The 72,089-nt window shown below is 33.1% G+C and overlaps 5 protein-coding genes across 5 annotated transcripts; 3 read left to right on the top strand and 2 right to left on the bottom strand.

The window, feature by feature from the left end:
* The first annotated feature begins 27,433 nt into the window (after positions 1–27,433).
* On the top strand, positions 27,434–30,236 carry LOC131601276 (small ribosomal subunit protein eS4-like). The gene is made up of 5 exons (XM_058873057.1): positions 27,434–27,543; positions 28,488–28,565; positions 28,670–28,850; positions 29,060–29,157; positions 29,636–30,236. Exons 1-5 carry the CDS (start codon positions 27,541–27,543, stop codon positions 30,068–30,070), a joined length of 795 nt encoding a protein of 264 aa, XP_058729040.1. The 5' UTR covers positions 27,434–27,540; the 3' UTR covers positions 30,071–30,236.
* Positions 30,237–31,048: 812 nt separating this feature from the next.
* LOC131601277 (ferritin-3, chloroplastic-like) lies at positions 31,049–32,752 on the bottom strand. Its single transcript, XM_058873058.1, has 6 exons — positions 32,395–32,752; positions 32,211–32,294; positions 31,945–32,005; positions 31,748–31,832; positions 31,567–31,628; positions 31,049–31,472 (listed from the first exon to the last, which is right to left on the bottom strand). The coding sequence occupies exons 1-6, from the start codon at positions 32,688–32,690 to the stop codon at positions 31,311–31,313; spliced, it is 750 nt and encodes a 249-aa protein (XP_058729041.1). The 5' UTR covers positions 32,691–32,752; the 3' UTR covers positions 31,049–31,310.
* A 15,339-nt stretch (positions 32,753–48,091) lies between these two features.
* On the bottom strand, positions 48,092–50,982 carry LOC131601275 (uncharacterized protein At5g01610-like). Its single transcript, XM_058873056.1, has 3 exons — positions 50,752–50,982; positions 49,322–49,376; positions 48,092–48,641 (listed from the first exon to the last, which is right to left on the bottom strand). The coding sequence occupies exons 1-3, from the start codon at positions 50,836–50,838 to the stop codon at positions 48,271–48,273; spliced, it is 513 nt and encodes a 170-aa protein (XP_058729039.1). The 5' UTR covers positions 50,839–50,982; the 3' UTR covers positions 48,092–48,270.
* A 6,234-nt stretch (positions 50,983–57,216) lies between these two features.
* LOC131604131 (uncharacterized) lies at positions 57,217–64,739 on the top strand. The gene is made up of 4 exons (XM_058876619.1): positions 57,217–57,384; positions 63,132–63,317; positions 63,364–64,134; positions 64,236–64,739. The coding sequence occupies exons 1-4, from the start codon at positions 57,217–57,219 to the stop codon at positions 64,737–64,739; spliced, it is 1,629 nt and encodes a 542-aa protein (XP_058732602.1).
* Positions 64,740–65,182: 443 nt separating this feature from the next.
* On the top strand, positions 65,183–65,821 carry LOC131604130 (uncharacterized). The gene has a single exon (XM_058876617.1). The coding sequence runs from the start codon at positions 65,183–65,185 to the stop codon at positions 65,819–65,821; it is 639 nt and encodes a 212-aa protein (XP_058732600.1).
* Positions 65,822–72,089: the final 6,268 nt, after the last annotated feature.

Here is a 72,089-nt window from a genome sequence, read left to right as displayed (position 1 = left end):
GGCCCAGCTAGCCCGGGCAAGCGCCCGGGCTCAACCCCTATTTTCTATGTACTCCCCATAATTTAATAGTCGATTTTTAGACAAAATCAGGGGCAAAATTAGTAAAAATAGGGTGTGAAAATTAAAACAGGTGAATAATCAATGGTGTAAAGTTTTTGCTCAGGCTCTATAAAATTCCTGGCTGCGCTGGGAAATCAATAAGATAAAGTGAAACAAATTGCAATCCTAACTAAAACTAAATTCTTCAAGTAAATAAACAATGAACAACTCTAAAATTTGTAGAGTTTTATGACCAAACACATGAAAAAAAAAATGTCAAGAAACTTTCAATGAAATATGCTAGAGCTCATGCACTTATGACCAAAACATGAATCAAAGTGCGAGGACTTATTAATTGGACAATATTGATATATTTTGGGCCTGCCATTGATCAAGTTACAAAGGAAATTATTCTGAATGCCCATTCTTTTGTCAAATTACATATTCGTACAGAGTAATTTTGAACAGAAGGAGTATCTTACCGATTTCACAAAATGCTATGTTACACTTCTGCTATTAACTTATTCATTGTCAGAATGAAAAGAAACGTATTTCACAATAGCTTTTCTGCCAAACTCCAGGTAATATTGAAACTGCAGCAATAGTTCAATGTTATTTGTGAAAAAATCATTTAAAATGTCAGGATCACTTCGTCTAATATAGTGAAGTGAATTTGCGGAACAGAACTTTAAAAGTTGTTCACTTCATCTAAACTTTAGGATAACTTCATCTAATATGAACTGCAGTAGCATGAAAACAATTTGATTATACCATTTCAATCCAACATGTGGCATTCACACTATGCATGATGCTTTAAAGTGGATGAACAATTACCTAAGCCAAAACATTCTGGTTTAAAGTGCATTCACATTCTGGTTTTGAAACTGATAAACCAAAACATTACCAAAGCCGGAACTCAGTTTTGCATCCATGTAATTTCGTTGGAACTCAATTTGGCATCCATGTAATTTCCTAAAAATAAATACATAGTTCAATCTTTAGTATATCAGTAAGGTGTATTTTACACCAAATACCGTGCACTTTTATTACCTACATGTAATCTTCAGGCCTGACAAAGGTAAATTAATGTTCTATTTCTCCAGTCAAACATTCCAGGTAAATTAAGTCCAATAATTGGTAGAAATATCAACATACCACACTGTTGTAAATGTTTATAAAAAATTCATTTCTGCTAATAGATGGTGGTTTATTGCTGAGATTTCATTTTTCTTGAGATACCACACAAATAGAAAGACTACTTTGTTGATTAAAGAGTTTATTTTCTATCCGTTATCAACTATTTAGTTTGCATATTTTAATCCTTTAAAGTATTACAAACACTCTAGAGGGAGGGAAAAGTGTAGAGTTACAAACGACGATTGAAAAATCAATGAAGAAAATTGTGATAAAATACACGTGTAATAAATCATATCAAGTGTCTGTTAGGTTTCGTAAGAGCCAGACCCGTATGCTTCTCTATTTGAGATGGTTTATGGCAAAGAAAACACCCTGCCTTCGTTTGTTACTTCTCTAGGGGAGACTTTACGAGAGGCAAGGTATGACAAATAATTTATTGGATAGGGATTATATTCTTAAACAGCTTGCTTATCATTGGCAATGGATCTAAAGCCGAATGAGTCATTCTGCGAACTAACATAGGAGAGATGTGTCTAGCATTCAATAGCTAGGCCTAGGGGTATGTTTCTCTAGCTTTTCGCCAAGTATTTTTAGCAGTTATATACAATGACTAAGGTAGAAGTAGTAGCCAGCAAGTTACAATTTCTTACAATCACTTTTTATTCAATAGAATTGAAAATCTAAAAACATTCCCACAAAATTGTGAATCATGTAACCCATCAGTTTCAATAGGAATATTTACATCTAATAAATAAGAACTGTCATTTGATATAGTTTTTTCACTCTGCTTCAAGTCATTATTATGATAACTTCAATCTCAGGCACTGCCACTAACCGTCCCTTTGAACACGTAAAGATAGTCGCCATTTTCAACTCCATGCCACCTAAGACTACAACTATCACGCATGATCCTCTGCCTGTGTATAAACAGATAGTCATCAACCGGCAGAATTTTTCTGCATAGCAGCAGCTGCTTCAAGTCATTAATAGTGCTTATATCTCTCTCTGAATAGGGTGACGTCCAAGATGTTTGTCTGCGGCGACCGTCAAACTCGATGAAAATGGATGTCTGTCTTTCTGCGGTGGCTGATGAAAATGGATGACGAATGAATAAAAGATAAATAGGGTGTACAAATATTTGACAGTGTTTTAAAGGTTGAAGATGAAAATTGCAAGCTATAGTGAAAAAAGAGAAGATTAGAGTGAGGCTCCGTCTGACATCTTGTTTCTCTTGTTTCTACAATAAGGGCTATTGAGAATGATTATTAGCTTAAGGAAAAAAAATATACGAAAAATAATTCTTACGAAACAATAAGAAAAATGTGAATTTTTTTTTTGAATAACAAGTTTTTTAAAAAAAAATTCAAAAATAACAAACTTTTCAAAAAAATTACAAAAATGACAATTTTTTGCTATTTACACCACGTTGTCGCCAGGGGGTGGCGACAACAATCAGCCCAAAGAGTAGTCGCCAGTGGGCCTGGCGAATTCCTTCTAAAATCAGGTGCTGTCACCACCCCCCTGGCGACAACACCCCCTTATTTATTTTTTTCATTTTTTTCAATTATTTTTTTTATTAACTATCTTTTCTCATTTATTTTTTTTAACTACAATTTTTCCATTATTTTCTTATACTGTTTTTTATCTTTTTTTTAATTATTTTTTAAATTTGTTATTTTTGAAAAAATAACTGAACATCAAAATATCTACAATATAAGAAAGTTTATGTGTCTGGAAATACCAAAATTGCCCTGTTGTTCCATTAGCATGCCATGTGGATGCTCTTACAAAGTTTCATTTCTATCACTTTTGTTATCTTTCTCTCTTTCTTTCACATAATCCACTTCATTTTTTCTCTTTTTCTCTCTCTTCCTTTGACGATCTCTCTTTCTCTGAGTTCTCATATTTTTCTCAAATCCCTAACCCTAAATCTTCTTATTTCTTCTCCTTCTACACGTTTGCTGATTATATCGTGATGTTGATTTTGAACCGTTAATAGTTGTTGCTGAGGGTTACGGTCGTGAAAATTGATGTTGATGACGCTGAAAGTCACAGCAAATCGGTGAGATCTTTCTTTGTTTTTCGTATTTTGAGTTCTATAATCTCTCTTCTTCTCTCAATATTTTCTGAAGGGTTTGTGTAAAAAATGAGGAAGATGATGATGAAATAGGGTTTCATGAACGTTAGTGTTGTATCAGGTTTACTGAATATGAATTGCGTTCTTTTTATTTCTTCTCATTGTTTTTGGAAAATTTGTATAGGTGAGGATGATGATGATGGGATTTTAGGGTTCTGGTTCTGTATTCTGCGGCTGGGTTTTACAGATGGTGAACAACAATACTCTCCTCTTTGAGAACTGTGCATTGAATCCTTTTATATGGACAAATTTAGGGTTTTTTGTTACTGTTAGCAGGCTTGAGGAAATTCTGTATTGGGCTTTACTAATGTCTTATTCTGATCTTGTGTGAATCGTAATCCCCTGGTACTGAACCGTAACTGTGATGTTATTGTTGATTTACTACAGTGAAAAAATGTGACTCTGCTATTAACTTATTTTGTTCCCCTTTACTGTGAACCAAAGTTTATTTGTGATTTGTAGTAAAGATTAGGCCCATGATTATTCTGTGAAACTGTATGAGGCCTTTAACTCGCAAACATGATTTGAATTATTCCCCTTAAAAATTATGATTCCTTCATATAAACCCTAATGATGAATTATGAATCTTCTTGATACTTCTTATTCATATTCATGTTTGTTCTAACATTACTTCACTTTCTCTTTTCATGTGCTAATGAGCATTGGTGGCAAAAGGCAAGGCAAGGTCAATTTTATAGAGTTTGTAGGCATTGGGGAACAAAGCTTCTTTTGTGTAATTTGTAATGAATATTTGAATCTTTGGATGTAATGAATATTTGGTTGGTTGCTGATATTTGGCATACATGGCAGTAAAGCAAATGGATGACTACAAGGTTTTAGCGACTACTGGAGCGCCTGGAAAACATGTGAAGACGCTTTAGTAGAACTGCTACTTCTTTCAGCAGCAACTGTCCCTGACAGTCCTCATTATCGATTTTTTCGTTGGCTGAATTTTTTGTTCATTTTTCATTGATTGAGTAATGATTTTGGTTGGTTGAGTTTTCTGTGTAGTTTCAAACAACCTCCTACCGACAACCGTTTATCTAACTCCGACCGATTCGTACTCCTCATCTCGCGGCCTTCCTAAAGTCTTTTGATTTAATTTTTGATTGGTTTGGTGTTGATGATGCTCACAGGTTTGTGCAATATGTTGGAACTGGTGAACACCTTCCCTGAAGAGATGTCTTTGTTGCTAGGCATATCAGTACCGTGTCAACGGGGGATAGTGTTAAATCATAGCTTACATTTTTTGTACCGATATCTTTCGAAATCATAGCTTATTATCCAGTATGTGAAATTTTATAGAACATTTCAGTTAAATTCATTAGTATTCAATATCGAATTATATCCATCCTTTAGGTTCAAAATATAATTTAGTTTGTTCTTTCAGATTAATCTTGGGAAATACATAAAGGATAATAAAACAGAATTCTCGATTTTCGTGGCTACTTTCCAGCAACCTCTCCAAAAGGGTGCTACTAAAGTTTCAATTTTTTCTTAAGGGAAGTGATTCCTTCAATATGTGCAATTGGGTCTCCGCAGCTTCTGCTTCTCAGTGGAATTGGACCAAAGCCTTATTTTTCTTCATGGGGAATTTCTGTTGCTCATCATTTACCTTATGTAGGTCATTTTCTGATTTGCAGGTTTGTTGTTTTAGGTTACGGTTGATTGTACTAATTTTCATCATTGATTTACTGCAGATTTGGAGATGAAAATATTATCGATGTGCGATTTTAGAACTAATCTGTTGCTGAATGGAAGCTATTGGTTTTGGCTCTGCAGGTGCTGGACTGATGGTGTTGAGCAGGATCATCGAGAACAAGGTTTGAAGGCTGCTTTCGTTCAAAAGTTGATATTATCAACCATATTCGAGGAAATATGATCATAGAATTTAATTTAGTCGCGTAAGTCATGGATTAGTTACAGCTTCTTACATATTCACCACTATGATGATGATGTCACTTAAATTGGTAGTAATTTATTGGTTAGATGAGTTGCTTCTCATGCTTTTCAACATCTTTTCTTTTAAAAGTTAATTGTAAAATTGGTAGTGATGTTCTTTACACATGAATAATAATCCAAACTAATTGTAAAATTCTGTCTTGGATAACAGAAAAATTAGATGAGGAATTGACTGAGAAATATTTAACAAAGTGGTGTGTATTAAGTTTTGAACTGGTAACAATTGGGCATGTCTTATAATCAGTTGTGTTTTGTTTTTAGGTACTGTACAAACAGGCACAACATTCCGAGCGAAGAGGAGCAGATGTGTGTACTTGCCAGCTGAGTCTAATGATGTTGAGTCGGATTCTTCTAAAACTGCTTCTATTAATTATGAATCAGATTCTTCTGAAATAGAACTAGACAATGACAAAGAAATGCTTGTATATTGAGGTTTGTCTTCATTATGGGATTTGACCATTACTACACTCTTGTGACCTTCCTGCACTGTTTATGTAAATTCAAAGGTGACATCTAATTGTGTGACTTGTGAATTCATTATTTGGTTTTGTTTGAGTTGTGCATCGAATCTCTGCACTGATTTTGGACAGTTTAGTATATTTTGATATTTTCAAGAATGAATGGAGCTGCTTTAGGATTGAATTGGTGAAATAAGTTTGAATCGGTCGAGTTCACTGCAGGAGTCTGGTTCGAAATCAATCTGTGGTCACTGCTGTTGTTCTCACCTTTCTGTGCTGCTTAAGTGTACTGACCTCTGTCTCAAAGATCCTTGATTTCGGTAACAAATAGTGCCTCGGTTGGAGAATTTACTAGCTTGCCTATTATGGTCGGTGCTGCTCTATCAGCCGATGGCCATCATTTAGAATGATTTTCTGCATTAGGAGTGTTTATCTGCATTTGGGTCAAGGTTCCAAAACAGAAGAGTGGTTGAATTTGTTTAGCCACGTTGTGTAGTCCATCCCGAGTAATATACTTGAAGTTCACGACTTCTTCCATGGGAACACCTTTATTTGTTTGAGTTTGAAAATAAATTATAAACTTAATTATCAAAGCATCATTGTATCTAACATTTTCCCGCTTTATTGCAGGTATGTTTTGTGTTACTTCTAAACACTACTTATGGCAGGTATGTTCTGCGAATATCATTGATGTTAATATAGCTATTTCTGGTAGTTTTATCTCCTCATGCAATTTGACACAATGAAATGATTTACCTATGTAGTTTGTAGCTGCATTCTCTAATAGCGGAGAAAGCGATAATTTATATGCTTCACCATATGTCGGGCTATTTTACGAATCTTAGGTATTCTTACAACTTTCAAGAAGGCTTGTGTTTTTTATGAGTTTTGTTCAGTTTTAAAAAGTGAGATAATGAAATGCAAGTGAGATGCTGGCAATGTTTTTCAAGTCACCACGTCTGGTATGAGTTATGCAGTAGCACATCATGTATGCTTATTTCTTATATTTAGCTCCTTTTGGTTGTCGCTGTAGGAATTAGGATTGATTCACTTGATCAAGTATCCCTTGAGAAAATTGGGTGCCCATCAAATGATGAGAATCTCAGTGACACTGAACCAGAAAGCCGTCCGTTTTCATGGGCAAGATCTCCAGAAAATTTATTGCGATAGGAAACATATCTAGCTTTGGCCACTGCATTTGTGGTTATGAGATTACTCTACGTGTTTTCTCCTACGCTGCTTACATGTATTCAATATGTCTGGAGAAGGGTCCTCCAAAATGTTAGATTATGGACCTTGCTGGAACATCCTTTGGTTTATTTGAAGCGAATAATACAGTCAATTTACCGTTTGAAAGAGTCGTGCAAGAGATGTAATCTGCAGGAAGGAGCAATGAATGCTAAGGCATGGGCTTCCAAGTCCCTTGCCACAGTTTCAATTGGAGAAGAAAGCACCAGCCGTGTGATGCACCAGTAGGCTTGGCTGCAAGTTTTGCCACGTTCTCGTGTAATATTCACACCCTTGAGCCTCACACTTAGTGAAGTCAATTGTGTTTGTGAATGATGTAATCATTCCTTTTTTGTCCATATGTTCAAGAAATACCTCATTCAATATTCTAGAAAAATGGCTTCAATGTGTATAGTTTAAATGAAAAAATCCAAACCTTAAATCTGTAATTCTTTGACTTCGTGTAGGTTTACCTGAAGGTCAAATATTTTTGATCATTAGTTCATTAATTTAATTTTGTTGGGAATGAAATGATTGTAATCCTACCTTGTACTGTTTTTCTGTCATGTTCATGTATTCAAACATGTTTAATGTAAAACTTAAAAAATAATAAATCTGTTAAATTATCACAGGAGTACTTTGTATCAAAAGTATTTTATGTAGGAAAGAACCATTTTTTATTTCTACTTGCAGAGTTAATGAAATGGCACAAGTTCTGATCTTTGTATCCTAAGAGTTTCATTACAGTTTTGTGATGCCGATGTAGGATGCATACTCGAGTTCTCGAGTAAGTCCGAGCATAATCTAAAATATATTTATTTATTATCAAATCATATCAAGTAATTTACTTATGTAAATGTGTTTTTTTAAACATGTACTTCTTTATAATGTCAACTAACTATTTTTAAGACTTGGTAAATGGGTTTTTTTTAAACTTAATTATCAAAGGATCTTGTGGATTTTATTTTCTCTGTAGTGCCTTGGTGATTGTAGTGAAGCTCATACTTATTGTTGTTAGCACTAAACTATATTTTATTTGGAAAAGGAAAGTTCAGCTTGTGAGAGTGAAGGGATGTTGAACACAGGAAAGATGTATCAGGTTTGGTTCTGTTACTTATCTTCAACAGTCATTTTTTTTTATTTTGGATTTGTTGTTTTGGTTAGTTGGAACTGATGCTATAACTGCATCACAAATTTCAGGCAACGAGAGCAAACAGACAGAGGCTAAAGGTAGCAGCACCTGTAAATTCGGCTGCACCAAGACCAAAATCATGACGCCCGTCTTTACAAAGTATCTCTGAGTCTTCTATTTTAAAGATGCATATAGATTGTGAAAATGTACCGTCTCTCATAATATCATTTGTTTGTCTCTTTCGGGTTCGAGGCTCCTGTCAGGGTGGATTGAGTTTCGTAATTCTCTTCCATTATAATCACCATGTTCAGTTAAAACATGTTTGTATAGCACAGAAAAATAACTGAATGCAAATTCAAAATTTATTAGAAGTTCTTTTTATTGTTACAGTTGAGGTATAAAAATGTTACAAGCAAATGATGCATCTTTTATATTGTAAAAAAGAGAGAAATGTGAAAATACAATTCATTTTAATTTTGAGTTCCAAACTTTCCAATCATCATCAACATGATTTTGTGCCCATAATAGTGATGCTCTAGCAGCCAGAGGTGCTGGTAGTTTGCAACCAACATATCAGTGCATGGCGTCACCAACAAAGTCCCAGGACCTCCATACTCCTTGTGCAAAAACTTTGCCTAATATCTATTTACAATTAAAAGACTAGGTGTTTTAAATGTTTAGTTTTCATATATATATATATATATATATATATATATATATATATATATATATATATATATATATATATAACAATAATTTAGATTCACTTTCTCATTTTAAAATTAGATTATAATTTGATTAAATAGGTTCATAATTACCCTATACCAATATAAATTTTAGATTAAAAAAACTTTAGTAATAGTCATGTTATTCTATTTTTACAGTTCATTTTTTAATATATAATTATTTTATGTTTTTTTAAAGATATTATATGATGTACAATTACAAATAAGGTAACAAATATATTATTTATGTAAATGTTTTTATATAGGAAAAAAAATATTGTTTATCCGAATTTTTTTTAAACAATGTTATTTTTATAAATAGGAAATAAATATTTTTCTAATTAATTTTAAAATAAAAATAATATTTATGTACGAGAAAAAATATTTTAACTTTTCAAATATTTTTATATACGAAAAATATAAAGGCACGGGTTCTTAAACCAAACAAATGCGTGTTCAAAAAACTATAGTGAGTCAATAAAATTTTAATAAACTTGAGCAACTTAACTATTGATCCAACTTTATTACGAGCAAAATGAATATTAATATTTACAAATATTTTTTAACGGAACATGAAGTTACTTAATGTTGATTATTAACGGGACATGAATTTACTGATCAAAATATTTTTTATTAACGAGACATGAAGTTTTTCTAATCAAAATAGTGAGTCCATAAAATTTTATTAAACTGGAGCAACTTAACTTTTGATCCAACTTTATTACGAGCAAAAGGAATATTAATATTTACAAATATTTTTAACGCGACATGGAGTTATTGATCAAAATATTTTTTATTAACGAGACATGAAGTTATTGATCAAAATATTTCTTTAACGGGACATGAAGCTACTTAATATTGATTATTTATTTTCCAAATAATGATTATTAATTTTAATTAAAAAAAATTTATATTAAAAAATGTACATTTAATATTAAAAAAAAAGTACATCTGAAACGGGACATGAATTTATTGATCAAAATATTGATTATTAACGGGACATGAAGTTACTGATCAAAATATTTTTTTATTAATTATACCTTTAATTATTATTTTTTTTCACAGGCAACCAGATTTTTTTTATAAAAAAATATATATATGAAACAAATGCGCGTCCCGTGCCAGAACCCGTGCGGACGCACGGGTTTGTTACTAGTTGTTATTCTAAAAATATGTCTTTTCTAAAATAAAATTGAATACAAATTACACTGTTGGCCTGATTGTTTTAAATAATGAGTGAAAAGAAAGACATGCATTTCACAAATTACAGAAATATTCATATATAAGAATGAAAAATGATGTATTAATTTTTTTCCATTTTCTATTTTATCTATCTTTCATTCTTTTTTTTATTCTTCAATTTCGAGGGGAAATATTTGTTAAAATGGATATCTTTCATCCATACTTTTTCCCAATTTTGAGAGGAAATATTTTATAAATGAATCTCATTGAAAATATTTTTTCTCTTATTCTTTTTCTGTTTGACGAAACATGAAACAATATATGATACGTGGCTGTAATTCTTTTTCATTCAATAAAATAAATTTTTAAAAAAGACACAAAATTTTCAATTTTAATTAAGTGTGAAAATTTAGATTATGAATAAGAGTTATTATCTAATCAAATTTTATTAACTATTTAAATTCAACTATTTAATTAAAATTAGTGGTATTAAATAGTTGAATTTAGATAGTTAATAAAATTTAATTAGATAATAACTCTTATTCATAATCTAAATTTTCACACTTAATTAAAATTTGATGTTCAGTTATTTTTTATTAACTATTTTTAGAATAACAATATTTTGATGTTCAGTTATTTTTTCAAAAATAACAAATTTAAAAAATAATTAAAAAAAAAGATAAAAAACAGTATAAAAAAATAATGGAAAAATTGTAGTTAAAAAAAATAAATAAGAAAAGATAGTTAATAAAAAAAATAATTGAAAAAAATGAAAAAAAAAATAAAGGGGGGTGTTGTCGCCAGGGGGGGTGGCGACAGCACCTGGTTTTAGAAGGAATTCGCCAGGCCCACTGGCGACTACTCTTTGGGCTGATTGTTGTCGCCACCCCCCCTGGCGACAACGTGGTGTAAATAGCAAAAAATTGCCATTTCTGTAATTTTTTTGAAAAGTTTGTTATTTTTGAATTTTTTTTTTTAAAACTTGTTATTCAAAAAAAAAATTCGAAAAATGTAATATTGTGTAAAAAAATTTATCTTGCAATTGGTTTTTGATGTTCTCAAATTTTTTATATTAGATCTCAATCATTCAATTAATCCATAGGTTAGTTTTAGGGGTTTCACCGGTGAGAGACTTAATTGAGCCCTCACCTATACTTAACCCTATTTATAAATAAAAAACACTTTTTTTTTTATAAATTATAATTAAAAAAATATCAACTTTATTTTATTTTTAAAAATTAATTTTTTTCACATTAAAATTTAATATAAATTGAATTTAATTTGGCTTCTTTTTCATCTTTGGCATAAACAACATCAAATCAAAATTATTCTTACATTTTTTCATAAAATATATTTTAAAAAGACATAAATTTTTAAACTTTTTTTTAATGAATGTGAAATATTAGATTTTTGCTTATAAATTGGCATGGAGTAGTATATGTTATGTTATTGTTCCGGACTGACTCAGTAGCTAGACATGACCCAATTCACTTATGCATCTAGAACGGCTCAATAGTCTTGGCCCAACCAGCTGAGGGCAGAGGAAAGTTCATTTCTTCCTACCCCTCTTTCGAGGACGCATCTTCATCTGGCCCGAGGATACCAGACCATCACTGTCCTCGGCCAGGCCTCCATCCGCACCAGCGCCAAGACATCCATTTTGTCCCTCAATCGGGGACAAATGACCACCTGCTCGCTGGACACCTTTGGGACCTAGAAGTATGTCTCTGCCCCTCTAACGAATAGTTACGGGCAGCCATCCAGGATTCCTAATTTTACGCCTAGATTCCTGACAGTCACATATTTTGGGCCTGGATCCTTGATTCAGCTCAAATATGGACCAATGGTCAAGCGTTGTGGGCATTATATAAACCCTCTCATTCGAGAGGGTCAGGTAATTTAATTTTAAATCCTAAAAACATTCAAATGTATATGTGCTCCTACTTACTTCAGCATCAGAGTGCCTTGCAGGTACACCCCCTCCTCCTCATCATCAACATTGTGCTCGAAACCGTTGGTCCACCTTCTGGTTCTGATCAACCGGTAAGATCAATTATATATAACAGATAGTACGGGAGGAGTCAGAAAAAATAAGTTGTCAGTAAAAGTAATCAATTTGTTAGAGTGAACTTGACTATCATGAAATAAAGGGAAGAGTTACTTCCTAAATTCTTTTCTTTTATCTATTACTTATAAGTCGCTTTGAAAAAAAATTGCACTACAATATATGACGATTTACAATTCTAATGAATAATTAATGTTATTTTTACTATTATATTCTTAAATATTTATTATTTTCTCTTCTTTCAATTATATAAATTTATCTTCCACATGTCATTAATGAAGGACAATTTTGTAAGAACTTGCATAATTTTCTCATTTTCATACAATAATCATTATTTTCTTAATATGTGTGAAAAGTCCAAAACAACTTATAATAAAAAATGGAGGTAGTAATAACAAACAATCTACTTATCTTTATTATCTTGTAGTTGCATCTTATTTTCCTTTGCCACAATTATAACCAATCAATTTGGTCAAACTTATTAGATACATCAACACCATTGCATTGTCTTATTAGATACATCAACACCATTGCATTGTTTGTTCCTGAATGCCCCAAAAAAATAAGCACATCGGTGTTAAAGTAGCTACTCTAGAGACAAAGATGTCAATTTTGGAGGTTTCAGTTAAAAATGTATTTCTTATATATTATATTAAATTATTTTATAAAAAAACTTCTTTGTTTTAATTCTTTTAAACTTGGTCAATGGCATTTTAATTGCTCCATGTAAAGTCAAATACATAAATAAATAAATAAATAATATATAAAAGGGAAATATTTGATATAATAATATTTAAAATAATATTTTAATTGATACTACTAATAAAAGCAATAAATACTAAACAATAATAAAACAATATCTCAACATTCTCTCTCAAGGTGGTGCATATACATCATAACATTCATCTTGTTACATATGTAAGTAATCTGAGGTCTGTGAAGAGATTTTGTAAATAGGTCTATAAGTTGATCATTGGAATTAACAAAAGAGGTTCTGATGGTCTCGATTGTAATTTTCTCTTTAAGAAAGTGACAATCGACTTCTATATGCTTTTATCCTCTCATGAAAAACTGGATTGGAGGAGAGGTGCAAAGTTGTCTGGTTATCACATACAAGTTACATAGGATTTACTTCATAGAAATTAGGGGTGGCAAACGGGCATGCCCGTCCCGTTTAGGCCCGCCTTGCAAAAGCCCGCGAAAAAACGGGGCGGGGCGGGGCAGACATATTTGATTATGCAGGTCTAAAACCTTGCCCCGCCCCACAAAAAAGTAAGGGCGGGGCGGGGAAAGCCCGCGGGCATTAAACCTTTTAGGCCTAAAATTAGTGAAATTGTATAAAAAAAACTAATGCCCGCAAAAGCCCGCAAAAAAACGAGGCCAGGCGGGGCGAGCACATTAAAGGGAGTGGGCCTAAAATCTTGCCCCGCCCCGCGTAAAAGTGCGGGCAAAACGGGCTTTCCCCGCGGGCCGGGTCCGTTTTGCCACCCCTAATAGAAATGAAGTTCATGTATCAAATGCTTTAACCATAAGAGTTCACATGTGGCAAGGGTCATGTCTCAATACTCAACTTTTGTACTTGGTCGATCAATAACCGTTTGTTTTTTGCTTTTCCTTGAGATCAATTTTCCACCAATAAAAACACAGTAACTCGATGTAGAACGTCTATCACTTGCATATCCTACACAATCAACATATGAATATCCAATGATATGAGTGTTGCCTCTATCATAAAAAGCAAGCCTTTTTTCAGGTGACCCTTTTACTTAAGAATTCGAATAATTGCATCCCAATGATTGTCACAGGAAGAGTTCAAGAACTGGATTACTACACTAACCGGAAAAGATATATCAGGTCTAGTCAAGGTAAGATAATTCAACTTTCCTACAAGTCCTCGATATCTTTCTGGATCAATATATGGCTCCCTCTAATTAGGGAGAAGCTTTACATTAGAATCCATAGAAGTGTCAACCGGTTTGCAATCTGTAAGACATGTTTCTTCTAGAATATCAAGAGTATACTTCTTTTGAGAGATGATAATACCTGAATTTGATTGAGCTACCTCAATTCTAAGAAAGTAACAAAGAGGAACAAAATCCTTAGTATGAAAGTTATAAAGTAAGCATTGTTTTATTGCCTCGAAACCCTTAAAATCATCACCTGTAATTATAATGTCATCAACATAAACAACTAGATAAATACATTTATTCGAGGGACATTTGGTGAAAATAGAGTGATCTTATTCACAACAATGTATCCCAAAATTGTTGCAACACTTTACTAAATCTTTGAAACCATGCCCGAGGTGATTATTTCAAGCCATACAAAGATGGGTGCAATTTACATACACGATAACACTCCCCCAAGCAACAAAGCCAGAAGGTTGCTCCATGTAAATCTCCTCTTCCAAGTCACCATAAAAGAATGAATTCTTGATATCCAATTTAAATAGAGGCTATTGTTTCATTGAAGCCATGGCTAGAAAGAGGCAAACTGATGCCATCTTCATAATAGGAGAGAAAGTATCACTATAATCTTGACTGTGGACTTAAGTGTATACCTTTTCCACTGAGTTATCTTTCAATCAATCTACCTATCCATCATGACCCGCATTAACATTAAATATCCACCTACAACCAACAACATATTTTCACTGAGGGGAAGTAACAATCCCCCAAGTATGATTAGATTCTAAAGCTGGCATTTCATTAAGTATTGTCTGTCTCCATTCTAAATGAGATAATGTTGTTAGAACAAGATTTGTTCTGATCAATTATCTTAGTTTTGATGATAACAATAATATGAATTTTGCTTAAGATAATATGGTACTCTAATCCAATGCAATTTCCTTTTCAGGAAATATATAAAGAGTATGCATAATTCAGCGCTCAGAAGCTTTGTCTCAAAGGGTTCAGCATGCAACATCAGAACATGGTCTGGCAAGACATCAGAAGATGATCGAAGCAGAATCAGAACATGGGTCTATGGAAGCATCAGAAGAACATGAGATCAGAAGCACTGAAGTTCTGATGGTATCACGCTCAGAAGCACTTCAAGGTCAGAAGATCAGAAGATGCTTTGCACCAAGCTGTTTGACTCTGATGATATTCAAACGTTGTATTCACAAACATCAGATCAGAAGGAAGTACAAGTGGCAAGCTACGCTGACTGACAAAAGGAACGTTAAAAGCTACTAAAGGCAACGTCAGTAGACACAGCGTGAACAAGGCTCGAGGTAGTTGACAAAAGCGTATAACATTAAATGCGATGCTGTACGGAACACGCAAAGCATTAAATGCACTCAACGGTCATCTTCTCCAACGCCTATAAATATGAAGTTCTGATGAGAAGCAAGGTTAACGATTCTGAACAAAAACAACTCATATTAACTTGCTGAAACTCTGTTCTACTCAAAGCTCAGAATCTTCATCTTCATCAAAACTCACTACATTGCTGTTGTAATATATTAGTGAGATTAAGCTTAAACGTTAAGAGAAATATCACAGTTTGTGATTATAGCTTTTAAGAAGCAATTGTAATACTCTTAGAATTGATTACATTAAGTTGTAAGGAACTAGAGTGATCGTGTGGATCAGAATACTCTAGGAAGTCTTAGAGGTTATCTAAGCAGGTTGTAACTAGAGTGATCGTGTGGATCAGAATACTCTAGAAAGTCTTAGAGGGTATCTAAGCAGTTGTTCCTGGAGTGATCAGTGTGTGATCAGAAGACTCTGGAAGACTTAGTTGCTGACTAAGTGGAGAACCATTGTAATCCGTGCGATTAGTGGATTAAATCCTCAGTTGAGGTAAATCATCTCTGCGAGGGTGGACTGGAGTAGTTTAGTTAACAACGAACCAGGATAAAAATAACTGTGCAATTTATTTTTATCTGTCAAGTTTTTAAAGCTACACTTATTCAAACCCCCCCTTTCTAAGTGTTTTTCTATCCTTCAATTGGCATCAGAGCGCCGGTTCTAAGGTGCAAGCACTTAACCGTGTTTAGAAAAGATTCAGGAAGAGAAAAACGCTTCAGTAAAAGATGGCTGATGAAACTGCAAAGTCTACATCTACATCTGGCTCTGCTGAGCAACACAACGGTAACAATGGTTATACTAGACCGCCGGTATTTGATGGTGAAAACTTTGAATACTGGAAAGATAAACTGGAAAGTTACTTTCTTGGTCTAGATGGTGATCTATGGGATCTTCTTATGGATGGTTACAAACATCCAGTAAATGCTAGTGGCGTAAAGCTGACAAGGCAAGAAATGAATGATGATCAGAAGAAGCTTTTCAGGAATCATCATAAATGCAGAACTGTTTTGCTGAATGCTATCTCTCATGCTGAGTATGAGAAGATATCTAACAGGGAAACGGCCTATGACATATATGAGTCCTTGAAAATGACTCATGAAGGAAATGCTCAAGTCAAGGAGACTAAAGCTCTCGCTTTAATCTAGAAGTATGAAGCCTTCAAGATGGAGGATGATGAAGACATTGAAAAGATGTTTTCAAGATTTCAAACTCTTACTGCTGGATTGAGAGTTCTTGACAAGGGATACACCAAGGCTGATCACGTAAAGAAGATCATCAGAAGCTTACCCAGAAGATGGGGTCCTATGGTGACTGCATTCAAGATTGCAAAGAATCTGAATGAAGTTTCTCTGGAAGAGCTTATCAGTGCCTTGAGAAGCCATGAAATAGAGCTGGACGCAAATGAGCCTCAAAAGAAAGGTAAGTCTATTGCATTAAAATCCAATATCAAGAAATGCACTAACGCTTTTCAGGCTAGAGAAGAAGATCCTGAAGAATCAGAATCTGAAGAAGAAGATGAACTGTCCTTGATCTCCAGAAGGCTAAATCAACTCTGGAAGAACAAGCAAAGGAAGTTCAGAGGCATCAGAAGTTCAAAGAAATTTGAACGTGGAGAATCTTCTGATGACAGAAGACTTGACAAGAAGAAGGTCATGTGCTATGAATGCAATGAGCCTGGACACTTCAAGAATGAATGTCCAAAACTTCAGAAGGAAAATCCCAAGAAGAAGTTTCATAAGAAGAAAGGTCTTATGGCAACCTGGGATGAGTCAGAAAATGATTCAGACTCTGAAGATGAGCAGGCTAACTGTGCGCTGATGGCGACAGAAGATGACGGATCAGAATCTACATCAGAATCAGATTCTGAAGAGGTATTTTCTGAACTTACTAGAGATGAGTTAGTTTCCGGTCTAACAGAACTTCTGGAATTCAAGTCTCAGATTAGTCTCAAATACAAAAAGCTGAAAAAGCTATTTGAATTTGAAACAAAGAAGCTTGAGTTGGAGAATTCTGAATTAAAAGAAAAACTTTTAAAATTATCCAATAATGTTGGATCTCCTTCTGATTCAGAAAAATCCACTCCTAGTCTAAACCATATTCTGAAAGAATATGATTTAAGTTTTAGGAAGTTCTTATCTAGAAGTATTGGCAGAAGTCAGCTAGCTTCTATGATATATGCTGTGTCTGGAAACAAAAGAGTCGGCATTGGTTTTGAGGGTGAAACCCCATACAAACTTGAACCTGTTGATGAAATGAAATTCGCATACAAGCCATTGTATGATCAGTTCAAGTATGGCCACTCCCATGATATTAGGCACACTTCACATGCTCAAAGTTTTCACATAACACACACCAAAAAGCATGTGACACAACCTAGGAAATATCATGAAACTCACATTAAGAATTATCATGATGTTCCTCCTATTGCTTACAATGTTAAAACCAAGTTCAATCAGAACTTGAGAAAATCTAACAAGAAAGGACCCAAGAAAATGTGGGTACCTAAGGATAAGATTATTCCTATTGCAGATATCCTTGGCTGCAAAAAGGACAAAGCACAACATGTCGTGGTACCTGGACTCTGGATGCTCACGACACATGACAGGAAGAAGGTCTATGTTCCAAGACCTGGTGCTTAAGTCTGGAGGAGAAGTCAAGTTTGGAGGAGATCAGAAGGGCAAGATAATTGGCTCTGGAACTATAAAGTCTGGTAACTCTCCTTCCATTTCTAATGTACTTCTTGTAGAAGGATTAACTCATAACCTCTTATCTATCAGTCAATTGAGTGACAATGGTTATGATATAATCTTTAATCAAAAGTCTTGCAAGGCTGTAAATCAGAAGAATGGCTCAATCCTATTTACAGGCAAGAGGAAGAACAACATTTATAAGACAGATCTGCAAGATCTTATGAGTCAGAAGGTGACTTGTCTTATGTCTGTTTCTGAAGAGCAGTGGGTCTGGCACAGAAGATTAGGTCATGCTAGTTTGAGAAAGATTTCTCAGATTAACAAACTGGATCTTGTCAGAGGACTCCCTAATCTGAAATTCAAATCAGATGCTCTTTGTGAAGCATGTCAGAAGGGCAAGTTCTCCAAACCTGCATTCAAGTCCAAGAATGTTGTTTCTACCTCAAGGCCATTAGAACTCTTGCACATTGATCTGTTTGGCCCAGTCAAAACAGCATCTGTCAGAGGGAAGAAATATGGATTAGTCATCGTAGATGATTATAGCCGCTGGACGTGGGTAAAATTCTTGAAACACAAGGATGAGTCTCATTCAGTGTTCTTTGATTTCTGCATTCAGATTCAATCTGAAAAAGAGTGTAAAATCATAAAGGTCAGAAGTGATCATGGTGGTGAATTTGAGAACAGATCCTTTGAAGAATTCTTCAAAGAAAATGGTATTGCCCATGATTTCTCTTGTCCTAGAACTCCACAGCAAAATGGAGTTGTAGAACGAAAGAATAGGACTCTGCAAGAAATGGCCAGAACCATGATCAATGAAACCAATATGGCTAAGCATTTCTGGGCAGAAGCAATAAACACTGCATGCTATATTCAGAATAGAATCTCTATCAGACCTATTCTAAATAAGACTCCTTATGAATTGTGGAAGAATAAAAAGCCCAACATTTCATATTTCCATCCTTTTGGATGTGTATGCTTTATTCTGAACACTAAAGATCATCTTGGTAAGTTTAATTCCAAAGCACAAAAATGTTTCCTTCTTGGATATTCTGAACGCTCAAAAGGCTACAGAGTATACAATACTGAAACATTGATTGTGGAAGAATCAATCAATATCAGGTTTGATGATAAGCTTGGTTCTGAAAAACCAAAGCAGTTTGATAATTTTGCAGATTGTGATATTGATATATCAGAAGTTGTTGAGCCAAGAAGCAACGCATCAGAAGCAGAGCTTCTCAGAAGCAAAGAATCTGAAGATTAAGTATCAGCTTCTCTGGAGAATCTAAGCATTTCTGAAGAACCATCTGTCAGAAGATCATCCAGACTCATCTCTGGTCATTCAGAAGATGTCATTCTTGGAAAGAAGGATGATCCAATCAGAACAAGAGCTTTCCTTAAGAACAATGCAGACTGTCAATTAGGCCTTGTATCTTTGATCGAGCCAACTTCTGTTGATCATGCTCTAGAAGATCCAGACTGGATAATTGCTATGCAAGAAGAACTGAATCAGTTTACAAGAAATGATGTTTGGGATCTTGTTCCTAGACCAGATGGATTCAATATAATAGGTACAAAATGGGTCTTCAGAAACAAGCCCAGAATGAGAAGATGAGAAGTTCTTATGTATGAGTATCTTCTGAAATGAAATTTCTTTTATAAGAAGTTTTGATTGAAATCAATTAGAAATTGTGATTCAGTTATTACTAACGTTTCATTGTCTAAGTTGATTCAGAATCTCTTTAAAAGCAAAAAAGCTGTAACTGGCTATCCAGATGGTAAACACGTGTTCACTATTCCTGGACAAGCGTGCGTGCAGTTGAGGGGACGTCTACTTAGGTAACTGTGCAAATCACGTCTTTTGTCATTATTATCTCTCCTCACGTCACGTAACATTAAATGCTCTTCATCATTTACTCTCTTTCAGTTTTCTTTTTATATTCTTCAAACGTTTCTTTTCCCTCTTATATTTCTCTCACTTTGCATTCAGTTTCTTTTTCGTTCTCCCTCTTTGCATTCATATCATAAACCCTAGCAGTTTCCAATATCTGCAACTTCATCATGAATCCATCGTCAAGCTCTGGGAATCAAGATAATGATCGGAAACAAAAGAGAAAGTCAACTGCTGAACCAGAAACCAAACCAAAAAGAGTAAGGATCACCTATGACCCTCTCAAAGTGAACCCGTTTGAAGCTATGATGTCTGGAAATTACTCTAGACGTGTGTATTAACCCCTTGACGGTACCCCTCAATCACCTCCCTCTTCACAGACCTCCACCACCTCTTCCTCCTCATTCATCCTCTCGGAACCACCTTCTTCACCATCTGATATCTCCTCTCCTTCAACCCATCCATCAGATATTTCTTCATCTCTCTCTCACACCCTTTTCCCACCAGAACACCTAATCCCTATAATGTTGTTCTTCCCGACTCCAGGTTCACTGTCAACCCTCCAACTCCTACCACTCAATCATTTCTGGAGCTTTTACATTCTGATGTAAATGGCTGGTTGGAGATTCTGGGTGCTGCTCACCTTAACCATCTGGATGAGTATGCTACAAGCAACCTTTGGGATACCTTTCGTCAGGATTTTCTGGCTAAGGCTACAGACACTCAGAGAAGGATTATGTCTGAAGCTCCTGGTGTTCGTGGTCTTCGGTTGGAAGTTGGTGAAAGCAGCTATCACCATCTCATCAGGAACAGAAGTGTTCTTGAGGAGAAGATACCAGCAGATGAGTTGGAAGAAGAAAATCTCTGCAGAGACATCGTGGTGTGGACACCATGGTTTCCTGTGCTGACTGGAGATTTTCAGTGGCTGTTCAACTGGTTCAGAATGAACCCTTCTGAAAAAGCACCTCACATGGTCTTTCCAGTAGTGGTTTATCCTGCTGAAGTTGCTGGTCCTACTCCTCCAACAAACCTAGCAGCTATTCTTCAAGCGTTGGAAGATGGAACTTCTGAGCTGCCTGAACCAGAATATGCTAAGGCTACTTCTGAGTCAGACTCAGATGAGGAAATGGAAGATGCACAAACTGAAGATCTCCCAGAAGATCACCCTGCTGAGATTGCTGTCCCTTTTGGCAGAAATTCAGGTGCCTCTTCTTCTGGTGAAACCTCAGCTCTGATGGAGACCTTGGAAGCTCTTCATCAGAATCAAGCTATGCTGGCTTCTCGTTTGGACGCGCAAGAAGTAGCCAATGCTGAGTTTCGCTCCTTCATGGCAAGGCAAGCTACAAGCACTGACGGGATTCATGATGTTCTGGCGCGGATTTTGCGTAGGCTAGGATCTTAGTCCTTTGGTCTTTGTAGTTTTCTTTCCTTGTTGCATCTGTTTTCCTGCATTCCTCTCTTGTAATCTTTCTTGTTGAAATCAATGAAAAAGTTATTTGTGTTTCTTTCCTTTTGTCTCTTGCGTTTCATCTGAATCTTTTGATATATTCTTTTTGATGTTATGACAAAAAGGGGGAGAAGATAAATGATAAATGATTTGATTAATCTATCAGTTGCTGGGTAAAGCTCCCACACATTTACTAACAAGAACTGCAAGTTCTATATGGTTTAAGTGTTTTGCAGGTATAAAGAAGTGAAGAGAATCTTCAAAGCAAACACAAGAAGCAAAACCATAAGAAGTGTTATTCTGTAAAAAAAGAATAAACTCATGGAAACTGAAGCAAGCTGAGTGCTGTCAAGCTTCAGAAATCAGAAGCAAGAAAGAAGAATGAATCAGAAGCACTGATAATAGAGTTTGATCCATATTTGTCTATTTGCTCTGACAAAATTCTATTTGCTCTGATACATTATTTTAGCCTATATGGCTCTGATACATATAATGTGTTCTAATATACATTTTATGTTCTGACTCGTTCATGCTGACTTTTGTCGTTTAGTTTTTGTTCTGTAACATTTCAGGATGTAGAGATGCTCTGATGATGCTCTGGTACATTCAACAATGTTCTGATACAAATCTAGCATGAAGTGATGTTGGTAGAAATTCAAAGCTCTGAAGCTATCCGAGGGAAGCAGAAATCAGAAGCTGTGAATGTTCTAAAGATCCAGAAAACTCAAGTTCTGAAGCTGTCCTAAATGGAAGCAGAAATCAGAAGCTGTGAATGTTCTGAAGATCAAAGAAATTCAAGTTCTGAAGCTGTCCTAAATGGAAGCAGAAATCAGAAGCTGTGAATGTTCTGAAGATCAAAGAAATTCAAGTTCTGAAGCTGTCCTAGATGGAAGCAGGAATCAGAAGCTGTGAGTGTTCTAGGGATCTAAAGAAATTCTAGTTCTGAAGCTGTCCAATGGAAGCAGAAGTCAGAAGCTATGAATTCTCTAAAGACAGAAGCTTATGTGATCGTCTCTACCGAAATAATCAGGGAAGTCTTTTATTAAAGTTCTTCGAGTATTTATTTCAGGGGGAGATTATTTATCTCAGGGGGAGATTGTTAATCTCAGGGGGAGACATATTCATATGCTTATGCTATAGCTGTGTAATTTGTCTTTTGCCGTCTTCTCTTTCTGATCGCAAATTCATATCATTTATATATGTTTTTGTCATCATCAAAAAGGGGGAGATTGTTAGAACAAGATTTGTTCTGATCAATTATCTTAGTTTTGATGATAACAATAATATGAATTTTGCTTAAGATAATATGGTACTCTAATCCAATGCAATTTCCTTTTCAGGAAATATATAAAGAGTATGCATAATTCAGCGCTCAGAAGCTTTGTCTCAAAGGGTTCAGCATGCAACATCAGAACATGGTCTGGCAAGACATCAGAAGATGGTCGAAGCAGAATCAGAACATGGGTCTATGGAAGCATCAGAAGAACATGAGATCAGAAGCACTGAAGTTCTGATGGTATCACGCTCAGAAGCACTTCAAGGTCAGAAGATCAGAAGATGCTTTGCACCAAGCTGTTTGACTCTGATGATATTCAAACGTTGTATTCACAAACATCAGATCAGAAGGAAGTACAAGTGGCAAGCTACGCTGACTGACAAAAGGAACGTTAAAAGCTACTAAAGGCAACGTCAGTAGACACAGCGTGAACAAGGCTCGAGGTAGTTGACAAAAGCGTATAACATTAAATGCGATGCTGTACGGAACACGCAAAGCATTAAATGCACTCAACGGTCATCTTCTCCAACGCCTATAAATATGAAGTTCTGATGAGAAGCAAGGTTAACGATTCTGAACAAAAACAACTCATATTAACTTGCTGAAACTCTGTTCTACTCAAAGCTCAGAATCTTCATCTTCATCAAAACTCACTACATTGCTGTTGTAATATATTAGTGAAATTAAGCTTAAACGTTAAGAGAAATATCACAGTTTGTGATTATAGCTTTTAAGAAGCAATTGTAATACTCTTAGAATTGATTACATTAAGTTGTAAGGAACTAGAGTGATCGTGTGGATCAGAATACTCTAGGAAGTCTTAGAGGTTATCTAAGCAGGTTGTAACTAGAGTGATCGTGTGGATCAGAATACTCTAGAAAGTCTTAAAGGGTATCTAAGCAGTTGTTCCTGGAGTGATCAGTGTGTGATCAGAAGACTCTGGAAGACTTAGTTGCTGACTAAGTGGAGAACCATTGTAATCCGTGCGATTAGTGGATTAAATCCTCAGTTGAGGTAAATCATCTCTGCGGGGGTGGACTGGAGTAGTTTAGTTAACAACGAACCAGGATAAAAATAACTGTGCAATTTATTTTTATCTGTCAAGTTTTTAAAGCTACACTTATTCAAACCCCCCCTTTCTAAGTGTTTTTCTATCCTTCAAATGTTGGTTGAATAATTTTAGGACTAGAAACAGATGCAGGTGCAATAAAAAAGCACAATAGGTAGGAGATAACCGATTATAGGATACACAATTATAAATAGGATAAGGGTTATGGGTTAAACAATTTCCTTTATGGATGGCAATGGGAAATTCAAGAAACGGAGCTAGAGCAGGGGTGAAGGCGCTTGGAATAGAAGCTGAATCACGTGGTCCCAACCTTCTCTCATATGTAATGTCATACCTGTTCAATGATGGTGGAGAATCATCTATCACACCAGGTGGAATAAATGATAAAGGGTTGGACTCAGTGACTCAAAATAAGGAATAGACAAAACTTAATCTAAGTTAGTTTCGGGAACATTTGAGTCGGGAAATTATGGTACATCTTCAAAGAATGTAACATTTGAAGACGTGTAGAAACTATGTGTAGGAGGAGAGTAACACTGATATCCCTTTTAGAGGTACATTGACATTTATCAAAAGGATACGAGAAGTGTCAACAAATTGTCTATGTTTTCTTTCAGAAACACCATTTTGTTGAGACATATAAGGGCAACTTAATTGATGTACGATGCCTTTGGAGTGCATGAAAGAGTTGAAATGGTTAGAGAAATATTTTTTTTGCATTGTCTCTACGTAAAATGCGAATTGTTTTGCAAAATGTGTCGAGAGTTTAGAGCAAAAGTTCTTAAGAATATTAAACAACTTAGAAAGATCTTTCATTACAAACACCCAAGTACATATTGAGAAATCATCAATAAAAGAAACACAATATATATATATATATATATATATATATATATATATATATATATATATATATATATACACCCTAGGATAAAAGGAATCCAACTAGGACCCCACGCATCAGAATGAATGACGCCAAAAAGAAACATGTTTTCCTAACTGCCAAAACTCATATTTTAATGACTTTAAATGAGAACACAAGACACCATTTTCTTTAATTTTGATAAACTCGGGTGACCTAAGCGTCGATAAAAAAGATCAAGAGATTCAGTAGTGGCACATATAATGAAAATGTTGAAGATAGTAAAGACCCCTAGATTCACTTTTGACTCCAATCGTTTGTCTCATACTCCGTTCCTGTATTAAAAAGAAATTAAAAGTAAATGTTATGACACAGTTTAAATGTTGTAATCATTTTTTAACTTAAAAATTATTTTTAATTAAATGTTTTGCATTAATAAACATAATATTATAATTTGAAAAAAATATGAAATAATTTTTATATTATTAAATGTCTTATTTCAAATTATAACATTATTTTTAGTTTTTAAGTAAATGAGAAAGCAAATTTGACTTGCATGACGCCACATTGCCAATGACACGTCATGCCAACTATGCAAAACTAATGGGAGACCAAATAAATCCCATAATTTGTCAAATACAAGGACCAAAAAGATGAGTTTTAAATTAAAGAGACTAAAATATTTAAAAAAATGAAAATAGGCAACCAAAATGCATTTACGCATTTTCTAAATTAGACTTAAAGTCAGGATACCATCAAGTAAAGGTGAAGAGCGATAGATTGCATTTCATACTCATTAAGGTCATTACGAGAAACCTTGTAACGCCTTTTGGGCTGATGAATTTTCCTTCGACCTTTCAATCTTTAAGGTGTGATATCTTTAAAAGTCACCTAAGAAAATAAGTGCTGGTATTTATTGACGATATCCTTGTCTATAGCCGAAGTTGGGAAAATCACATTACTCACTTAACTATTGTATTGAGTATTTTGCATCAGCAAGGGTTGGTGACAAAATAGAAAGAAAAGCTATTTTGCTAAAATTAATGTGAATTGGGCATATCATTTCTAAGGAAGGAGTGACAACGGACCCGACTAAGGTAAAATGTATCCTACAATGGCCTTCACTTAAGAATGTCAATGGAGTGAGAGGTTTCTTTGGACTTACAGGGTACTATCATAGGTTTATTTCATAACAGATTAGTCGTGTATCAGGGTGTTATGGTTGTCTTGGGTGAATACTAGTACAACAACCTATGTTATGTATCCATTAATTTCACTATGGAGAAACCAAGATAAAGGCAATACAAAATAAGCTATTGGATTATGATGAATCTCATCGCCATTGAAGTATCGCCTTGACAGAGCTTGCACACGTATGAAGAATCAAGCAAATAATCATAGAAAAGATGTGAATTTCTCTGTAGGGGAATGGGAGTTCCTCAAATTGAGTTCACATGTGCAAAGTTTGGTTGAAGAATGAATCAATTGGAAGCTTACTCCTCGTTACTACGAACCATTCTAGACTGTGGAAAGGGTATGACCGATATCATACCGCCTTCAGTTCCTTGTTACATTTATAATCCACCTCGTAACTCATGTCTCATCACTTATAAAAAAAAGCTACCGAAGATTATCAAGTAAAAGCTAATTTGCCTCAACGTTTAAATTGTGATGTTGTTGAACCTTAGGAACATGCCACAATGTTGATTGGTCACATCATTAAGAAAGACAAAGATGATATTAAACAATGACTTATTCACTAGAAGAATAGAGCTATTGGAAAAGCAACATGAAAAAAGGAGTTTGCAACCCACAAATAATATCCTCCCCTCAAACTTAAGGACAAGTCTATATCTCAAAGGGAGATAAAAATATAAAAAATATAACGTGGCTAGTAGTCCAAAATATAAAAAATACAAAAAGATATCATATGGGCCAAAATGCCAATCCTAAAGCGAAAATTTTACTTCGTACCCCTACAAATATACCTATACCCCTACATAAAAAAAATTTGGACCGAAATACCCTCATATAAATAGTATATATTTTTAAAAAATTCATTTTTTCCTCACATTTCAGAAAAAATTTTGAAACACCCAAAAATATATAAACCGGAACATGTTTTCAAAGTCTTCCGGTTTAAAAAAACTACACCGGAACACTTAGAAAAAGAGTTCCGGTAATTTTCAGTTAATTAAAGTTGCATACCGGAACACTTATTTAAAGTGTTCCGGTGGTTTATTTTTTTTCTTAAATTTTAGACTTTACGCAACGGTTTTAAAGCGTTGCCTAAAGTGAATGATAAATTATAAAAACGTTGCCTAAAGTGTGGTTTGAAGCAAGATTATGCAATCAGCATAGGCAACGGTTTTATTCTGTTGGCCAATACCTTTTGGCAACTGTTTAAAACCGTTGCGTAAAGTTTAGAATTTTTTAAAAAAATTAAACCTCCGGAACAGTTTTAATAAGTGTTCCGGTATGCATATTTAAATCCCACAAGCTACCGGAACTCTTTTTCTAAGTGTTCCGGTGTGATTTTTTTTGAACCGGAAAACTTTGAAAAAGTATTTCGGTTTATATATTTTTGGGTGTTTTAATTTTTTTTGAAAATATGAGGAAAAAATGAAAAAAAATTAAAATATGTATTATTTATAAGAGGGTATTTTGGTCCAAAATTTTTTCGTGTAGGGGTACGGGTCTAATTGTAGGGGTAAGGAGTAAATTTTTCTCCTAAAGCGTTCTAACCAAAAAAAAACCCAAACCAAGTTTACAAAAAAATAGATCCGATTCGAAACGGTTACGGAGCTCCGTTATTATTATATACAAAACACCAAATTAGGGTTTTGCCTCTCGCAATTTTCACTCTTCAGCTTCAACCCTAAGAAGAGGAACTTCATCTCTGAGGAACTCATTCTGCAGAATCATCCAACATGGTTAGCTACCTTTTCATCTTCAAGCTAAATCCAATCCTTTTCTTACTTCTTTTTTCTTCAATTTAGTTAGCTTCATGATTTTGTGTATGATTTGATTACAGTATGAATGGTTAAGACGATGTTTGAGGTTTTCTGGTTAAAAAAATGGTTGTGGTGATTGATTTCATGAAAATTGGTTTTTGAATTTCTGATGTTATGATGTATGAATCTGAATATAGATGTTGGTGGATCGTATTTTCACAGTTTTATGTTTTCAACTGTTGATGGATGGATTCTGAAATGAATTCAATTGTTGATGTTTTTGAATGTCTATAGCTTATTCTACTAGCTGAGTTCTTCTGCAAGGATCAAATTATGTCTTAAAGTTTGGTCAATTTTTGAAATTTTGTTTTTTAGTGTTTTTGGAAGTCCTGATACCTAAGCTACATTTTTGAACTTCACAAAAAATGGACTGATTAGTTAAATTTATCTAAAACTTTGTTGTTTATTGGGAAATAGTAACATGTTCTTGTCATGGAATGGGTTCCCGACACTCTTGAACATATCATCCAATCATCCATTCATCTACAATTTGCCTCTGTTGTGCCAAATAGAATTAATGTATGCGGTGTAGTGTAGGGAATGTATGCGGTTTAGTGTAGGGATGACACTCTGTCACTTAGTTGTTCTCTGCGTCTTTTTACCCAATTTTGTGATTGTGGTTGATGAGAATTAGGTCCATCATAAATTTAGTCTTAGTTGTGTCAGCTTGTTTGGTTTCAATCTCATCCATGCCTTGTTATCCTCATATTTGTTTTTAATGTTCTATATTGATTTCTCTCGGCATTTTGCGAATATCTTTTACTTTTTACAATTGTGTTGCAATGTTTCGTTGGCTTTGTCTAATTGTTAGGAATTTAGAGCATTCCCATATTCCAATTTGTAACTTTTCTCATATATTTCAGGCTAGGGGATTGAAGAAACATTTGAAGAGACTCAATGCTCCAAAGCATTGGATGCTTGACAAACTTGGTGGAGCTTTTGTATGTCTATTATTCACATTTCATTAGTTGGTTATATATTATTTAATGTGATTTTTATTTGCATGTTCCATTTGAATTTGTGCTCAATTAGCTTTGATGTGCAGGCACCTAAGCCATCATCTGGACCCCACAAGTCAAGGGAGTGCCTGCCTTTGATTCTCATCCTGCGAAACAGACTAAAATATGCTCTAACATACAGAGAAGTTATTGCCATTTTGATGCAGCGCCATGTTCTTGTTGATGGCAAGGTTAGGACAGACAAGACATATCCCGCCGGTTTCATGGGTATGTGAATTTTCAAACTTGATTCCTGCAGCATTGTTAAAGTTCTAAATCACAATTGTTTTTAGCATTTGGACAATATTGCCAGTTTTCCAGTATTATTTCTTGCAACTGTTGTGTGATTATCATATAATAATACTATTCAGTGAAACAGCTTTTGATTTTGCATTTTCCTTGCTGATTAAGTTTTTCTGATCTCTTTCTGTGACCAGATGTTGTTTCTATTCCCAAAACAAATGAAAGTTTCCGTCTTCTGTATGACACCAAGGGTCGTTTCCGTCTCCACTCCGTGAGGGACGATGAAGCCAAGGTTTGTGTTGTCCTACGTATTCTCTTTAATTTCAACTCTTATATTGAAATTACCCCATTTACCAATGCATATAATCACTCACTCACTGGATAAGATTGTTTATGACTGAATGGACTGATTGTTGACTTATTATATCTGCAAATTAAAAACTTGTTTAGGTAAATAAATGTAGCACCTACACTTTGGTTCATGAGGTGTTTGAAGTCCATCGGTATTTGAGACGACATTGGCTCATGTGGTTACAAACAATCACTTTTATATCCTCAAATGATTACTTTTGTGTGTATGTGCTTCATAGGGTATTTATAAGTCTTCAAGGGATGGATTTTAGGGTTGACTTGTCAAAATACTAATGGCTGATGCATGCAGGAAATATTATCCGTATTAGCAAGTTTGATGAGACGCTAGCTGACCCTTATTATAATTATGTTTCAATTGTTCTTTCTCTCTGGAGTTCTTATATTATTTCTTTTTGCAGTTTAAGCTCTGCAAGGTTCGATCTGTTCAATTCGGACAGAAGGGTATTCCCTATCTTAACACCTATGATGGTCGCACCATCCGCTATCCAGATCCACTAATTAAGGCCAATGACACCATCAAACTTGACCTTGAAAACAACAAGATCACTGATTTCATCAAGTTTGATGTGGGGAATGTTGTCATGGTCACCGGAGGAAGAAACAGAGGCCGTGTTGGTGTCATCAAGAACAGGGAAAAGCACAAAGGAACTTTTGAGACAATCCACGTCCAGGATGCAAGTGGTCATGAGTTTGCCACTCGGTTGGGCAATGTCTTCACTATTGGCAAAGGAACAAAGCCTTGGGTGTCTCTTCCCAAAGGCAAAGGTATCAAGTTGACAGTTATCGAAGAGGCTAGAAAGAGGCAGGCCGCTCAAAACGCAACAGCTGCATAGATTTTTGATTAAGTTATATTGCTAGCAAATTTTAGTTATTTTTAGATGAGCGCGGTTTTTTGTTGAAGTGACTGAGCAGAGTTTTGGTTTTTCATTGTAGTAGTGCATTTCTATACTGTCTTCATGTTATTTCAGTTTAATTTAATTACCTTATGAATATTGGTTACATGTTCTTTGATTTTTTACTGTTTGTTATTATGATGTTAACATGGTTTATCATTGCCACAAACTATGTCAATTGACAGCTGGCTCCACCCTGAGTTAAAAGGACATCAACATATTACAGTTGAGGTCACCAAATTTGATTCCAAACACATAAACGTTGGCAAAAAAAAAATGTTTTTAACATATGATGATCCATATTCTGTTCAGAATTGATCTTTTGATCCAATATTAATTTCTGTTTGTACTACAAAACTCGTTATTAACTTGATTGTGAACAGAGAAATGGAAAATACTAACAGTGACAATAAAGATAAGCCCAACATATCGATTGACCAAGAGCTGTTATCTTTTAGAGTGGATAATATTAAATTGAGAATATTTGGTTTAAGGAATAAGTTGAAGAAGTAAAATCCAAATCAAACTGCCCTACTGACTAACAATGCATGTGATAGTCGTGTCACCAAATTTCAAGATAGAGTTTGATTTTATCATAAACATCTTACACCTAAAAAGTCTATAGCCAAATTCAAGATATATGAACATGTTTTAAGGGAATAATCAAGCCTTATTGTCATAATATACTATTATATTCTTCATACCATTTTAATTATTAAAAATCATTTTCACAAATTTAAAGAGTTTTAAAAACTTACAATTAAAGTTAAAATTATTTTTTTGACATAAAAAAACAGTTGATTTCATCACTTTGAAATGCTATATTCTGTCAAGTGTTATGTTAAAAGACCACTAAAGTTTTAGGCAAATTAATATTAACAATAACAATATGCTATTTAACAACTGAACTGATAGAAATTATGAAATAACATTTTCATTCATTCCCAATAGAAACTAGTAGCCAAATCATTTTCATTTCTAACAAAATAATAATTGCAAGCTAACTACAATAGTTCCAACTTCCAAATAAACACAAAGTACTTTCTAGCAACTAAAACAAGAAACACTCCTAAACCTAAAAATAACAACCTAGCAGAAACATTTATTCACCTAATCCAACAATGTAAAAAACAACTATTAGCTTCTTCATAATAAACCAAATGATTCAGATTCTTATTCTTCAAAGAAGAGCTTGATCAAAGTGCCACACACCATGACCCTTTCCAACCAATCTCAATTGTGTCACATACTCTGATATCTTCTTAATTGATTGAACTTGTTCATCCAAAAACTCGCTCTCAATGAAATCAGCCAATTGAGGATCATTGTTACTATCAGCCACCTATCATTCATATCAACCATATAACCTATTAGTAATTCATAACAAAAATACATTCATTCAACCATAAAAAAATATATAGAGATAGAAACATTACAGCATGAAGATCCAAAAGCTTCTCATTCACTAACTTCTCCAAAGACAGTGCCAATTCCATAGCTACATCAAATAAAAAATAAGGCCATAAATCAGCATATATAATCTACGAAACACGAACACAGACACATCTTTTTTTCAGAGGTGTCAGTGCTACAGAGTAAATAAAACAGAGAACTTACCATACAATGCATCACCCTTTTCATGATCAAACTCCGAAGGAGGACTCACAATAGGATGCAACACAACTCTTCCACCACGAAGATTCTAAACAAATCAAACTTAACATTATCATCATCATCATCATACCAAAAATATCACTCAACAATTAACAACTAATTCTCAAAAAACAGTTCTAAAAACTAAAAAACACACAAACCTGATACTTCATCAGCTTCTCAGCATGCTCTCTTTCCTCTTCACTTGACTCCTTAAAGAACCTACAAAAAATCACAAAAATTCAAAACCCCATTTTCAGTAACATATAAAAAATAAAAAATCTCAAAACCCCATTTTCAGAAACACATAAAAAATCAAAATTTTCAAAACCCCATTTTCAGAAACACATAAAAAAAATCAAAATTTTCAAAACCCCATTTTCATAAACACATAAAAAAACAATCTTTCTATGATCACGATCCTTACTTAGCAAGTCCCTTCAAAGCAATGTTATCTCTGTCAAAATACGCAAACAGAGAGTGGTACACATACGAAACATTGTATTCAACACTGCATAAACCAAAAAAAAAACCGATGTTAAATACAAACATAACCATCAATACAGATCCAATTCAAAAGATGTTAACTTTTCAGAACAAAAGAACGTTACTTAATCTGTTCATTGATGGCAGCTTCAGATTCGTTCTTGAAATTCTGGCGGGCGAGAGAAACGTTGGAAGCAATGGGGGTAGCAAGGTAGTCTTTCTTGACTTCTTCAAAGGGTTGAAAGAGGACACCAGTGAGTGTTGTTGATGAGTTTGATGCAGTAGCATAAACCTTGTTGGTTTTTGAAGAAGATGAAAGAACAAAGCTAAGGGAAGAAGAAGAAGAGAGATTCTTCTTCTGAGCGTGAAGAGGTGAAGGAGGAGAAAGGGTTGAGATTGAGAGTTTGGAAGAGAGAGCCATTGGAGAAGAATGAAGAAATGGGTTTTGCGGTTATGAGTGGTTCTGAGATTGTGACTGTGTTGTGTGAGAAGAGGGAAAGGGTAGAGGTGGTATAAGTAGTGAAAGGGAGGGGTATTTTGGGGATGAGGGAATTAATTTGGGGCGTTGGATTAGATATGACGTGGAGGGTGGAGATTGAAGGGCGTGTGGCGGACTCGTGGTGAAGATAGAAAGTGGAAAAGTTTGATCCACGTATCGATCGTGAAGGAAATCGTGATGATTCGGTCCAATTGTTTAACCCCACTCGCGCTACCACTTTCTTGTACACACGCGCTTTTCAACGACTATAAAAAATTATGTGGAGATGGAATCAATTAAAGATATTAAAATTTGAATTATACTGAATGCATAGAGAAGGTCAGTTATTTATATAAAAAAAGGGAAGTTATTATTAATACAAGATTGTAAGAGAATAAAAAACGTAAATGGTTGTAGTGGACAATTTAAAAAAAAGTATTTAATGTTAAATGAATTAAAAATAATCATTTGTAATATATTATGTGTAATGTTTTAAAATTTTAATATAATAAAATAGTGTCCAATAGAAAATTATTATTATGCTTTGTTATTTTATTAATTTTAAAATAATTTTATGATTAAGTATAATACAGGATAAGGTGTTAGAGTAAAATATAGTGTGTATATATATTTTTTTTCTCGTGATTAATTTATATTTGTTTAAAATTATAAAATAGTAGCTACCACGAATGACAATTACCCGTTAGATACCTATCCCTTTAACTAGTAAGAAGCTCACTATCAACCATTATTTATCATTTATTGATAAAATTGTGGGAAGGATTCGACATTCAACTTCTAGGCTACTGAGCTATGCTATAAGAATTCAGCTAGTTAAAAGTATCTCCTTTGACATAGTACATTATTGAATGCAGTGTTTTTCAATCCCAAAGTTGTTATCAAGAAGATTGATGCAGTGTGCAGATTCTTTATTTGGACAAGCAGTCATGAAGTGAGCAGAAAGAGTCCAGTGGCTTGGAAGATTGTTTGTAGCCCAACCAGACAAGGAGGTTTCAACATTTTTAATCTGTCAAATTGGAACCAAGTGACCATGATGAAGTGCTTATGGAATATGTGTAAGAAGTATGATAATCTTTGGGTCAAGTGGGTTCATATGTACTATCTGAAAGGCATAAATGTGATGAATGTTGTAGCTAGGAATAGTTGCTCTTGGGTGATCAAGAATATTCTGAATCAAAGAGAGCAGGTCAGACAGTTCCAACAAACCTGAGATACACTACTGAACAAAAATAAGTAGTCTATGAAGGATGTGTATGCTGCTATGATTGATGACAATAATCAGGTGCCTTGGAAGTTTTTGTTCAAAGATAACAGTGCTAGGCCTAGATCAGTGCTTAACCTCTAGCTTGTGTTTCATAGGAAGCTAGCTACTAAGGATAAACTTAGGCGTTTTGGGACGATTCATGAGAGTGTTTGCAGTTTGTGCCAGATAGAAGATGGGTTTATCAGCCACTTATTTTTTGATTGCAGGGTATCTAAAACCATATGGAAGGATGTTCTCAGCTGGGGGGAGGTGGCTCATGAACCAAAAGCTTGACTTGAGGAAAATAAATTGGATTATGGAATACACAAAAAGGAAAGGTTGGAAAGCTAGGATTATGAAGTTAGCTGTTACAAAAGCACTATATGGTATTTGGCTATATAGAAATGATGTGACCTTTGAAAAGAATGTGCATACAAATATTTCTGATAGAATTATAGAGAATATAGTGTACAGAGGTTGAAATTCAAAAAATCTTAGAGAGCAAATAGCTAAGTTGATGTTATAGGAGGTTGATTGATTTTTGTTTTTGTCTTTGTTGAGGGTTGGATCTGCACGATGCCTTGTACCTAAGTGTTTTTTGAATTAATATATACTTCTTTGATTAAAAAAATTATAAAATGGTCATTAAATTACAATCATTTAAAATTATTAAATGATCATTAAATTACAATCACTTAAGATTATAAAAGGATAAATTAACGATATATATATATTTTTATTTAGACAAAATCTTTAATGTAAAAATCGTTGGACTTGATAAAAGATTCTCAAGACCTTAAAGATCAAGACATTGAAGGAATTAGAAGTCATACTCCATCAAAGGGGTGGTAAAACGGGCTGGCTATGCCGAACATGCCTGTTATGTCTACACCTTTTTGCGAGGCAAATCAAGATTTAAGGTTGCACCTTCTAATATATCTACCCTTTTTTTTGCGAGTGTTGACATTAATATAATTTTTTACATTTTTAAGCTAAAAAGGTGCAATGCTCGCTCCGTCCCGCCTTTATTTTTTTACGGGAAGAACATGTCTGTTTTCAACCCATACTCCACCAAAATGCTAAAAAAGAAAACACAACCATGGGAGTCATAACTCCCATAATGCTCGATCCAACACAATGATACACAATCTAAAAGACTTGTTGAAATCAATCCGTACCCCTCAATGTTCTCATTCCACATGAAGAAACGGAGAAGAAGGATCCATCAATTGTGCCGCCTCACAACCTAGACACCGCAAGAAAATGCAAGACATCATAGTTTGTGTAACTGAAGCTCAAGAGCTTAATGATATGATAAAGTGGGTTGAAAACCTCATGAGGCCTTAGAGTCACAAACTACGAGTAAACGATCCTTATGGAAGTACGACCATCCTTGAGTCATAAAGCGAAGCCTCGTCCTTAGGCGCATCGAGATGAAAAGGGTGAAAGAAGACATCACTCTAGTTTATTGGGTAATCACGAGGAGCATCCACATTAAGTCAAGAGAAACACAAGTGAAAGAGACATCACATATTCACCCAAAACTTTAAGGTGATATGTGTATGGTTCCTCTTGCTTATAAACTTCTCAAACTTCACTTTTCTAAGTAATTCGAGGCTTCCAACTCACACTTGTACACAACAATCTCCCCCTCAAGTGTGAGTCCATCCACTATGCTATCCATCAAGCATACGCTCTTTTATCCACATACACTTGTGCCACTGTTGGGATACTTAAACAGGACACGCCGCCTGACCACAACTATGCCTGGAAATCTTTTGATACAAGGAATCAGTCTCTTACTCAAACCATCGACTTATATACCACTGTTGGGTTATTATGAGGAGAATCCATATTGGGTCAAGAGCAACACACAAGTGAGAGAGGCACCACATATTCATCCAAAACCTTAAGGCAATAGGTGTGGATCCTCTCACTTATTAAGAGCTTAACCTCCATTTTTCAAAGCAATAGGAGACTTCCAACTCACACTTGTGCACAACATTCTCCCCCTCAAGTGTGAGTCCTTCCATTATGCCCCTTTTAAGCGAAAGCTATTTCCTCCATATACACTTGTACCGATGTTAGGATACTTCAACAAGACACATTGCTTGCCTATAGTCATGTCACTAAGACTTTCAATACAAGGGGTCGGTCCTTTACTCGAACCCTCGACTTTGATATCACTGTTGGTTCATCATGAAGAGCAACCACATTGAGTCAAAAGCAACACACAAGTGAAAAAGACATCACATATTCACCCAAAATCTTAAGGTGATAGGTGTATGGGTCCTATCACTTATAAAGTGCTTAACCTCCATTTTTCTAAGAATGTGGAACTTCCAACTCACAATTGTACATAATAATCTCCCTCGCAAGTGTGAGTCAATAAATTATGCTCTCTCTCAAGTAGAAGCTCTTTCATCTGCATACGCTTGTACGGTCGTTGAGATACTTCAACGGAACACACCTCCTGACCACAACTATGTCAAGAAGACTTTCAATACAAGGAGCCAATCCCCTACTCGAACCATCGGCTCTAATACCACTGTTGAGTCATCATGGGGAGCATTTACATTGGGTCAAGAGCAACACACACGTGAGATAGACACCACATATTCACCCAAGATCTTAAGGCAATGAGTGTATGAGTCCTCTCACTCATTAAGTGTCCAACCTCCATTTTGCAAGCAATGTGAGACTTCCAACTCACACTTATGCACAACACCTATCACAAATGAGATAAATAAAGGACAATACCAAGAGTGTTCCTACTTGTAACAATGGAAGAACATGATGGCTAGTTGGATCCACAAGAGTACCTAACCCCTTCAATGTCAAGATGGAGCTCCAAAAGATATCTAACACACTTATGTGTGTTGTCTTTCCATGACCACTAAAAAAATTTGAGTTATTCTTCCACCTCTTTAGGAGACCTATTCGTCTTCCAATTCTCTAACAAACAATGCATCACAGCTTAACATGACTTATAAGTTCTTACACCTCAACCTTGTCGTGGCCTGACACACATTAGTGAAAAATAGCACATTCTTACACTGTAGTGCACAAGATAGTGCATTGCCATGGAAAATCTCCATATTCTGATGCAAAGACAAAGATTCATGACACTAACTTGCCTTCACGACATAGGGCTAGCACATTGCAATGCCTTGTGCTTTTGACTTTATTTTATTTTTTAAACCCTTTTATAGTCAAAATTATTTTTGTGTCTTCATGCAAGATTTAGATTATGATGTTAAGTTTAGTTTGCATTCAGACATCACTATATTTGGATCTCCACAGCTCCATATATATATATATATATATATATATATATATATATGATTAAAATACAATTTAATGGTCAAAATATTACCTAAACAAAGATAACAATTGCTAAACAGGGAGTTGCAATTCCTCAGTTCGTTAAATTTCAGGATCTTTTCATTCTCATATCACTTTTTACTTTTCACTAACTTCATGCATATATGCTCTAATCGCCACTCTACAACTTAAATTGCAATATTGAAAATATAAAAAATAATACAATTATTTTTCTTACTAAGAAATAAAACAAAATATTAGATCGACCGTTTATTATTAATACTACCTAATTGACGTTCTCTTTATTATTATACTAATAAACATAAGACCTAATAGACTAAACGGGTCATGCTAACGAGTAACCAGAAACACTATATAAGAATTCTAAATAAAAAAAATACATTTTACATAAATCAATTATTTTAACTTTCAATGCATAAAATACAAGTATTTAAGAAAAAAATTTATTCTTTTAAAAATTTAATTATTTCAATTTCTATTATATTAAATAGAAGTATTTTTTAAAATAAATATACATTTTTAAACTCTTAACGAAGAGAATGATGAGTAATGAGTGTATAGTCATCACACTAGATGTATTTATCTTCGAATCTGAGACCTTGAGAGGAGCACACTCTCAGGACCCAAGCGTTTTACCGCTAAACCACACACTCTCATGAGATGGTATAAGATGGTATAATATAATATGTATTAGTAGTATATTATAATTTTATTTTCATTTTAAAAAAGAACAAATCAGAAAAAACAAAAATAAAACAGGAACGTCATGGGATTGAATTGGTGGGGGAGTTGATTAGAGTGAGAAGTAAGCGAGTGGGAGAAATGAAAGAAAAGAAAACGCCAAAATTGGGCAGACAAGCTTTTTTTTGTTTGTAGCTTTTTGACAGCTAAACTTTTTTCTGCCACACCCTCTGTATAAATTTCTCACATCATATACGGTTTACTCACATGTTAGTATGTTACAAAAAAAATATATAGTCTTTACCGTATATATATTGGCTTTCCATTATACACACTCCATTTTCCTTTAGCACCATAAAATTTCAATTCTATTTGGCTCTGAATAAACGAGTTAATGAGAATGTTGGAACTTAAACTATTAATGCCATGCATGCAATGAACTTGGAAGTGCCTAGTGTCTGAAACATAATGTGTGAACACCATATATGCCATGGGGACCACATGACAAGTTGTAAAGAAATAATATTGACAAGGATCGTTTGGTTATGGACAAATTTAAAGATTAGGCTTGTGGAAGCCACACGCAACTTTTTTAAATATGACAATGCTTTTAGATATACTAAAATTAACGGAATTGAATGAAGCGGAGTGGATGAAATGAAACTAAGCGAAACATAATAAAATAAATATTTTATTTTATTGTCGGAGTATTTTATGATGGAATAAAACAATTTTCTCATTCCGTCTAAAATTAAAGATATTAAAAATAACAGAATGAGATGAAATACATTCAATCATATGTCTGTCTTATTTTATCATTTTTTAATTAACTAAAATAATACAATATAAATTTATATCATTTGATTCCGCTTGACTATGTTATGTTTCATAATCCAAACATAGCCTAAAAATGTAATGTGTTTTAAAGTCACCGAAATGATTACTACAATTCATTAAAATATGATGCTGTTTTTTTTTTTAAGTTTGATAACAGGCTTTTCAAAACACCAATCTTCCTATCCACTTGCGAAGACCTCGTTTAAGTAGAGTAAAATTTTGTATAAATTATTCCAATAAAATGGATAGCATCTAGCAAATTTGAACATGAGACCTACCTTAAAAATACTCTAAGAATTCAAGTCTTTATCATATATCTTAACTTCTACAAACAATTAAAATTGAAATTTAGTATTTTAATCTTATAATAAATTAAAAATTATATTTAAATATAAACCGTTTGATCTTGATCAACTACTTAGAATATATCGAATGCGTGAAAATGTGAAATAAGTGAGGGGAGTGAATCTACTTTTTTTTTTTTTAATGGCGGTTTATGGTGGTGGTGATGGATATGAAATAAATAAGAGGCGTTGGATTGTTTGTCCAATGGACGGTTGAGATTTAGGGGCGTGTGGCGAACTCGTGGTTTATCTATTGTGAAGATAGAAAGTGGAAATGTCAGATCCATGTACAATCATCATGCATGTAATGGGTGAGATATTCGGTCCAATTATTTTCCCCACTCGCTCTACTATTTTCTCCAATTACACGCGCTCTCACATCATTTTATTATTTTCATTTTATATGAATTGTATTATTGTAATGAGAATATTTCAAAATGATTGATAATGGTAAAATACCAACATTATCACTTTTATTATTATGATGATATTTTTTTTAATTATAAATTCATAAATTATTGTAGGATGGAGATAATAATTTTTTGATTAAATTTTATAATAAACTGATGTACTACTTATACCCGAATGACTTTAGATATTATCATTAATTATCATCATAATAATTCACATTTTATAGTTAAATTCTAGTTAAATAAAAATTTAGGTGAATTGAACTTTAGAGTTTATCAAAATTAGAACAGACTTTAAAACTCAAAAAATGGTTATAAAAATATTTATAGTTCATCCACTAATTTTTTTTTTTTTTTATATTGACAACAGAATTTAAATCTACAACTTTTTACTATGTAAATCAATTCTTTATCAACCGAGTAAATTAACTTTGACAAAAAATTAAGATTTTATTACTGGTTAACCTTTGTTAAACTTAAGGTTTAAAACAACCATTATACAAGATGATACTAGAACGTAAGAGAATAAAAAGTTAATGGTTGTAGCTAATTTTTGTTTTCTATTATTTTTTTCAAATATATTTAATATCAATGAATCACATGTAACATTTTAAGGGATTGCAATCACCTAGAATTATAAAAATAAATTAACAATCTATTCATTTTTATTTAGACTAAAAATTTATTATTATTTCAAAAAACACTATTTTTATTGGAAAATCACTAGAGGATTGAATTGGTACAAAGTTGATTGAAGTGAGGACGAAGCGAGTGGGGAAAAATGAAAGAAAACAAAACGCCAAAATTGAACAGAGAAGTTTTTTGTCTCTAGCTTTTTGACAGCTAAACTTTTTTCTGCCAAGGCTTTATACAAATTTCTCCATCGTTCCCTGCATTTTGAGAATGCATCAAGCTAGTATGGACACGTTTGTTTTGGCTTTTTTTTTTAAAAATGATTTTTATAGTGTTACATAATCTTTTGAAATTTTTTTTAACAAAAAAATCTTTTATAAAAGTTTCAAAAGAAAATTTTGTTTGAATAGTTGTTCTTAAAATATGATTTTAGGTATTTCATCTATTTATTAAAAAAAATTAGATATTAAAATTTCAAAAAATCACTTAATTTTGAAGCTGTTTCAAATACATTTTCATAAAAATCATTTTTGAAATACACCTTTTTGAAAAAATTACGATTTTGACTAAGTTTTGGTCTTCAATAATGTATGTTCATGTTATAGAATGTCAAAATTAGTGTTTCATTTTAGAAAAAACGAATATAAAAAAACTTGTAATATTTTGAAAAACGATTTTGGAAAATCTATTTTAAAAAATACAAAGAAAAAATCTATTTTTTTAAAGCTGAAACAAACCGGCCCTACATCCCATTAATCTTTCATTTTAAGTTAAAATTAATTTTGATATATTTAATTTTTGTAAGTTTGATTAATTTTGTATTATAGTTGATTTTAAAGTTAATATTTTGTATGTTTGGTTCCTATTTTGTATGTTTGATTTGTTTAATTCATCAAAGTAAAAGTGGTTTTATCTCTATAAATTTTAAATGTAAATATGATTTTTTTTACTGAACTTATTTTTACAATCAGTTAAGTTTGGAAGAGCTTTTTAGGTTTGCAATGTCTAGAACAAATGTATGGACACACCATGTGTCCTAAACAAGGACCACAAATTGTAAACAAAATAACATTAATGCTTTTCATTTTAATGTGCAATAGTCAAATTTTGAGATTGAAACAGCCAACAAGTATTGTGAGAATTGCTTGCTTGTGGACAAATTTGAAGATTCAGGCTTGTGGATGCCACACGCAACTCTAAAATATTGATAGAGATATTTCAAAGAATGAAAGCCAAAATATTATAATATGTACTATTTGTGCATGTTTTTTTTTTTTTTTCATTGAAATCCAAAGTGATCTCATTAAGCATCATGTGGTATATTGCAAGTGTTTGCATGTAGGGATTGTACTCAAATGACGGTTAACAAGAAGCAATTAAAATGGAACATATTCTATATTAAAAACATTTCAAAGAGAAAATACTAGATAGTTATAGGACACATTATACATAGATTGTTCATAAGTTAATGCACAATCAAACAAAAAGCAACAAAATTCCATCCAACAATCCTCTCTATTACAAACACCATCAATGGCAATTTAGGAGTCGGAATCCACATGCTTTTCCAAATCCAATTACAGATCATTTCTTTAATTTGTGTAAGCATATTTCGACTATCTTTGATCTCAATATTGCCCAACTTTCTCGAATGTCAACAAAATAAAAGATGACTAGAGATGGTGTTGGAATGGATGTTGGACTCATAAGCTTTCTCTGTCACTATGAAATGTCAATAAACACCGATAAATATGCTAAAGGACACAAAACTCTTTTGAGGCATTTTGTCAAACACCAAGAGTGCAACCTTAATCCCTAAAAGACAAAAAACACATAAACGAAATTCAATAGCTCTATTAGAAAAAGTAATTTCATACAATAGAACAATCATGGCGGCTTCAGCGGTGGATGAAAGATTGTCAACGAAGGTGTATGAGCAGTTTCGGGGGAGAGAGAAGCATTCACCATTAATAAATTTGAGATGTGCAGAAGCCCCTTAACAATCTTGTCAATTCTTGGTGGCGGTGGCTCCGGTGGCGGCTGCAAAAACACCAAGGAAAGCTTGGTGGTTGTTCCTAGTGGAGAGAGAGAGACCAATAAAATGCTTAGTTATGGTGAGAACATGAGAAGGAAGGTAGATGGAGGGAAAAATCATCTTAAAATAGGGGGGATGACCACCATAAAGGTGGAAGAATAGGGTCATTATCGAGGTGTGAGGAAATAACCAAACCCTAGAAAGTTGGGGAGAAATTTTCTAGAAAGAAGGGGGAGCATCTCTCCCTAGCCTTATCTTAGTATAGTTAGTTAATATTTTCTTACTTAATAGATGTTCTATTTAATTAGAGTTTAATTATGATACGTTTTATAAAGTTCTCCTTAGTCAAGATTTAACTTTGAAAATTTTTGAATTCCTGTGCGGTAACCTGCCTTATGCATTCTCAAAAACAGTATTAAAAAAATAAATTTGAACAATACATTACTAGAACTTGTTTAGATAAACAATTTATTTGTAACTTATAACACAACTGCTTATCAAAATAAACATTTATGAATAAGTTCAAGCTATTCTAATATCATGAGATAAAAAAAATCTAAATTGTTTTTACATATTAATGAGTTATTTTAATTAGATGTCTTGAACAATTCATAAAAAATATTTCAAAAAAATTACAAAAAAATGCTATGAGGTGTTTTGTTAAGTCCCCCAAAGAGTGACTTAAAACTTATGGTATTAAATAAACTCAAATAAGCTTATCCCAAATGGGCCTTTGTTAGTTTGTATTGCCATTCCACTAAATAATGCGACATGCGGCTAGATTTTAAAAAGTTATTTAAATTAAATAATGTGAATTAAATTAAGTTTATTTTAGTTGTGCAGAAGCCCCACTAAATAATGTGAATTAAATTAAATAATCATTTTAGAAATTTTCTTTTATATTAAAGACATAAAAAGTTATTTAATTTAATTAGGCGGATTAATTTTTTTAAACTTTTTTTAATTTTGATTGTTTTAATGATTTATTTTAAATTTCTTAAAAAGTCATGAAGTTTTCAACCATAGATTTTATATTTGTTAGTATCATTTGTTAAGTAATTTAATTTGGTTGAATTGTCTTTACTTTTATTTTATTTTTTTATATTCTTTTGCAATGTTTTTGTGATATAGTTAATTCATATTCTTTTTCACAATAATTTAAACGTTTTAAAGATCCAATGCATAGATACCACATTTTTTCAAAAAATCTGTATTTATAAGGAATCCATTATTGCTTATTGTGTTTTTCAAAGAATCCCGGAAACATTAGCAAATTTCAGGTTTTTTGAAATTTTTCGTATATTGGATTTTTTAACCTAGTGTAAAAATTCGGTTGTTCAAAATGCTTTATTGTGCGGTTCAGAGCCTGATGGTTCTTCTATAGATCTTATCTAGTTTTTTTTACCACTAAAGCTATATGTTTTTTTAACTTGTTCAAAATTTAACAGGCTTTCGACATTTCTGACTTTATATTTTATAAATGATAGATATTTCTCTCCTGAGCTGGTGTGTTAGCATGAGCACAGTCCATTGGTAAACAATATGGTATTGTTGTTGCTATTGTTTGCTCTGATACTACAAATGAGATAAAAGGGAGGAAAGATAAATTGATTATGGGTTGTGAGAGATGAGAAAACTACAAAATAAAGAATTCATCTAAAGGAAGTTACAATATGAAAGTTAAATGTCCATTTATGCTAAGATCTATGCCAAGTAGTAGTGGTTGAAAGTGATGGTTAGGTGTGAGTTTCAAAATCATAAACTAGCTACGAATTTAGATGGTCATGACATATTAGACCATTTAAAAGATGATGAAATAGCATTTGTGAATGAAATGACAAAATACACTATGGCTCTCAGGTACATAGTTGCTGCTTTGAAAGATAGAGATCCATAAAACCTCACGAGCATTACCCAAGTGTACATGGCAAGATCTACATATAAGTTGAGCAAGAGAGGTCCATTGAGTGAAATGCAACATCTTCATAAAACATGGTTGATACTCTATAAAGAAGGGTTTGTTTCTGCATGGACTAACATAGTCAGTCATTTAGGGAACACGACAACGAACAGGTACATCGACGTCACTTTAATTGATTACATTACTATTTATCAAATTATACCATGTGTTTCTATTTATGGTTTATTGGGTTGAGTCTGCTCATTTGAGATGTATAAAAGGATTTAATTCATTGGTTCTGACAAAAATGTATGTGGTTGCTTCCTTAGAACAACACTAGTCTTCAAATACAAGGTGAGCATGTTTCGTTAGAATCGATTAATGTATTTTGGAAAAAATAGACATTGAAGAGCATGAGGTCACTCAAGAAGATAGTGAGACACATTTGTATTTAGAATAAGACTGTGAATAGTTAAACAAGTATTTCCTTACATTGGATATTATAGGGCAGGGGGTGATGAAGAAAAAAGTTTAGGAACTAACACATCCATCCTCAACTTCCATGTGTCCACCACCTGTGAAATACAAGCCAAAGCACGAAACTTATAAGAGCAAAAAGGGTCAAGAGAGTTATGTGCATCGTGATCCTTCACAATGATAGTATGATGAGGGCTTGTGGGGAAGTCAGACTGTGGAACCTTATTTCGTAGATGATAGACCTTTAACAAAGAAATAAGCTTTTGATGATGAAAACTATAAAGACACTAATGATAAGTCAAGCACAATACTTAAATAGTTAAAGATGCGAACCCAAATGTTATGATTTGATGAACTTGACTATTCGAATAAGGCATACAAAGTGGAAATAATCTAAAGCCTTAAGTGATCTCAAGCAGTGTCAACACAAAAGATAGAATCTGACAAATGCTTGTAGAAAAGGAGTTAATCTCCTAATATAGTAAGTGAGTGAGCTTCCGTAAAAGTATAAGGCTATAAGCACACACACACACACACACTAAAATCTTTTTCAAATGATTTACCAAAAGAAAACACTTTGTAAAACATATAGAAGTTGTATCGGATGAATCAGGAGCAATCAAAATAGCCATGGGAAAATTTTTGATTGTTCTAATTGATTATATCAAATAGAAAATCTATTAGAATTTTTGGCGAAATTAGTTTGTCAAATGCGGATGCATTAAGATGGGTGGATAACATTTCATTGGAGAAGTGGACAAGGACATTTGATGCAGGATGCCGATGGGGCCACATGAAACTAAATCTTGTGGAATCCATGAACGATGTCTTCAAAGGCATTAGAAATATACCAATAATCGCATTGGTGAAAATAACCTATTTTAGGTTGGCATCACTTTTTGCAACTAGAGGCGAAAGATGGAGTGCAATATTAAGGTCGGGGCAATTATTTAGTGAAACTTGTTTGAACGTGATGAAAGCGGAAAATATCAAAGCTGGCACACATGCGGTCAAAATCGTTTACCATCATAGACACACTTTCAGTGTAGACGAAACAATGGACCACAATGATGGGAGGCCAAATTTAGCTGATGTTGTCAAACTAAATAGAGGTTGGTGCGACTGTGGCCAATTTTAGACCTTCTGTATGCCTTGCTCTCATGTCATTGCGGCATGTGCATATGCTCTCCAGGAAGCTTACATCCATCTATTATACGTTTACAAGGTCATTAACGTTATGAATGTATACAACGACAGTTTCCCGGTGATAGCAATGAAGGAATATTTGCCTACACATCAAGGGGACATAGTTTGACACAACGATGATATGCGAAGGAAGAAGAATGATTGTCCCAACAACATGCATATTAGAATAAAGATGGATACGTCTGATAAAATGACAAGATTATGTATTATATGTCGTCAGCCCGGACACAATCAAAAAAATTGTACCAATGTCAGAGCAACCTCTTCATCATAATTTATTTTTTCCTTTCAATTTTTGCAACCTTGGTATTTGATATATATATATATATATATATATATATATATATATATAAAATAACTTTGGTTACAACAAAATTAACATAATAAACATCACACAAACCTAAACTCACACCCACAACAACACTTAAACACTCTCTCTCTCTCTCTCTCTCTCTCTCTCTCTCTCTCTCTCTCTCTCTCTCTCTCTCTCTCTATCTCTCTCTCTCTCTCTCTCACACACACACAAGAACAATAAAACAAACATCAAAATATAAGACTTAAGACATAAAACAACAACATGTCTATGATATGACAACAATCAAAACAATTTCATCTGATGCAGACATCATATCTCTAACATCATTGTCATCTTTAACTCCCACCCACATACATTGCATTGGGGCTGTTCGGTGTACGGTTTGGACGGTTTTTACGTAAAAAATCATCTGAACTGCAAGAGAAAAAGTGTGCAGTTCGGCTGACTTTTAGAAATAAAACCAAACAAAACTAATGCGGTTTGGATTGGTTCAGTTGGTTCGTTTTTTTATAAAAAAAAAAAATCTTAGCCATACATATACATATAAATGACAACATAATTTTGTATTTAATCATTTATGTGTTATCAAATAACAACAAAATTCATCATATTTGGATTACAAATTTCTATTTAATATATATATATATATATATATATATATATATATATATATATATATATATATATATATATATATATATATATATATATATATATAAGATTAGATAAAAGTGAAATAAAAAATAAAAAATAGTAGTATAAAACAATATCAAAAATATTATAATGAAATAGATTAAAAAAGGAGTGGAAGATTAGAGAAGATGAAAAAGAAAGAGCAAGAGAGATAAGAGATTAGAGAATAAGAGGAGCATTAAAAACGTAATTGAAAAAGAGAACACTATAATAAAAATAATAAGATGAAAAAGAAAGAACTTAAGAGATGATAGACTAGAGAAGAAGAGGTGATATGTACTTGGAAAATAAAATGAGAAAAATGCACGATACTGATAAGTGAGATTTGAGAAGACTTAAACTAAATCATTCAGTGTGAGGAAGGGAGAATCATTCGTAATCATAAAGGCTAAGGCATAATAGATTTGAGTTTGGGTTGGATGGGGGTTAAGTGAATGTTAGTTGTAACGTAATGTGGTTTGGTTTGGTTTGTAAATTACAAACCACAAACCGAATCGAATCACACGGTTTTGTTAAAAATGACCCGAACACATTCGAACCAAATGCAGTTTTTTGCGGTTTCGGTTTAGTTGTTCAGTTTTGCGGTTTTGTATTGGGCCGGTTTGATTTGAAACACCCTTACTCTGACATAACATTCCTATCATTTCCAATTGAGATGTACTAAACAAGCCTACCGATTCTTCTAATTCTTTCCCCGCCATTAATCTCTCTGTCTAACCAACTTTTCAAACTCCTTTCAAGATGCTCGAAACTTTGGATGTTTTAAAAATACATTTTCATCAGAGGATTTATTGCCGAATAACAAACATGTATGTCTCTTTTAACAATCATGATAGAGCTAGTGAAAAAAAAAAACAAAATTATGAAAAAAAGATGCAGAGTTGAAATGGTAGAAAACACCTCTATTTATACTAAAAAAACAAAATACACACTAGTGTCACCTTTTAAACACTACACACAAGTGCCAATTAGATTGACCACACCACACCAGTGCATGCGCCAATCTAATTGGCACCTCCACTTACTTTTTAGATGCAGATGCCAATTCATCTTGCACTTGCACCCACTTTTTTTTTTAAAGCTAGGTATATTGGAAAATCTTTTGAAATATGGATTATTTTGGAATTTCTTTTGAAAAACTGGATTATATTGGTAAAGTAATTCCATTACTATTATGAATGAAATGCTATAGACCCCTTTAAATTACTTGATCATAAATTCATAATCATTTGCAAGTATCAAACAGACTTTTCACATTTCTCAAATGACAAATCACAAAGAAGATTCAAATGCCGGTATCTGAAATATATATATTTACTACTTACAAACAACAACAGAGGCTTTTACAGATTGTGTCAGACTAATAATATTATGTGGAAGTTTTAGAACTTTTCTACAGATACACCATCTCTTGTAACATCATATGCTTCCCTACTCCTTGTTTTCTTCATGCCAGCTGTCACATAGAGCTTCGAGCCTTCGGATAAAATGGTTGTCACTTTTACCCAGATAATAACTTTTGTCTTCATTCCATCTATGTCTGCTAGCTTTCCTTTCTCCAAATAACCGGTCACGGAGGTGAAGAAACGCAAGACAGATGAATCCTTGTAGCCTACTTCACATACCTGAGGAACAAAGACCACAAGCTTTCCCGTCTCTTCGTTGAATTCGTAGTTTGTTGCGTCACGAGGAAAGATTCCTATTGGTAGATCATACTCCTTTAGCAACTCTGGTAATGGCTTCTGCATTTTTCCTGTAAAGTGATATAATCAAGTTCCCTTCAATATAGAAATACTAGTATTGCTAATGTCAAATAGAACAATGTGATTTCAATTGTGACAAAGGTGCATTTTATAGACTTCAATAACAATCATAGCTGTTATATCAAGTAGGATCTTCATAATATTCACGATTATTGCTTGAGGAAAACCTTTTTTGTTTTGTTTTAACCTTCCGGTCCTCAGGGGAGGAAAGAGGTCCTAGTAACCGAAGTTTGACCGAGAAGTAAGTAAAATATGACCAGTGACAGTGATCATTTCAGCCAAGAAAACCTTTTGTATAATAGACAATTCATGAAGTAGAAAAATATAGCAGAACCATTAGCGGCTAACAGGTTTAGAAAATTTATGTTAACAAAACTATAGAAGGAAAGGCAGCAAATTGACGGTTCAACATTGAACAACCTGTTTCAGTTCTTAATTTTCATTCTAAATCCACAAGACATGTATTATATCAAACTGATATCAGTATGCACAGAGAATTAATTCATTGGATCCATCCTAACCAAGTGTGGTTTTATCTATTTTTTCTATCATTTATTAATTTGGGATTACAAGGTTAAAGACAAATGAAATCTCAAATATTACACAGGTTTCATAGCCAGGACTTGAAAGATAAATATTTGAGCAACAAATGGAAATAGGAAATACAAACCTTTTATTTTGTTGACTAGCCATTTGGTTCCTCCTTCGATACTGTTTGATATTGACTACATATCAAAAGAAAAGTGTCAACAAAGACACAACCCAAGCAGGCAAGCAATGAAATTGAAAATTCATGTTTGGCAGTTATTGTAGATTTGGAAAGCATTTACTTTCAAAATAAAACAAATTAGAGGGATCATCATATTTCATTATCTCTAACAACAAGATAAGGTTTTTAACAAAGCTAATGGGGTATTACCGTATTATACAGTCACACAATGTGGAACTACTTCAAACTTGTGTAATCAAATTAGCAACATTATATCTCAGGGTGATTTATACACCTAAGTTGCAGAGCCTAACCACTATCACATGCTTATTCACAACTTAAATATCCCCGTAAGGCAGTGAAACTAGATTAACCTAAACTTCACTACTCCCTCACCAAGGTTTTGAAAAACAGTCCGTTTTCACAAGAATGGTCGCAACAAAATGGTATCGGAAGGTGCCGATATCGATATTGTTATTGACTTTTTTTACAATAAAGAACAAATTAAGGTTAATTTACACTGCGACGACCGCAGCCAGCATCACACACCTGGATCAACCGAAATTGCGATAGCTTTTACACGGCCGTGGCAGTTATTTAAAACCTCACTATTCCAGAATCATCTCATTAGTTACAACATCTTTTCTTAAGAACTAACAACGACAACCAAGTCTTATACATAGATTAAATTGCGATGTTCTATCGAGAACCATGCTTCTATCCAAATTGTTAATCTCGAGATTTTTTTTAATAACTTCTCTCATGGACTTTCCAGGTCTTCCTTTCCCTCTAATTGTTTAATTTCTCTCCATCTGATCTATTCTCCTTACCACAGAATCTCCATGTCTTTTCGCTATATGCGCAAACCATTAAGTCTACTTTCTACCATCTTCTCTACAAGAAGCGCTCCCTCAACACTCTCCGTAATATTTTCATTTTATCTGCCTAGTCTTACCACAAATCCAACACAACATCGTCATTATCTATCATCATTTCTGCTACACTTACCTACATAATATAATAATATAATAGGGCTATATTTCATTCATATCTATCACTAAAATTAGGTTTATGGCTATTTCTTTTCACCAAAACTCCACCTATCAGCATAAAACTTGCCTATCAACAAAAATAAACATTTGAGCTAACTTTTTACCAATTAAAATTTCAGATATCTTACAACAAAATAAAAACTTTTTCACAATACCCTAAACATTCAATTTTCCGTTCAACTTATCAAAATCCATACCTAACAACAATAAAAATTGATGAAATAAAACAGCATGGTTCAATTTCCATAAAAATTAACAATTTTTATTCATTTTTCAGATCATGTATATCCAATCACAAAAAAAATGAAAAATTGAAATTAGGAGATTTTGATACTATACATTGATGTCATCACCGACGGAATTAAGCTCTTTGTTTGCTTTCTGGTTGAACCAATACGATCCAACCTTGCTGAACATTTGATCCATTTTCTTCTACAATACAAAACCCCAAAACGAAGTCGTTTTTGACCCAAAAGGTTTTTTTTTCTCTCTCTTCGGTTCGGTGAGAGAAAGAGAAAGAAACAGAGATGAAGGAGAACCAAGTTGCCAGCTTCTTCGCAAGGACTTTTTCGTCATTATATTTATTTATTTGTATGTCATCTTTAAATTTCACTTTTCTTTAGGTAGAAAGAGAATCAAAGGATTTTTAATAAATTTGATAAAAGAAGTCAATAAAAAATAATAGTTTGGTATAAAAGGATTTTTTAATATATATGATACAATATTTAGTCTCTTACAACGAACAGATGTTAACGGAGTTTGGTCCAGATTTATTATATTCAAGTTACACTCTATAAAAAAAAGATCTACTGATTCATGATGAATAGGTAATTTGGATGTTTTGGTGCAATATGTTGAACATGATGCTTCAACATGTGTGCGGTGCAATAGCTGGCATTGACAATAGACCATATGAATGTTGTTAGGTGTATAATTTATTATTTACAATAGACTATATGAATGTTTGTTTGACAGCTGGAGATGTTTAAATCAAATTTAAATCTAAATTTCAAATATAACAAATCACATCTTATTGTTGAAAAGAATTATGGAGAAGATCATATCCAACAGAATTAACTATTTTTTGGACTAAATCAAATCAAATATCCAAAGGAGAAAAGCGTGGAAGACATTGCTCTATAAGGAGGCTCGAGTCTCACGTTTGAGACATAGATTTTGTGGGCAAGGTTTAGTATCTTTGTGTCAGGGTTTTGAGCCTTTGTAACTTGTATTCCAAGTTAATGTCATCATAAGGATTAATGTTGACTTTGTGCACCACCACTATATGTTTTAGTAATTTGGCATAGTTGTTAGTTTGTCTTAATTGAGTTGTAAATTTAACATTCAATAAGGTTGTTATTGAAGTTGATCATTTGGGATTAGTGATTGAAAGAAAGTGAAAAGGATTCTCATATTTAGGGGAGACCTAAATATAAAGTCACTAGGATTAGGAAGATGCATTAAACATATCGAGTTGGTGTTCATACAAGGCTAAGTGTATTAATTCGAAATAGTGAACTTCCTTTCTTTGGTAGAGTGCCCTAAAGACATAGGTGTGATTTTACAGAACCAGGTTACCAATATCTGGTGTTATTTATTGCTTTTATATTGACTTTGTATTGATGTCCATTTGTTTGTTAAATCTGGTTTAACTTTTTAGCCCAATTATTCTAACATCATGTCTAACATTTGTTCCTTCACAAACAAAATTTTAACTATTAATATATATATATATATATATATATATATATATATATATATATATATATATATATATATATATATATATATAAAATATGTTTGACCATTTTCCATGCTACTATTATTATTTTTAAATATTTTTCGTATCAAAACAATAATAAGAAGAAGAACTTTGTCTATTAATTATATTATTGAGTTTATAAAATATTTTGATTTTACATGTTTTAATAGTTATTTGTTTTAAATAATGTTATTTGATTTATGTTCCACTCTCAAATAAAAAAAATTAACATAGAGAAAAAGTTACAGGAATTCAGCGTTAACTGACTCAAAAGTAGGGTTGGCAATGAACCAAACTAACTCGAAAATAGTTCGGAATTCGATTCGAAAATTAAATCGTTGAACTAGGTTCATGAACCAAATGAGCTGAGTATGAGCTAAAAATTAAGTTCGTTAACTAAATGAGCTGAACTTGAACTATACATAGTTCGACTCGTTAGGTTCATGAGTCAACTAGATTATATATGAGGTAGATTATATTGTCTTTAAGAGTAGGTTTTAAGATTTGCTCTAAATCTTAGTATCATATTTTATTTTAATCTAACAGTTATAATTAATAATTTATATTCTCAAGTGAGAAAAATATTTCTACAAATGATTATAAAAATAAAATTAACATCGTATAAATTCCAATCTTATGACTTTTATTTCATTTCTATATTTTTATTTAAAAAGTATTAGTTTAAAATGTCAAATATATATATATATATATATATATATATATATATATATATATATATATATATATATATATATATATATATATATATATATATATATATATATATATAAAAAGTAGACTTTAAAAAATTACTTTCAAGTTTGTAAAATAAGCGAGTTGAACCTAACAAGAGTAATCTAACAGTTGAACCGAGATCTTCGTGAACTTCTAACAAGTCGAGTTTGAGATGAAAAACAGTTTGTGATAAACTCGAACTCGAACTCAAACTCGGCCAATTCTTAACGAGTCGAGTTTGAGCTGAAAAATAAGTTCGTCTTAAACTCGAACTCGAATTCGAACTCGGTCAATTCTTAACGAGTCAAACTGAGTTGAGGCGAGTTCGACTCGACTCGACTCATTTCCAGCCCTACTCAAAAGAAAACAATTCCTCGATTTGAATATTAATAGACAAAGTTTTTTAGAGTGGAACATAAATAAAATAACATTATTTAAATATTTAAATATTTTATATAATGTACAATATTTGAATATTAATTGACAAATTGAAGGAGTGACTCAGCCCACCATCTCACACAGATTAAGAAAAACGAATAATTGAAAGAGAGATAATACTAAATTTTCCCAATTTACCCTTTATTAATATTTTTATATAATTAATTTTATAGGAGTACAATTGTTTCTCAAATTCCAATATCAGTGCTGCCCTGTGCCGTGCTGAGTTGAACTTTCTCTTTACCATACTCCATCATTTTATATATACTAGCACTACAATGATTATTAAAACCACTCATCTTCATATCTTCGTACTATAACATCTCCAATGGTGCAACTTACATTTGAGTTCTTTATGGAACCCACTAAGTCACATCATATTAAAAGAATTTATTTAATTTTAACTTTAATAAAAATCTGATATGGGTCCCACAACTTTACCTCATAAATTGATTTGATTGGGTACTACAATTTTTTAGTTGTTGCATTGCAATGCAACTCTATTATGACATGACACATTTTTTAAATATTTAATTATTAAATTAATGGTATATGTAGAGAACTCAATAGAAGAAACTACTATTGGAGATGGTCTTAAAGCTACTACTAGCATTACTAATGAAAATCTTTTTTCTCTATATCATTGCCAAATATGCGGCAGCACTTGATTTCTATAAAATTAGTGCCATTTTTTGTTACTACAGGCGCCATTTTTTTTCTTTCAATATGCGCCATTATTTTTAATTTTCAATTTAAACTTTCCTCTAAAATAATCATATAAATATGAGTGGTTGTAGAACACATATCATATGCAAACTAAATTCTAAAAATGTCTATAAGAGAAATCGATTTAAATGAAAATATTATCAACTCAAATGAAAGCAATGAAGAAGGCAACGAAGAAAGACGACAATATTGCATATCCGATCTGAATGTTGATGTAGAAGAATTAGATGTTAAATCTAATCAATTTTCTTCTTCAAGAAGTCCTTTATCTTTTGACTTAAATGATGAACCATTCATGAAAAATGATATACAAATAGGAGAAATATTGCAACAATCAAATTTAAATAATTGTAAGTATAATTATATTATGAATTTTTATATATACACTTATATTTTTTTAATTTTTATTATAGTTACACTAACATAATTTTTATTATATTTATTTTATAACAGTTGATGGTTTATTTTCTCACAATTCTTCGTCTTATTATTTTTCTCAAGACTTCAACAATGAGATGGAAGAGATATTATCTGTGTCTAGTTCACATTTAGGTATGTATAAATATGATTATATTAGTCTAATTCATCTATGTTCATTGAGTTATTTACTTTTATGAAATTACTTGGTATGAAATAATTTCATATTATAAATTTTTTATTATTTTTAGAAGGAAATAGTGTCGATGACGTGATAAGTTCGCGAATTCTAGAAGCACCAACAAGAAAGAAAAAATTGTGTAATGCAAATAGAATGACAATATATAATATTCTATTGAGTAAGAGTGTTGAAGGAAAACTTATGAGAGGGGTGATTGATATGGTGGGATCACAATTTTCAGTTTCAAGAAGCATAATTAAGCGCATTTGGAGGCAAGGAAAAAATAGTGGTAGCCATGTTGATGTTGTCCCATAAGTTAACAAAAAATTGTGGTTGTAAGAGAATTCAAGTTGATTTTAATCGAATTCTTGATATTCCTTTGTGTCAAAGGACATCTATTAGATCTATTTCTTCTGTGAATATGAGCAAGAGCACTTTGCATAGATATTTAAAGTTGGGAGTTATACGAAGGTATTCAAATGCTATAAAACCTTTTTTGAAGGAAGAAAACAAAAGAGCTAGATTACAATTTTGTATATCAATGCTTGATGTTACAAGTTTGCCACATGAACCAACTTTTTCAACAATGTATAACATTGTTCATATAGATGAGAAGTGGTTTTATATGACAAAAAAGTCTGAGAATTATTATTTGCTACGAGATGAAGAAGAACCAATACGCACTTGTAAAAGTAAAATTTTTGATGAAAAAGTTATGTTCTTAGTTGTTATAGCTCGTCCAAGATTTGATGCAGAGGGGCATGAACTATTTTCTAGAAAAATTGGTGTATTTCTTTTGGTCACACATGAGCCCCCTAAAAGGAGTAGTATTAATAGAGTTGCGGGAACACTAGAAACAAAACCAATCACTTCGGTTAATAAACAAGTCATATGGTCATACTTGATTGAGAAGGTTTTACTTGCCATAAAGAAAAAATGGCCAAGAGAAGAAATAGGTTCTCCAATATATACTCAACAAGATAATGCAAGAACACACATTGACATAAATGATGGTGAGTTTTGTCGAGTAGCTTCAAGTGATGGATTTGATATTCGCTTGATGTGTCAACCAGCAAACTCTTCCGATTTAAATGTTTTAGATATTGGATTTTTTTTTAATTCTATTCAATCCTTACAACATAAGTAGTCTCCTAACTCTATTGATGAACTTGTGAAAGCAGTTGAAAAGTCATTTGAAGCATTTTCAACTATAAAGTCAAATCGATTTTTTTTTTTGCAGATGTGTATTATCAAAATCATGAAAACAAGAGGTTGTCATAAATACAAAATTCCACATTTGAATAAAGAAAGTTTGGAACGGCGAGAACAACTTCCCACTCAATTAAAATGTGATGCAACATTAGTTCAAAATGTACTTCAATATTTAATGTAATTTTATGAAATGTAATGCTAATTTTGATATTAATCCAAAGTTTACTTGTGTTATTAATTCTACTCCAACATTAGTTAAGTTAATTCTAATGCAATATTAGTGAATAAATATGGAGTATGTAGTGTAATGTTAAATGACTTTAAATTAAAAGTGGAAGTATTTGTTTTATGTATGCCATAAAAAAATGTAGAAATGTGAACCTAGAAAACTACAATAAGGTGCAATTCACGTGCTTCTAAAAAAAGGTTTTCATCATGAACAAGTGCAACCTATTTTGCCTAGGATTGTCATTAAGTGTATGTATGGTTAAAATTGAAAAAAAAATATTGAAATTTGAAAAGAGTCACTTATTTTGGGACACCCACTTATTCCAAATGGATCACTCATTATGGGACAGAGGGAGTAGTTTATAACTTATGATTGATAGATGATGACTGACTGTTGATAATTTATAATTGATGATTGATGACTTATAGTTGATAAGTTAATTGAAGTGTTTGGTAAAATTAACGGTTCAATTAACTGATAAATTAAAATAACATAAAAGACATTTAAAATATAATTATTTTATTTTCAATTAAAATAAAGGGTTTAATATACTTCACCCCTGCCAATAAAGCGAGTTTCGGTTTGGCCCCCTTAAATTTTTTTTTTACCAAACGCCCCTTATAAAACCCAAAACTTGGATTTACCAAACCCTTTTACCACATTTGCTGACCGGACTTTGACTTTGGATGATGTGGCAAAAGGGTTGTATAAATAATTATTTGAATGATATTTAACCACTAAAAGCTTTCATTTTCCATCACCACCACCACCACTTCCTCCATATCCACGATCCCTGCTTCCACCACAGCCACTTCCTCCAAAGTGTCAGATGGCTGATTAGAATCGTCGAGAGCAGGAATATATATGCACCTGTGTATCATGTGGTTGCCCTGCAGAAAATGGAATGCATGAAATTCCATTGTCTGGCTGCAATAAAAAGCTGAAAGGATTGTTGTCTACAATAACAATGTGAGAATACAGGTGTAAGGAACAAGTCCATCTACTTTCAGAGACAGTGATATAATTGCGGCTGGAGATTTATGTCAAATGTGTCTGATTTAGCTGTTGGTTCGTACAGATTCGGGGTTTGTCTGTGTTAGATGAATGGCTGCAGGAGTCTTCATGCAGGAGTCTGAAGAGTTTTTGTTGGCTTTACTCCGTGCATTGGATAATCTTCCTGTGAACCTTCACGCACTACAAACCTGTAATGTTGGAAAATCGGTTAATAATTTACGTAGCCACAAAAATTCTGAATACAAGGAAACAAACCTTGTTAGCGCATAGAAGTAATCAAGTACTACTTTCAAGTGCATATATGAGATCATAATGTACAAACCAATTAAATGAGTTGGTTGTATTGAAGTTTTTATTGTCAATAAACTGATGCAAGAATTTTGTTATTTCTGAATAAGTGTATTGCTTCCTTGCATGAAGACAGGCCCACCATCTGTATGATAATTTGCTACAAATTTCTGCAAACAGCAAATATGGCAAACCATTTTGTTACAAGCCCACCATTTTGTTATGAAAATGGGAAGCTTGTTTACTTTTCCTCTTAAATTTCTCCTAACTTAACAAAGAAAATATGATATAAAGTATTGGAAAAAAACCATTGATTGATCATCTTGGTCGATAAAAAGTATTGCAACTCAAAACAAAATTGCACAGTTTGACAAACCTACATAGCTACCTCTAAATCTCCTTCTTAAATAGCTACCTCTAAAATTGCATTCATGACACGACAGTTGCTGCTAAAGAAATAGAAGCAACATAATTGAAATTGGGAAGCTGAGAGAGAAAAATATGAACGAAACCAAAATTCAAAATCCAGCAGGACTGTTTGAGTTGTGTACAATTGTCTTCCATACTTTAGAACTCAGAAAGTCAGTACCACGTAACTTGCAACACATGTCTTACCGCTCCTTCAATAGCCAACACATTTACCGCTCCTGATCAAAAAATTGTAAGGGTTGCCAACACACTTACACGACAAGTCATAAACAACGATCTTGTCTTTCTGGATAACATCTGCAAAAGAAGAAACATGGTTAAGAGAGAATTCTATTTGAGCGGTCACTCCATTCTATAAGTATCAACAAATCTCTCAATGTTAGGCACAATGTCCTTAAGTATAAACTAGGGTTTTAAAGTGAGCTATAAGTTTTTGGCACTCTAGCTCATATTATTGTGGTGTGATTATATCTCTAACAAAGGCTTTCTAAAGTCTCTCAATATCCTTGATAATCGCATAAATCTCTACAAAGTTGACGTACATTTCTCTCTCGCGCTTGCCATCTTTGGCTATTTGACATCATTCAAAATACTTTCACGAGGTATGCATGCACTTAAAAACGGGAGCCCCTACGGACTAGGGATTGAGACAGAACGTCATTTTTGGGAAAGCTCCATATGAAGGACAATATGTTTATATAATAACCTATAAGATGGATCCTATGAAATTTCAAAGTTTATTCTACCCAAACCCTCATAAGGGTGTCTCTTAAAGGGTGTCATGAATAACACGTAAGGTCATTGACCATAAATGAGACTCCACCCTGACGTTAAGGCTAGCTTAATCCTAGGTGTACAATCTCAAAGGCCTCTCTTAAGCGGATCCTCTGTGTAAACTTAGTAAGACATTTGTCTTATAGGTCGTAAAAAGTCTTACCATGAGGAAATTTTTAAAGGTAAGGTCCCTTGAGTCATTGACCGATCCAAAGTTTCATCTTCAAGAGAGGCTAGACCTTCCAAAGACTATTCATTAAAACCATTCCATTATGAGCGAAGTTGTCACAAAAACTCATAGGGATGTTAAACCCCCTTGACCAATAGGCAACTCCTTATTTTTAAGATTATTCTCGGAAGTTCGAACATAAAACATCCCACACATTTTGATTCCCAAAGAAAAGACGTGTATATAAATGTAAATATAAGAAATAAAATATAACATAAATAAAAGCAGAAAAGTAAGAAATAAAAGAACACACAAAGCAAACACAAGACCCTAAGTTTAGAGGTTAGGCGAGACTCTCTGTAAGGGTAATCGCCAGCAGAGTCTCCAGCTGTCGCGGCTGGAAAAATCACAGAGTCGCCACCATCTTTTATTCATTCCTAAGGAACAAGAAAATGATGATGAAACCTAAAGGAGGGATAAGACGGTCATCACAACCGAATAAAGGGTTCTGGAGTCAGTTAGGTGAAGGGAGGGTATTAGGCACCCCTCATCTCCCTTGTACTCAAGAGGAACCTTTTATAGTCCTAGGGTTAAGAGTTTGTTTGCGTATTAATTAACTATTATTTACTTTTATTGTTTTATTTTATTTATTAAATAGAAGCGGTTTTTTATTATTATTGTACTCGCTAGGGTTTCAAAACCATATGCCTACGTATCCCCTAGTGAAATGGAGAAGTCAGAGTACCGTAGTTCGTAGGTGTTTGGTTAGTGTTTTTAGTTTTGAAAAAGGTTTGATCTTGAGTTAGAATTAGACGCATGGGGGCGTAGAAATTGATTTAGTTATCGCACGGAGCAAAGGCAAGTGATTCATCGCACGAAACGAAAAAAGAGAAAGGTTGAATGTGTTGAATGAATTTTAGATTGTGAATGATGTTTTTGTCTTTTTTGTTTGACTTTTAGTTAATGATTTATGTATAGGTCGAGAAAGTCTTTGTTTTGATTTTTAATTAATAAAAGAGTGAAAGTCCATTTTAGTCCCTCACAAAAACTACAGAGGTCAGATTACTCCCTGAGAAAAAAAAAGTCCCAGTTAAATCTCTTACAAAATTTAACTGAGTCATGTTAGTCCATCTACTAATATTTTGTTCAGACCAGTTTTTTTCTTACTTTTAAATCGTGACTGGACTGTCAGTGAAAACCTATTTTAGTCTCTCATAAAAAATGGAGAGTCCAAATTAGTCCCTGAGAAAAAATCACTATTTAATCCATTACAAAATTTAACTAAGCCACGTTAGTCCCTGTTTTAATATTTTTTTCAAATGATTTTTTCCAATTTTTAAATCGTGACTGGACTCTTATTTTGCGACTGTTGATTTGAAATTATTTGTGAAGGGATTGTAGATAAATCATTGTAATACCACAAAGTTCTTTTTTTTGTTGGGTTTATTATCAGGCTTATGGGTGGGTGACTACGATTTTTCTTGTTATGTATTCTTGTGTATTAGGTGTTGTTATTTTTTCAGTTGTTAATGATACTTTTGTAAATAATACTTGTGGCGAAAATAATACACATGATATGTTGGAAGAAAATTGGTTTATACCATATTCTTTAGGTTTTGATGATAATTGTAGATGTTTTTGATTGGCTGCATTTTATGGTAAAACATATTTCTCTGTTTATATGTCTTGACTGATGTCACGACATGCATGTGTAGTGTACTGCAGGATTTATAGGGTTAGGTAATACAAATTTTATTGGATGTCAAGCTGAATGTTGTGACATCAGATCTGACAGCATGAGCTGTTATGTTTTCTGTTATGTTTCCTTATTAATCTCAGGCTATATTTTAGGAAACTAACTATTGTGCTGATTGTATATCAGTAACAGAACGATCCGTGAGCTGATTTTTAGCACCCTGATATGTGAAAATTAGGTTAACTTGGTTAACCCTAATTTATGTTTGTTAGGCCCAGGGCCCAGACGCTGCCTATAAGAAGACTTCTAGTCCTACTTTCAGAGGCAGATATTTTACGTGAAGAATACTTTGTGTTGCACTATGTGCGTTAGGTTTTATTGGTCTCAGTGTTCTCTTGTGAGTCAAGCAATTGTCACTTTGATAATTGTATTGGAGTAGGGTGTGTTTGAGTTGTAATTTGCTGTGTCACTCTAAGCTTTTAAGCACGAGTGTTATGTTCCTTGATTGAAGCTTTTAGGCAAGATCAAGATTTGTTTGAAGTGTGTCTTCACTTTGAATTTATTTTTATCTGTCTGTAATCACTGCTGTGATTGAGGGGGAGTGAGTAGGAACTCAGGTCTAGCGTTAGATTGAAATTGCATTAGGTAGGTCTTAAGTGAGGGGTGTAAACTAGTAGTTTAGCTCCGAATTAATACTGCTTATAGTGGATTTCCTTCCTGGCTTGGTAGCCCCCAGAGTAGGTGTTGTTATACACCGAACTGGACAAACAATTTCCTGTGTTCCTTACTGTTATTGTTTATTTACTGCTTAATTTAATAATCTGTTCAGTAGTGGATGTCATAACATCTGATACGACATCGATCTTGTGTTACTAGAATTTTCAATAACAAAGTATTTAATGAACAATTATGTATACTAACATATGTTCAAGTGTGCAGGATCATATAAGTCAAAGAATTTGTCGGGCTCTAACTCTGATTGGAACATATGAAGAGAAGCTAGAGACTCAGATTATGAAAGATCAGAATTTGATGACTCAATTTTTTAATGATAAGCTTCCGATGTCTCACAACTAGGTAACCCAGCTTCTGGTAGAAACTCAGACTCTGAAGACCATGTGCGAAGGAACTTAACTTCTGACCCGTACTCAATTTCTAAAAGTAGGTCTATCTTGTCAAGTCGAGTCACGGTTTAAAAATAGAAAAATATTGTTTGAAACAAGTATTAAAAGAGGGACTAACATGGCTCAGTTATATTTTTTAAGGGATTAAATAGAGACTTTTTTCTTAGGGACTAATTTGGACTCTTTCTTTTTTTGTGAGGGACTAAAATGAGTCTTCATTGACAGTTTAGTCACGGTTCAAAAATAAGAAAAAAACGATTTGGAAAAAATATTAGTAGAGGGACTAACATGACTCGGTTAAATTTTATAAAAGATTTAATACAGATTTTTTTTTCAGAGACTAATATGACCTCTGCAGTTTTTGTGAGAGACTAAAATGAACATTCACTTTAAAAAAAAATGACTCTAGGCTGCTATAATGGTCTACTCCTAGGGTCGGCCCCGTAGATGTGTTTAGGTAGCAGTAAGTTCTTGAGTCAGAAATGAAATGTGTTCGTTTCATACTACATCCTTTTATTATTAATCATAATGCTCCTTCATGCGTATTGTTCAAGTCAATTTTGTATAGAATGAGTGATACCATAGTTCATAATTGAAAGGTAAGTGTCTAAGTGTATGGCATAAGTTTAGCATTTTGTTCTAAATTTGTTTTTCTTTTGGTGTTGTGTACAAAAGTTTTTCTAATTATTTGAGGGTTGCAAAATTGGAATTCTTTGACAGGTAAATTTCCTTATGGAACCAATCGAGTGTTCACATTTTTTGTTTGACTGCCGTGTGATGTAATGGTAGAGCCATAGAGGATTTTGATGATTCAAAACGTCTATAATGTAAGATATTATTATCATATAATATTAGAAATTGAAAATGTTGGTGTGAGGAGTTTATCTTACGATGTAACCACAACTCCATGGGAATATATTGGATGAGCTAAGCTATGCAATTATAAGACAATGTTTGAAAAAAAAAGTAGAATATTTATATTTATACACTAACATATGTAAGATTAATAGTGCTTTCTTACTTAAAAAATTCTTCAATTAGTTCAATTTGAAAGTTATTTTGCAAGTATTTTACGGGGAAGAGTAGTAAGGAAAAAGACATTGAATGCTTACTGCCAAAAATTGAATGTTTTGCTAAATTCCTTTAATACAACTTCTTTTTTTAAAATTTAATCTTTCATGCCAAATATTGAATGTTTACTAAGAATGTTTTACTTAAGTTTGTTTCTGGGTTAAGTTGATTGGTCGTTTCAGAGAGAAGGTAAAATTGTAATGGTGATTAAAAATTAAGGGTATAGATATTTATAACTTTATAATTTGTTATATACAATTATTTAACCAAAATATTTATGGTTAAAATGATAATATGATTAAAATTTAAAAAATGACTAAGAAGTTAATATCAAAGAGATCGTCAAGCTAAGGGAGGTCCGAATTAGGTTTTATCCCTTATCCCTCCTCATCGTGACTGCAACATCTTTAATAGTTCCAGCGACTTTATCGAATCTCCTAATTTTGCATCTCAGCCTGTTGAATCTGATATTGTTAGATGCAACATTAGGACTCTCTCCAATTTTGGCAGCAGTAGTAATGTTAGGTTGAATTCAAAAATGGATAAGTTAGGGGTTATTCAGGTTCACAATGGGAAATTTGCTCAGAATAATTCACTGGATGTTTTGTCTAGGGGAGTTAAAGGTAATGAAGGAAGGAAGGTGCCTCTAAATTGTTTTAAATGATAGTTGTAAGCTTTAACATTAGGGGGGTGGTAGCCTTATTAAAAGAAAAAAGATTAGAAGTCTGATAACAAAAAGAAGGGCTGATTTCTTTCTTATACAAGAAACGAAATTGAAAGATATTAATGAGGCGATGGTTAGAAGTTTGTGGGGGGAGGATGATATGGATTTTTCTTTTTCAGCTTCGGAAGGATTATTAGGTGGATTACTATCCATTTGGAGAACTCAAACAGTTACTGTCTTGGCTAGTTTTTCTGGACCGGGGTTCCTTGGATCAAAATTTTTGTGGAAAGGAGATTATTTCTATGTTTTTAATGTTTACTCTGCTTGTGCTTTGCCTCTAAAGCGTATTTTATGGACCCAGTTGATTGATCTGAAAAACAAATATCAAGACAGAGAACGGATAATAGCGGGAGATTTTAATGCGGTAAAAAAGAGGAGCGAGAGATGTGGCCTTTCTTCTAGGAGTTGCAATGTTGAATGGAGAGAGTTTTCGGATTTCATTGATGAAACCGGGCTTGTAGACGTGCCTTGCAAAGGCAAGAGGTTCTCTTGGTTTAGTGGGGATGGAAAATCGAAGAGCAGAATCGATAGATTTCTTATTTCCAAGAATATTATCTTGTCTTGGGGGGTGGTAGGACAATGGATAGGCATGAGAGATGTTTCCGATCATTACCCGGTGTGGTTGATGGTTGACAAAGAAGATTGGGGTCCAAAACCGTTCAAGTTCAATAATGAATGGTTTAATGACAAGAGCTTCTATGACTTTGTTAAGAAGGAGTGGGAGGGGCTTATCGTTCATGGGAGGGGAGATTTTGTTTTGAAGGAGAAATTTCGCTTAATTAAAGAGAGATTGAAGTGGTGGGAAAAAATGTTTTTGGGAAGATATACTTGTAGATAGAGGAGAATGTGAAGGAGCTAAATGAAGGGGACGATAGGGATGTTTGGGAGGAAGATATTCATCTTAATAAAGTCAAGGCCTCTAAGAACATTTGGTTCAATCTTAAACTCAAGGAGAACATGTTGATTCAAAAAAGTAGGTTGAAGTGGCTAGATGATGGGGATGTTAATAGTAGATTCTTCCATAACGCGGCGAAGGAGAGGAGGCGTAGGAACTGTATTTGCTTGATAGATTCTAATGAAGGGGTCGTTTCTTCGGTTAATGAGGTAAGGGAAATGGTGAAGACTCATTTTGAATGCAAATTTAAGGAGGATTGTTTTGAAAGACCTTTGTTGGATGGTATTGATTTTAAATCTTTGAGTGTCAACCAATCTTGTTCAATAGAGGATCCTTTTTCGATAGAGGAAATAAAGGCGGCGATTTGGAGTTGTGATGGCACTAAAAGTATGGGGCCGGATGGTATTTCGCTTCTTTTTATCAAGAAATGTTGGCCTTTTTAAAAAGAAGATGTTCTTACTTGTTTTAATAGCTTTTTCTGCGGAACGGTTTTGTCCAAATGTATAACATCTTCTTTCATTGCTCTAATTCCAAAGAGTAGCAATCCTTTAGTTTTAGATGACTACCGACCCATTTGCCTTGTGGGGAGTATTTACAAAATTGTGGCTAAAGTCTTGGCTTGTAGGATCAAGAAAGTCTTACCTCACATCATTTCTAATTGTCAAAGTGCATTTGTTCCGGGGAGACAAATGATGGATGGAGTGTTAATTGCTAACGAGTTAGTTGACTTTGCTAGTAAGGAAGGAAAAGAATGCCTTCTTTTTAAAGTCGATTTTGAAAAAGCGTATGACAAAGTAAGTTGGAATTTCCTTAGGTACAAGATGAGAAGGTTGGGATTCGGAATTTGTGGATGAGGTGGATGGAAGCGCTTGTTTTCTCTAGCAAGATGTCGGTGATAGTTAACGGTAGTCCAACGAAGGAATTCTTGGTGGAAAGGGGTCTTCGCCAAGGAGACCCTATCTCTCTATTCCTTTTTGTTATAGTGGCGGAAGGTTTAAAGGCTTTGGTTGGAAGAGTGGTCGCTAATGGGGATTTTGTAGGGTTTAATGTGAATGGAAAATGTTTCATTGATATTCTCCAATTTACTGATGATACGCTTTTAATAGGCGACGGGAGTTGGAAACATCTTTGGGCCATTGTCTCGGGCCTTAGGATTAACTATCATAAGAGCAAATTGATTGGGGTCAATATTAATCCGCACTTCATGGGAGTGGCTACTAATTTCCTTAATTGTAGGCCGAAGGAGAAGAAGTTGAAATTTCTCGGTATTCTTATTGGTTCAAACCCAAGAAGAATCTCTTCATGGAAACCTCTTTTGGACAATGTTAGGAGGAAATTCAGTTTTTGGAAAGGGCGGTGGCTTAGTTTCGGAGAGAGGATCACTCTTATAAAATCGATTTTAAGTAGCTTGGCAATCTTCACCCTTTCTTTCTACAAAGCTCCAAAGAAAGTGATAGCGGAGATAAATAGAATGCAAAGTAACTTTTTATGTGGAGGGGTAGAAGAAAAAAGGAATTTGCATTGAGTTAAATGGAACGCCTTGTGCCTTCCGGTGGAGAAAGGCAGTCTTGGCTTTAGAAGTTTGGACCAATTTCATAAAGCGCTTCTTTTGAAGTGGCATTGGAGGATTTATGGAGCATCTAAAGATTTATGGTATAGAATGCTTAAAGCTCGATATGAGGATGTGAATCTTAGGTTGTGTTGTGACAATTCAAGCGTTAAGAAGGGAAGGAGGACATCGGTGTCGTGGGCGGATTTAATCTCTTTGGGGAAAGATCTACCGGAGAATTTTTTCACTAACAATTTTCTTTTTCAGGTTGGAGATGGGCACACTATATCTTTTTGGAAATCCCATTGGTTGGATGGTGGTCCTTTAAAGGACCGCTTCGCGAATATTTTCAATTGCTCTTTGTTGCAAGACGTTTCAATTGGCACCATGGGAGGGTGGATTGATGGGGAGTGGTTTTGGGGAGATTTAGGCATTCCTGCAAACCATGTTTACGAACATTATGCTGGGCCGAATGCTGCCATGGAGTCGGCCACTGTTTCTGGACCTTTTGTTGGGGCTGTTTCCGCCAACACTGCCACTGCTCTGGCCGCCAGCACTGCCTCTGTTCTAGCTACGACTACCGGTACAACTGCCCGCGCTCAGCAGCTTCACAGCATCCATTCTGTGCTATCCGCGGCTGGGCTGACTGATTTAAAGCCGGATGCTGCTGTTTGGAATCTAGAACCGGACGGAATTTACAAAGTTGCTTCATGCTATCTTTTTCTTTGCAGCTTTTTTGTTCCTTTTGGTCCGGCTAATCGGTTCGATTAGGCCTTTAACGATATTTGAAAGGTAGACGTTCCTTTGAAAGTGAAGTCTTTTGGTTGGAGGTGCTTCATCAACAAAGTTCCCACAAAGGATTCTCTTTGGCGTAAAGGTATTTTTACTAATACATCGAACCTTGATTGTGTTTTTTGTGCCAATTGCAATGAATCTCTTCTTCACTCTTTCCTATCTTGTCGGAATGCCGGTATTGTTTGGAGGGAAATGGCCGAGTGGATTGGGTTACCCTTTAATATATCGGTGTAGATTTCAAAGAAAGTTTTTTTGTCTTGGAGCTCCTTTTGTCGTGCGAAGAAAGTCAAAAGTGGTAAAGTTGGTACCGTTTGGCTAGCTATTTTATGGAGCCTTTGGTTGCGAAGGAACGACATTGTTTTCAACAACGGCTCGTGGAATTCGCGGGATGTCGTTTGGAGTTGTAAAACGCTCGTTTGGAGGTGGTCGTTCATCGGGAAAATTACTCATTCCAATTATAACTTCTATGAGTTTAGCAATAACCCATTGTTTTACTTAGGTTTCAATCGGTTTGTAATTTTCTTGTTCGGCTATCTTGTGGGATGTAATCTCGACTCTTTGATGCTTTAATATAATTTCTTGCTTTAAAAAAAAATTGATTAGTTGAAGTGAATTTAACGGATTTAAAAGTCATAGTAATATAGTTTGAACATATTTTGACTTTGTAAAGTTTATGATCATGTTTTATTTGGTTTTGATATTCAATAACATAAAAGTTATCGATCAATATTAAACTACAGCTATCAATTATAGAAATGTGTTTTTCCATTGTCTATGTAAATAATAAACACACAAAAATTTTACTACATCGCAATACTTAATAATAACAGAAACAACGGAAACATAACGGAAACATAAACAAAAATGTGTTTTTCTATTATCTATATAATTAATACACAAAAAAAAATTTCACTGAATCACAATACTTAATTATAAGGGGAACATAAAGTTAGTTATTAATATTTTTGTAACTAATACCAAAACAAAAAAAAATCATATCCGAAAAATATAATGTTAGCTTAAAAAGGATTATATATACAAAAAATATAGGCTTCAATTTATTATCTTTCTTAAAAATAATAATTCTTTTAGTAAAATAATTAACTTTTATTTATTTATTTCATTTTTAATATATTTTGAAAACAAATGTGCATATCATATTAGTAGCTATGCGTATCCCATTAGTTTGAGAAAGAAGTAACAAAACAATTGAAAAATAAAAGAACTGAAAACTGTTATTATCAATTATTGGAACTTCATTTAAAATATAACATAGTCAATATATTTAAAGACAGATATGTAGTATATTTAAGACGATAAAAATACACACACACATATATATATATATATATATATATATATATATATATATATATATATATATATATATATATATATATATATATATATATATATATATATATATATATATAATTCAATTTTCAGTTGTCACATTGTTAGAATATAATAGATTTTACTATATACAATTTTTGTTAATGGTATTTAATCATTTTTATTTAGGGATTAAAGAATTGTTTTATCTTTAAAAATAGTTTATTTTTTTATATTTTTAAAAATTATTTTTATAAAATTACTTTTAAAATATTAAAAAAAATTAAATTCTTTTTTATAAATAAAATGATTAAGTTTGATAGATTGTAACTTAAAAAAAAATATTATTAAATATTAAAATATACTCAAAATCAAATAATTTTTTATAAAAAGTATTTAAAATAACTTTTAAAGTTTTTAATATTCAGAAAAAGTTATAATAAAATAATGAAATTCTAAAAAAAATTTAAAAATTAATTTTTTTTAATAACATTATAAAAATTATTTTAAAAATTGAAACAAATTGTCTATAAAATAATATTGTGTAATGTGTAGAACTAGACAGTATGTTAAAAAATGTTACATATTTTATTTTATTGTACTTGTCTTAAAGCGAATGTTTAAATGATTTTCAACTTATCAAGACTATCCATTATAATTGGATGGATACTATCTCTTTTATTTGTCCTTTAACATTCACTTTTTTACACAAACAAAAGAACTAAACAATGACTAAATTGTAATCAACAAATTTCCCACTAAATTCATGAGCAATTTTCAACTAACTACCCATTATAATTGGATCGATACTAACTCCCTTACTTGTCCTTTAACATCTACTTTTTTACACTAACAAAAGGACTAAGTTATAACCAACAAATGCTTCCGTAAATTCATGAGCAATTTTCAACTAACTATCCTTCACAATGGGATGAATACTAACTCTCTTATTAACTAACAAAAGGTCTAAATTGTAATCAACAAATTTCTCAGTTAACTCATAAGCAATTTTGACCTAATATCCTATACCAATTGACATGTGTCATATTTCAAAATTCCCCTTCAAATAAAATCAATTTACTACTTGGTTTTCTCATTTCACACTTTCAATGTCTGGTTCCAAAATAACTTTCAACCTTCTATCTTTGCTTCCTTTTCCTATAAATTTATACACATGCTCTATTTTTCCCTCATTAGTTCTTCTTTCATTCATGTTTTCTTCTACATTTCATGCATTCTTCTTCTTTCACGACAACATTTCATGCATTCTATTTTGGGAACAACTTCTCTACCCATCACAAAAAGTTGGGTAGTGTACCTTCCACCAATCACATTACACGATTTAGTTTTATCTTATTTAATTAATTATTAAATAGTATATTTTTTGGTTATTTCCAAAACATTTTACATTGAATGTAACTTTACCCAACTTTTTGAGTTGGGTAAATAAGAATTCACCTTCTATTTTTTATTTTTTTCATCTATTTTATTTTGCATTCATTGTGTTTTTATGTTTATGACTTGCCTTTTTTCTGTTATGTTGTTCAACATCAGTTTCGGTTTATCAATGTAAGATTTTCAATAATGACTTTAACGATTCTTGGTTTTTTTGGCTTTTAATGCCGTTTATGTCAAGCTTCATGATTTTACAATTTATCAATGCCTGATTTTCGTTAAGAAACTATAGAAGTTCCAAGCTTTCTGCTTCTTTTGTCATATTTGTGATAACATTTTCCGCATGAAATATATTTTGATTTGCAGTTAAATTTACATGTCATAGACTTTGCATATACTCTATTTTCTCTAATGATTCTCATTTGCATTTCATATATTTTGCATTTATAGTTCATGAAATGTATTTTAATTTGCGGTTAAAATATGTATTTTGATTTTGCTTTCTCTAATGATTTTCATTTACTTTGCATATACTTTGTTTTGGGTTTAACTTTATCACTTTATGATATACTTTGTTAAGGATTTTGATTTCTCTAATCATTTTCATAAACTTTATGCATATACTTTGTTTTGAGTTTATGTTCATCACTTTATGCATATATCACTTAATGATATAACCATTCCGGTTACAACACATATTTTGATTACATGTATTTTTATATAACCATTATTCTTGTCAAGCTTTTTGTATCCATGTCTCGTTTTTGCCTGATTCTATCTCATGTTTTTGTTTGTCCTGGTATGCTATAAAATCTCAGTGGAATCCGTTCGGGTTAATGAAAATTTCCCCTCACTACTCGACAAAACTCCAAAGCATTACTCTAAATAAAGAAACTTTTTAAGGCTCGTGCCTCCTTTTCTAAGAATGACCCTACATCTAACTCTCCTTATGATCCTGTTTTATCTCGTGATACCCTCTTTTTTCTATTATTGATGTCTCTTCTGACAAGAAATATACATATGACTCTAACTCTACTCATAATAAGATTGTATTCGATGATGCCCTCTCCGAGACCCATGTAGTTGTACCTGGTGCATCTCGTGTGGCTAAGGTTGTTAAGGTTGTTGGTCGGAAGCCATATGCGTCTGGTCAATCTAAGGTTGGTAAGGTTGTTGGTGAAAGACATATGTTCCTAAGGTTTCTAAAGTGTGAGAAGACCAGACTGATGTCGATAAAGAGAGGATAATATCGATCAATAGTTTTATTAAAAATTCATAATTATATTAAATTATGTATTAATAATTAAAATGATTTGATTTATTGGGTTTATTTTTCCAAAACTATAAAATCTCTTGAATATATAATTGTTGAATGTATATTGGAGTACTTTTAGTTTATCGTTTCCATAGGGATTGGTGCGATATCACCGTCGTTCAATAGTTTAATATTCTCTTGAGTTAAAGTTACTTTGAGTATGGTTTCAATTTTGTTAACGAAACTGTTCGGTCTCATACAAGAATTGATAAACGATATTTGCGGTTTTAAAAGATGGTAAAAGAATGTCAAGATTAGGATTTAATAATTTACTTCATATGTATTTTCTTGATAAAGCATGTGAACTCATAAATGACACATATAATCACATATCCTCTCAATATGTTTCATGTATAAACCATATTGTGAGATTTGCCATTTTGATCCTTAAATGATCTCTCAACTTAACTATCAAAATGACAACATTCAAAGCTTAATATTGGTGAATATCAACCAATGTTTTAAAAACCGGACCGGTCATCGAACCGGTGAGGGTACTGAGTCACTGATTTATCGGTCGAACCACTGGATCAATGGTCGAACCGCACGACCAAACCGGATTAAACCGGATAACTCGGTTGAATAGACCTGTCATTATATAGGTATAAAACCGGTCGGACCGGATGATTCAGTCTCTAAAAAAATATAACTACCTTTTAAATTTTTTAAAAAGATCATATCATAAATTCACAATTTCATAACTTAAATTCAAATTTTAAACAAAGGTATCACACATAACAAAATAGTAAAAAATTACAAAGTCTAATTACAACATAATCTAAACAAAGTCTAAATACAACATAATCTAATTGAATAGTTTATAACAAAATAACTCCAATGTGTACCAAATTTAATTCAAAATAGGATCTTCCTAAAAAAGAAAATCAAATAAAATTCAATATGTTTATGCTATTTAAGAAAATTTATTAGCAAAGATAACAAATAGACAATAAAGTTTTTAATTTGTCATTGACGAAAAAAACGATGTGAGAATGCTATTTAAGTAATACACTACTAAATATATTAAAAAAAAGAAAGTTGAAAAAAAGATTAAAAGAAATGTTAAAAAAAAGTTTAAAAAAAAAAAAAAAGTTTTAAAAAAAAAAAAGTTTAAAAAAAACAAAAAAAAGCAATTAAACCGCCGGTTTTCACCGGTTCCCACCGGTTTGATGGCATATTCGATCCAACTATTGAACCAGACCGGTTACCTGGCCGGTTCCCGGTTTGACCGGTCCGAACGGCCGGTCCGGTCCGATTTTTAAAACACTAATATCAACTCACAAAGCTATTTCCAAACTTTATTTGTTGATAGATGAAAAACCTAGTTCAAAACTTGAAAACTATTTCTCAATAAGAAAACAAATCACATATAAATATAAACACAAGGTTTTTCACCATATATTAATC

Source organism: Vicia villosa, linkage group LG5, assembly GCF_029867415.1.
Source record: "Vicia villosa cultivar HV-30 ecotype Madison, WI linkage group LG5, Vvil1.0, whole genome shotgun sequence".
In the NCBI taxonomy this organism is placed as follows: domain Eukaryota; kingdom Viridiplantae; phylum Streptophyta; class Magnoliopsida; order Fabales; family Fabaceae; genus Vicia; species Vicia villosa.
This window is presented reverse-complemented; position numbering and strand designations above follow the sequence as displayed.

Coding starts and splice junctions, on each gene's coding strand:
- LOC131604130 (XM_058876617.1), top strand. CDS start 65,183: ATGTCGGTGATAGTTAACGGTAGTCCAACGAAGGAATTCTTGGTGGAA.
- LOC131604131 (XM_058876619.1), top strand. CDS start 57,217: ATGGCTGCAGGAGTCTTCATGCAGGAGTCTGAAGAGTTTTTGTTGGCT. Junction 57,385..63,131: donor AATACAAGGAAACAAACCTT/GTTAGCGCATAG, acceptor TTTGCATCTCAG/CCTGTTGAATCTGATATTGT. Junction 63,318..63,363: donor AAGGTAATGAAGGAAGGAAG/GTGCCTCTAAAT, acceptor CTTTAACATTAG/GGGGGTGGTAGCCTTATTAA.
- LOC131601276 (XM_058873057.1), top strand. Junction 28,566..28,669: donor ACAAACTTGGTGGAGCTTTT/GTATGTCTATTA, acceptor TTTGATGTGCAG/GCACCTAAGCCATCATCTGG. Junction 29,158..29,635: donor TGAGGGACGATGAAGCCAAG/GTTTGTGTTGTC, acceptor TTCTTTTTGCAG/TTTAAGCTCTGCAAGGTTCG.
- LOC131601277 (XM_058873058.1), bottom strand. CDS start 32,690: ATGGCTCTCTCTTCCAAACTCTCAATCTCAACCCTTTCTCCTCCTTCA. Junction 32,295..32,394: donor GCCATCAATGAACAGATTAA/GTAACGTTCTTT, acceptor TGGTTTATGCAG/TGTTGAATACAATGTTTCGT. Junction 31,473..31,566: donor AGCTTTTGGATCTTCATGCT/GTAATGTTTCTA, acceptor TATGAATGATAG/GTGGCTGATAGTAACAATGA.
- LOC131601275 (XM_058873056.1), bottom strand. CDS start 50,838: ATGGATCAAATGTTCAGCAAGGTTGGATCGTATTGGTTCAACCAGAAA. Junction 49,377..50,751: donor CCGTCGGTGATGACATCAAT/GTATAGTATCAA, acceptor TTTGATATGTAG/TCAATATCAAACAGTATCGA. Junction 48,642..49,321: donor GCTAGTCAACAAAATAAAAG/GTTTGTATTTCC, acceptor ATCACTTTACAG/GAAAAATGCAGAAGCCATTA.